The sequence below is a fragment of the Octopus bimaculoides genome, chromosome 2 (assembly GCF_046866305.1).
Source record: "Octopus bimaculoides isolate indiv1 chromosome 2, ASM4686630v1, whole genome shotgun sequence".
Taxonomy (NCBI): Eukaryota; Metazoa; Mollusca; class Cephalopoda; order Octopoda; family Octopodidae; genus Octopus; species Octopus bimaculoides.
The window spans coordinates 126,677,517-126,749,605 of record NC_142929.1 but is presented as its reverse complement, the minus strand read 5'-3'; the positions used below and the strand labels follow the sequence as shown (position 1 = coordinate 126,749,605).

The 72,089-nt window shown below is 37.3% G+C and overlaps 2 protein-coding genes and 1 long non-coding RNA gene across 4 annotated transcripts; 1 reads left to right on the top strand and 2 right to left on the bottom strand.

Moving 5' to 3' along the window:
• Nucleotides 1-26,676: 26,676 nt before the first annotated feature.
• On the bottom strand, nt 26,677-27,423 carry LOC149137229 (uncharacterized). The gene has a single exon (XM_089339018.1). The coding sequence runs from the start codon at nt 27,421-27,423 to the stop codon at nt 26,677-26,679; it is 747 nt and encodes a 248-aa protein (XP_089195144.1).
• Nucleotides 27,424-42,970: 15,547 nt separating this feature from the next.
• LOC149137228 (uncharacterized) lies at nt 42,971-46,687 on the bottom strand. The gene is made up of 2 exons (XR_016240741.1): nt 46,557-46,687; nt 42,971-43,307 (listed from the first exon to the last, which is right to left on the bottom strand). It is a non-coding gene; the product is annotated as an uncharacterized LOC149137228 (long non-coding RNA).
• On the top strand, nt 46,682-68,342 carry LOC106871159 (innexin unc-9). Of its 2 annotated transcripts, none has more exons than XM_014917472.3 (3): nt 46,682-47,104; nt 60,500-60,848; nt 63,434-68,342. In XM_014917472.3, coding segments are annotated over exons 1-3 (1,260 nt in total). In that variant the 5' UTR covers nt 46,682-47,102; the 3' UTR covers nt 64,343-68,342. The 2 variants fall into 2 exon arrangements, with proteins under 2 accessions (XP_014772958.1, XP_052821540.1); XM_052965580.2 differs by lacking the exon at nt 46,682-47,104 and adding an exon at nt 47,342-47,486.
• The last annotated feature ends 3,747 nt before the right edge of the window (nt 68,343-72,089 follow it).

Below are 72,089 nucleotides of genomic sequence, written 5' to 3'. Positions count from 1 at the left end.
GTCCGGGGCCATAGAAGACACTTGCCCAAGATGCCGCGTAGTGAAGCTGAACCCGAAACCAACTGGCTGCAAAGCGAGTTTTTTTACCAACATATCCATATCAGCGCACACACATACATACATACATACATACATACATACATAAGATTAAAAATCTGCAAGACCTTTTTAGGATTTAAGGGATGGTGAACAATATCAGATGCTTTCCTTCACAGCCTTGCTACTAAGTTGGTGACCGGTCAAAGTTTACTCTAAATTAAAAAGAGAAAGAGAACATACCTACCTACCTACCTACCTACCTACCTACCTACATACATACATACATACATGCATACATACATATATACGTACAAAAATACACCATACATACATACATACCTACATACATATAAAGTGATGAAAAAGAGACATGTAGAGGCAGAAATAATTTAAAAGCTAAATAAATAATAAGAAAGCTAGACTGTACATAGACTTGCACCTATCAAATATAGATCTAGTCTTTCTAAGAATGTTTACACTCTGTCACTGAGAATGTTTCCGATTAGCTCTCATTTTTCTGTTTCTACTCTGTTATTTTTCTTCTCAAGATTCAGTACTAAATTTCTGTTTTCAAAGATGTTTTTATTACGTATTTTATTTCCTTTTTCAATCAATGTATTTCATTTTAAATAACTTCAGTGAAATAGGTGGTGGTCGGCTTCGGCAACAATGACCTTAATTCTCGCATAGTTAAAACCAAGCGCTTTCTCTCTATACTTTCTTGTCACTCTTTCCCTACCTACATATATCCACATTAATATAAAAACAACTACTAATCTAAACACAGACATACTTAAAAGCGCGCCCACATTCATCTAAATTTAAACGCACTTCTTTATAATTGGTTTGCATATTACAGTTATACACTTTTACGGTTGCTATTATTTTGAAAGTGGACAATTTCTTTCTTTCATTTTCTTTTTGTTCGCCCTTTTTATCTATTTATTTCTTTAAAGGATGCATGGAACGACTTAAATTGACCTACTTTCTACACTACAGGATGCTGAAAATTATTTGCATCAAGTTCCATGACCTATATTTTTCTTCGGTAATACGTATAAGAATTTGGCATTTGATTCATTCCAGTGAAGAAACTTCAGACAACTTAAATTGTACAGTCTTTTAACAGAGTATAACTTCCAGTGAAATTATGCCGTGCCCTACTAGTTATGTCTATCTACGGAGTAGTGCTAGGAGATCTAAAATATCTCTATTTGAATATCTCTGTGTCAACATAGATATTCTGAGAATGATGGAATGTCTGAAATAAAGTTCCTATTGGAGCGTAACTAGTTACATGCTCCTTGACATATGCTATTTGTATTTACTTGTTGTGTCTGGAGGAAGAGGCAGTGAGATTGATACGATGTAACATTTCTCCTGCACCTTTGCAAGCCAGCGTTTGTGAAAAAGGTATGGATTGGTGGGGAGATTGCTGAGGACCAACGTATTGATAAATGTGGTTCTGATGGGGTTGGACGTAACAAGGATGATGAAAGGAGGAAAGATGAGTGGGGTCCATCTAGCTTCCGAGAAGCAAAGGCATTATGGTATATCAACACCTATAAGAAAGATATGAACAGGAAGCGAATTTCAGAGGACCGAAGTTCAATAGAGGAGCTAGGGAGTGGGGTAGAGGGAGATCCACCCCAGGCGATGCTTTTATGGAAACGGCACTTTTGGGTCTGCTGTATAAGCCTATTCAGGCTTGAAGGCCCGGTGGTCATTGACTTCAGTGTACTTGTTGTAGCGCTCCAGTTATTTCGTGAAGGCTCCATGGAACTCCTTCAAAGTGAAGGTAACCAAGACCCTTGTCAGAGCGTCCTTCATCTCTTTCAGCTTGGAAAACAACCAAAAATCACAGAGAACAAGGTCTGGACTGCAGGGAGGGTGAAGGGCAGATTTTGATGCCCATCTCTGTCAAATAATTGATTACTAAGATGGAATTGTGGACTGGTGCATTGTCTTGGTGCAGGTGCTCTGGCCTTTTACAACGAAATCTCTTCCTGAACTCCCTGAAAATCACGACAAAGTATTCTTTGTTGACTGACTGATCAGAGGGAACCCAGTGGATGTAGATGAGGCCCTTGCTGACGGAAAGATGAATCATCTTGAGCTTTCCGGTGGACTTGCTTTACCTAGCCTCTTGTGCTAGCGAAAAACAAATACTCAGCTTATACAAGTTAATCCATAAACAGTCTGGAGCATTTCATAAGTTTCTGTTACATTTTTGCCCAGTTTAACGCAAAACTTTATTGCATAGCGAGCTTCCGAATTATCTTCATGCTCCGGTTGCATTCTACAAACTAGTTAACTGTGAGAAACATTGTTTAGTTGGGTGTATTCGAAGTGTTGTTACAGCAGTCACTTTCTATCTGAAATAACATTTGGCAAGTCAGCTTATTAGATGTATGATAATGATATACTAAAATTACAATAATCTACGACAGTTATAACTGCCTCTCTTAAAAAAAGTCTCAAAACTTCTTGAATGTACCTCGATATATTATTTGATGCTACTTATTCTTCTTTAAAACGTCAGGTCCGTCTAGTAGAAGCTCCCTCGTTTTGTGTGTTGATATATTAACTTTGATTAACAAAACAAAGATTGAACGTAAAGTATAAAACTGAAATTATTTTATCTTCACAGATACTGGACATCTAACAAATTGTATTCGCGATAGGCACGATAACCGAATTGAAGATAACGAGTTTGACCTAATTTTTTACCAACCTCTCCTCTTCTGAGGATCAAATACTAAAACCGACGCATTATTTTGGCGGTACCTGCAGTTCTGGCATCCAATTCAACCTCCTATTTTCCACCACTCGTAAATACGGCCTCGAGATACTTAAATTTCTCCACTTGCTTTAGTGATGTTCCACTAAAATGCAGAATGCACTGTGAAGACTTTGTTATACACATCTACTTTATATTCGTAAATAGGACATTCTAATAAAGGAACTGTAAAATTTAATAAACTGTCAGAAAGAACTGATAAGGCAATAGATGACAAGTGAAATAAGAAACCTGAATGCTAATAAAGGAAATAATATTCTATGTCTGAGTACTCAAGTTATTGTTTCAGTGTATTCGTCTTTAATTGATGGGATTAAGGAAATAAAGTGAGACAGTTACTCACGTCATTCTGTTAAGTAGCTTTGAAGCATTGTCAGGTTTTTCTTTTTTAATTGATGAATGGCTTACAAACGGTCAACATGTTTTATGGCACCGCAGCATTGTATGGCTAATCTTTTACTTGTTTCAATCATTGGACTGCGACCAAAAGAATAATTTTTAAAGAAAATGAAATTAGACTACGTTGAATACAAGTGAAGGCACGTTACTTAGTAGGTGTTTGGGTTCAATTCCTAGATTCGTAACTTTGAGCAAGGCACTTTATTTCCCATTGCTTTAGCCTACTCAGCCGTAAAGAACACCAATCGACTGCTAGTGCAGTCTTCACCTCCGCTCAGCCGTCATATTCTGGATGCTTCTGTGGATGAAGGATGAAGGAGCAGATGGCGTCTATTCACTAAAACATTAGCGCCTTAAAACAAATAGTGAAAATATGGTACATGCTATCAAGCCTTCAGAAGCTAATCGTTTCCTGACTCTGCGTAAATCAAAAAAATGCGGTCATCTTTTACCAAAGCAACCGTAATGTTCAACTCATTCCTTTCAAATATTAGAGAAAACATCAGTGAGAAGGTTATAATCAATATATTAAAAGAATTTGGGTAAATAACTTCTTTAAGACACTGCTAAACATAAGCGATATTCGATTTTCAATACACTGTTTCTAATCTGAAGTGTAAAACACATATAATGAAGTATCATTGAACTTAAGCAAAGCTTCAACTTCATATTTCATTTTAGTGAAAATAACTGCAGGCGTATTCAGTAACATATCATGCAGAGCAACATAGAAAAAAAAAAAAAACCTACCCACATAACTGAAATAGCTAAGCTGAAAACAACCTGGGACAGCCTCAAACTTAACAATCAAAAGAAATAAAAGTCGACATAAGATAAAAGAAGAAAAAGGATTAAATAACTGAGAATACAGGATAAACAAAAGAAAATAGCAACAAAAAAAAACTAAAAACGAGAAAATTGGCGGGAAGCATTTATAATCAAACAAATCACAGAGTAAAATAATGCCCAAAGACACTAGCAGCATTGATAACAAGAGCAATGATCAGCAGACATAAGAAAGTTACGCTCCAACGGCCACAAATTAAAACGCACCCACCGAGAAAAAAAAACCCCACAGAGTGTAAGATGCATTCCTTTATATATATGTGTGTGTGTGTGTGTGTGTGTGTGTGTGTGTGTGTGTGTGTGTGTGTGTGTGTGTGTGTGTGTGTATGTGGGTGTATATATATATATGTGTATGTATATGACCGTGCCCAGAAGGAATGCATCTTGCACTCTGTGCAGAGGTCGACTTTGCTTTTCATCTTTTCGGGGTTGATATATGAAGTACCAGCTGAGTACTGGATTCGATGCAATCGACTGTCCTCCTCCCCACAAAATCCGGGCCTTGTGCCTATAGTAGAAAGGATTACTATTGTTATGAAGGAAGGCAGTCCCCATGGCACCTTAGAGGAACTCCGAAACTGGTGAGTAGCAAGGAGGGAGGAAAGTATCCTCAACCAGAAGACATGACTCGAAAGCTTGCTACAGATAGGACTCCGGCAAGCTCCTTTCCCCTACCTCGCCAAAGGTGCTAGATCAGGATATTTTATTCGACTTATAACATCTATCACCTACCACACCTTAAAGAATCCCAGATAGGTGTGGGCGCGGCTGTGTGGCAAGATGCTTGCTTCCCCACATTAGGATTCCGGGTTCAGTCCCAGTGCATGGTACCTTGGGCAAGTGTCTTCTACTATAGCCTCCAAGCCGACCAAATCTTCTACTATAACCGACCAAAGCCATGTGAGTAGATTTGGTTGACAGAAACTGAAAGAAGCTCATCATATATATATATATATATATATATATATATATATATATATAGTATTAATAAAGTAGGAGATGGAATGTGTAATGGACTTTATTGAGTACAACACGTTTCGACGCGTTCCTGCAGTAAATCTACGGATAACAGCAGGTAATCTAAACCGTGCTGGTGCCTTACTCATCACCCATTTATACATTTTGTACAATTTCTCCATTATATAAAAAATATATAAGGCCGCTGATCATCGCACTGGACACCAGCTCCTCCCCAGTTCCAAGCAGTTGATCAATTTGCAAGCATCTGCCAACGTGTTGTGAACCGGTTCAACTATCGCGGGCACCCCCATTTCAGCATCTCCCACAAAGATATCGTCATCAAACTGGCCGACAAGGGTGGAACTGTAGTGGTATAGGCACAGACCTTTACAAGGCTGAAGCTCTCCGTCAACTTCATGACACTTTCTTCTATTGCCTTCTGCCCTCCAACACCATGCCTAACTACCAACAGACTGAGTCTTCCACTATTAATGACTTCGTTTCTTCTTCCCGTCTCCCTCCCACTGGCTCCAATCTCATTGTCCGTACCTTACGCACCCCACACTATTTACTTCCTTTCCAAAATTCTCTGTCCTTCCCTGTACATTGGTTAAACGGATGTCGCTTGGCTGACCAGTTTCCGGAGCACTTTCGAGACATCAGACTCGGCAATGACACCCCGGTCTCGCGCCACTTCCGCTCTACCGGTCATTCACTACAACATCTGTCTGTGTTCGGACTCCTGCCTTCGCCGTCAACAGGAATTAATCTTCTCTCTTCGTTACTTTGCGCCACTGGGCTCAACTCATCTCCTATCTTCATCTGTCACTAACCACACACTGATTCCCACTCGCCTCCCACATTCAATTGCTTCCCTCCACCTACATACCGCCCACCTCAGTACTCTCACCACACACGTACCACTATACGCGCACCACACACACTATTCAACTCATCACTAACTTCACACAACATAACACACATCCACAACACCTTCCCACTCCACACACACTAGCACTGACCACTTCTCGACACCCAAACCACTGACCACTTCTCAGCACCCACCCCACACACCATTATCCACACACCCACACATAATCTTCAATAACGTTACCATACATACGAGCAGCCACACACACTGTTTACGCCCCAGTAACACACACCACATCCCATCATGCACATTCCCACACCCGCACAAGCACATAATACCTGAACACAGACGATATATACACACGCATAAACACACGCAACACGCATAGACAAAGATAACTTTCGCCTACAAACATACGCTACACACATACAAACTATTTAGTCACAGAGATACACACACGCACATACACATGTGCACACACCACGTGAAAAAGCATACATCAACTGCTACACACAACATACAAACGCACACACACACACACACACACACACACACACACACACACACACACACACACGTCAGACTCACTCGCCCCCATTCACACATACACACGCGCACCTTATTTCGATGGTATCTCCCTTTCATTCAACCTCTTTTTTTCCAGTCATCTCGCCATGTCGAACCGCTGAACAGTTTTTCTCTCCGTTTTTTTTTTTCACTTTCTTCATTTTGTTCTTATTCCTTTCTCTCGAAGAGCGTAGACTCGAAACATAAAATACTTTTCCATTTTCCCGAGCGTTAAACTAATACACTTGCTTGTTGTTCCTACACCAGTCTTCGTCTTTTGTTTTTCTATAAATCTGAACCAATACACACACACACACACACACACACACACATACACATACACACACACGCACACACACACACACACACACATATATGTATGTATGTATATCTGTGTGTGTGTGTGTGTGTGTGTGTGTGTGTGTGTGTGTGCGTATCTTTGTGTCTGTGTTTGTTCCCTATCACCGCTTGACAGCTGGTGTTGATATGTTTACGACCTTGTAACTTGGCGGTTCGGCAAAGAGCCCTGATGGAAGAAGTACTAGGCATTAAAAAAATATATAAAGTAAGTCCTGGGGGACTTACTTTATATATAATAAACAACTATGACGATTTGAAGTGGGGAAATACGAAGGTTGTGGTCACGAATAGAGTAGATGTGATACCAATAGTAATTGGTGCACTTGGAAGTATCAGCACTCAACTACCAACATGGTTGAATAAGATCGGTGCAAGTCTGAAGGCAGAACACCCACAAAAATTAGCATTGCTTGGAACTACAAGAATTCTTCGCAGGGTTTTTGAAGCATGACCAGTTAATAAGTGTCCCCTTAGTCTGCTGGCTGTGGACAGCTGACATTTTCCATCATACCTAGCAAAATAAGGCGTGAGTTTTCATATAATAATAATAATGATAATAATAATAATAATAATAATAATAATAATAATAATAATAATAATAATAATAATGAGCCATCAATGGTTAGTGGCTTCTGGCTTAAAATCAGAAACAGAAGGGTTTGTCATAGCAGCCCAAGATCAATGTCTACCTACAAGAAATTACCAGGCCAACATATTAAAGAACAGCAGCTGCTCAACATGTGTATGTCAACAACAAAATGAAACCATTGATCATGTTGTCTCCATGTGCAGTCTTCTTGCGCCTACAGAGTATCTCAACAGGCATGACAGAGCAGCACAGTATATTCACTGGGTAATTTGCAAAAGTCTGGACCTGCTCCATGATAAAAACTGGTGGGAACACAAACCACTTCCAGTGCTTGAAAATGATCACATCTCACTCTTCTGGAACTTCACCATTCAAACTGACAGAAAGATAGATGCGAATAAGCCAAACATTATATTGAAAGACTTCAAACAAAAATCATGCCTCCTCATTGATATGACTGTCCCAATCGATATAAATGTATCTGTCAAGACCTACCAAAAACTGAGCAAGTATAAAGAGCTTGAAATAGAAATTGGCAAAATGTGTACTCTCAAGACTAAAACAATACCTGTTGTCATAGGTGCCCTAGGAATGATAGCAAAAGAGGTTGATTCCTACCTAGCTCAGATACCAGGAGCCCCCAAAACTGCAGAAATTCTAAAGATAGTGCTCACATCCTACGTAAAATACTGTCTATGTAATCTCAAATTTTAAAACAAACTCATAATTTTCTTATGTTTTCTTAAACATTCTCTAGAACAGTGGTTCTCAAAAGGTGCTTCTGGGGCACACTGGTGCGCCTTAATTATAATAATAAAAAGCGGTGCTACTCAGTACCCTCTGTCACTTTTGTGACTTCTCTCTCTCTCTCTCTCTCTCTCTCTCTCTCTCTCTCTCTCTCTCTCTCTCTTCATATATACGTAGTTCCGGGGGAAGTGTGTGTGGAATAGGTATAAGATCTCCCGTATATTTACAAGAATCGAAAGTGGGTGTACATTTGCCAGGGGTTTATGTATTATTTTACGTCTGTTGTCAGCTCTTTTACAATTAGCCATTAGCAATACAGGATGGCTTTGATTTATAAACAGATAACGTTAAACTAAAAGCATGAATATACATACATACATTTCCAAGCTCTTATTTTGACGTTATCTGTCAACTGTTTATATATATATATATATATATATATATATATATATATATATATATATATATATATATATATATATATATATATATATATATCAGCAAATTGCTGTCAATCTGATGTTATCACAAAGTTATTAAATACGTTCATTTATCGAGTTTGCATAGTCGTCGCATAATTAAATATTCCCAAAGTTATCTCATTGTCATTATATCTTGTTACTTCCCGACGCCGTTCAATCATACAATCTCTCTATTACCCAATCTGCTTATCTTTTAACCCTGTGTACTAGTAACTTCTCTAGCACTCCCACATCATTTTCCCAAGCCAGGAGCCAAGGACAGATCCTCTAAGCAGTAGTTCGATTGGCTAGAGATAGCAGCTAAATACCCAAGGCTGGATTAACCATTAAGCAAGTACTTAGGGCGTCAAGGGAAGTAAACGGTTTACAGTACAAAAGAATTCGCTTTAAATTTGCTAAAATAGTATCCAGGATGCCTTGTCTCTGCTAAGTATAGAAGCAGATGTGTTACGTAAGGTTCATTTTGAGGATTTGATCGAAGACTGCAACTAAAAAACTATCGGAGAAAACTTTTCAAATATAAATAATCGTTCTCTCTCCATTCCCCGCCACGCTCTTTAATGATCTCGTGAGTAAACTGAGAAAGGAGATGTTACTCCTATATCTAGCAGAATGAGCGACCGCATAACTACTTCGATGATTCACAGGGTGGGGTCGAAGAAAATTAGATTGACAAGTCCTCATTTGACGATGTTTCTTCATGACGCATATTGTAGACAGTTAAGGCGAAATGACCTGAATTGTCACCTTCGTATGGGTGTGCGTGTATTTAAGAACATATGCAAGACCATTACTGTTTAACCGGACGATTATGGGTGGCATACCCAAACAGAGAACTCCTACGATCATAAAATGAGTGTCGGACGAAGCCTCTGTTGACTTATTCTGGAATAAAGCATTCTGTTAGAAATTTTTCTATCTAAGAGACAAGAAACGGGTGAATTCATACATAGACAACTTAACGGAGACAAGACCAAAGATGTTTCAGGACAACTGGTGCGTGACGTACGAACACGGATCAGCAGTCGATATGGATCATCTGTTCCTAATCCACTTCTTTCGAGATGTGAAAGAGTTCTTGCTTCTTGTTCATCATAATATCTCAGGTCAAGCTTGGTTTTGTGATTTAAATTGGGTGATTGAATTTGTGAAGAAGCCTAGGATCTTTTTGGTTTGACGGGCAACATTTTTCATTAATGTTTTATGTAGTGTTTTTGGTACCGAAACACTTTCAAACTTCGTATACTTGTATATTTTGTATTATAGAACAGATAAAAGATTTTGTATTCGAAATTATTTCATGTAAAAAGTTCGTATTTCGGTAATTTCAACGAATCACTGACGTCTATTGAGGTGAAAACAATTAATGCCGTGGAAATGTAAACAACGGTGTCATGGGATCTTTTCCCTTGAATAAAATTAGTGCCGTTGTTTGTCAACAACAACTACCCGTGTTACTCTTATTTATGACATCGTTCGTGCGTTTGTACTGGTTTTAGCTTTAGGGTTTTAGGGTTAGGGTTCGGGTTTTAGAGTTAGGGTTAGTTTTAGGATTACGGTTAGGGTTATGATTATTTTTGCCATAACCTCACTCATAACCCTAACCCTAACCCTAAAACTCATAACCATAACCCTAACCCTAACCCCAACCCTAACCCTAAAACCCTAAACCCTTACTAAGGAATAATGATATAATTAAACAGGGAATAACACTCTTGACACCGGTAAAAATTGTTTATAAAAAGAGCAGTAACTGTATTCAGCTGAATAGACGTCAGTGATTGGTTGAAATTACGGAAATACGACAACTTTAAGATGAAATAACTTATTAAGAACTAATTTTTGTTAAGAAGGCTAAGAGAAAAAGATGTTTTATATGACACATTCTACCAGTATCCCAAGTTTGAAAGTGTTTCGTTAAGAAAACAAGTGTTGCCCGTCAAACCAAAAAGATCCGAAGCCTGTTAGACAAGCTGCACCTGTTCATGAGTTATAAAGTTAATCTGCTACACTGTTTAATGGCACCACTTTAACCTCTGGAAGCCTTTTATTGAACCCACACTGTTGCAAACATTCCAACCAGGTTTTCAGGTGAGCAGGATATAGATTCAAGGTGATAGAATGTCCGATTAGAAAAAAATATATATATTTTGACAAACGGGGAAAATATTTTAAAATGAATGCATGATATTAATTTTTCTTGTGGCAATAATATTTAATTTCTTTATTCACGGCAACGAAAAATACTTTTAGCTTTTACAAGTTTATGCATGTGCTTGAAAGCAAATGCTTTTTTATAGTTGCGTTTAGAAAAGAGGAGTGAAGATTTAGAGAAGATAAGAGCAGTGGTGGGGGTTGACTGCAGAAAACGGAAGTTGCACAAGATGTAGTGGATAGGTCAAGTAGTGGGGAGAAAGTTGAGGGGTAAAATGCATGCAATTGACGAGTGGGTGGATGTCGCGTCAGAAGAGCGGTGGTGCGGTTAACAGAAAGAAGCAGCACTTTTAATGAACACTATGAATGGATGAAAATTTGAAGTAGAAATACAAGTTTGTAAAGCCAAATAAAATAAGATAAAATAAAATAAAGCAAGGAAAGCGGAGAGGTGGGATTATTGTTGAAAATATATATATTAAATTATAGATTATAAGTAGCTCTAATGATGCAAGCATTATCGATACCACATACTTATGGTATGTGTTTTGTTTAAGCGCTCCTTAGCTATGGTATAGCTTAGAGGAAATGTCCCTTTAAGAAGTCGAACACTGAAAAACACTGAAAAACACTGAAAATCTCAAGCTAGGCAAGACAAGTGGTATGAATAATATTTGCATTATTAGGGCTGTTGAAGGCGGCGAGCTGGCAAAAACGTTAGCACGCCGGACAAAATGCTTAGTTCTCCGCCGGGGTCGACTTTGCCTTTCATCCTTTCAGGGTCGATAAATTAAGTATCAATTGCATACTGGGGTCGATTTAATCGACTAGCCCCTCCCCCGCAAAATTTCGGGTCTTGTGCCTAGAGTAGAAAAGATTATTAGAGCTGTTCATAATGCATAGATTGATTTTGTTTTCCCTGTGCAGCGCAGTTGCACATCAGTAAATACACTCTACACTATTTGTATATACACCACAAACCAGCGATCGCAATTCGTTCCGAGGCGACTCGAGCACACGGTGCTGAGGAACTGCAAATTACAGCCAGATGTCGATATCCACCATTCTCGATCACTTTCGGGGCGAGTTGTTTCGCCTGGTTTGAGGTATTCAAAGTTTTTCAACACTCGGCTAATTTTCACTAAGAAATGAAGGAAGGGAACTGTTCTGTGGTGAGTGAAATGGTGTCTGTGGTACGATCATATAGCTGAGAGTTAAAAACAGTGTATTGGGCGAAATTTTGAGCTTCAAGGTAATCAGCAAATATGTTGGAATAGTTGCGGCCCATTCTAGTTTGTACCCCAGTGGTGCAACTACAGTGTGTGCTGCTCGCAGAAACCCTTGAGTTTGTGCACCCATCCTCCTCCAGGCTCCTTAGCCTATACTGGCTTATGCAGCAGACTCAAACGTGCTCTCCCCCATAAAAGCGTCAACCGAGGCGGGCTGCTCCCTCTCCCCCACCAGCTGTACTACTATTATACCAGGTACCGTCTTAAAGTACTGACGCATTGAGTAGTTACGCAAAGGCTCCTTGGGCCTAAAAGCCCTAGTACTAAACTATGTATGCTGTGAAATCGTATGCAGGAGCCCTAGTTCATTGCTTTTCTCAGGAGCCTATAAAGCAATACGTCGGCCCATTTTGTAACCATTATTAGCTAGAAGAAAGGCGGCAAGCTGCCAGAATCTTTAGCACGCTGGGCAAAATGCTTAGCGGTATTTCATCTAATTCAAATTCTGCTGATACCGACTTAGCCATTTATCATTTTGATGTCGATAAAATAAGTACCAGTTAAATACTGCGATCGATGTAATCGACTTGACTGCTCCTGGGTATGAGTATAGAGAAAAAAGAAACTGCACTCCTCTGTCAAGCCAGTGTGACAGAGTAGGTTCGTCAAACCAGTATGATCTTAAGCTTAAATTCACGGCCTCCACATCGGATCGTGGTTGGTGGAGAGAACATGTTGAGGCCTTCGTGGACTGAACATAGGCAATTCAATCCAATTACTCTCATAACCTGTTAGTAGAACTTACCGGGAAAGACAAGCAGTTTAATGAGGACATTGACCTGTTTAGTGAAACCCCTGGAAAGAAAATAGCGACAGCTACATGCTTCAAGAGTTAAATCTCAATACAGTGTGTTTCCAATAGAGAAACTACATAGAACGCAATATTTGATTTTCACATTAGCACATACTACTGTGTGTTTTTTGTGTTTTATTTGATATTCTGCCCTCAAGAAACTGCACCCAACTGTTTAAACAAAGAGAAGTTGACATCTCAGAACAAGAACAAACGGACATTAATTAGATCCACGAATTGAACATGTGGTACCGACTCGATAGGGGTAAAGAAAGCATAAATAAAACTGTCAGCGAAGGTGAAATTGCTTTCCGTGAATAACGTATGATTTTAGGGCTAAACAATGATGACCTCTGTCAGTCACTTGTCCGTCACTAGGAGTATATAAATAGAGAGTCCGGCACTGCGAAAGAGGATAAAATATTTTTGTTGAACCTTTAAAAATTTACTTGACCTTAAACACGTCAGAAGCAAATGGATAAAAATACTTTTTAATTGATTATTCGAGCATTAAGAATCAAAGAAGAAGAAAAAAAAAAGAGTGAAAGAAGTAGTAGAAGAAAAACGATGATGATGATGATGATGATGATGATGATGATGATGATGATGATGATGAGGAGGAGGAGGAGGAGGAGGAGGAGGAGGAGGAGGAAAATTAGACTTTAATTAAAGAATAAAAAATTCATTTCGAGTTTTATATTCTGTTAGTGTGTCTTTTCGTTACACCAGTAATTAACCCGGATGAAACGCATCACTACTTTAGTTAGTCCGTAAATATATTTTACTGAGAGCAACAGAAATGAAAAGAGGCTAAATTTAAACCAGTCATAGACAAACTGGTCGTCAGGGCTTACTGACTGGCATCCCCCCCCCAAAAAAATTACCTTGAATATTTAGTAGTACGGTCTACTTGATGATGAGTCACGTCTCTTGCGACCTGCTTCTTTCAAAAGGTTGTCCACGTTTGGTTTAAACGTAAAAAAAAAGTGTAATATTTATTGGCGAGAAAATGTGGAGAGGGGAAATATGTTTGCCCTTGCTAATGACGTCAGCGTGTTATACACGATGTTACATGACTTTCAATCACGAATTGTAACTCAGACTTGGATTTGGCGCTTCGTGAATGACGACGTTCAAAAATTGTCATTGTCATTGTCTGTAGTTACACTGACTGCACCAGCTTTTTGTGCTACTAACAACTTGTTTACATATAGACAACATCGTCATCATCATCACCACTACCATTAACAGCTTCGTCGTCGTTGTCATCATCATCATTATCATCGTAGTAGTAGTAGTAGAAGTGGTGGTGGTGGTGGTGGTGGTGGTGGTGTTTATATTTAGCCCTTAAGGCAACACTGATCGGAGGCGTTCCAGCCATAACCATCTCGTATTCTTGGTACATCCAATATTACATTATCCAGAGTGTCCTTCCTTTCTTAAGACTGAAGGACATTTGGCTCTTATTTCTAGCAGGTCGAATGACCCCGTAACAGCAGCAGGATCTTCGTGGTTTTCGTCACTGTTTACAATTCTGTTCCAATTGTTTTCAAATTTGGTATATGGATTAAGTTTTGTATACTAATTATGAAAATGTAATCCATTTTCCCTATAAATCCATAATAAAAAAGTTATTAACCTTTAAATTTGCAAAATTTGGGTATTCTAGCCAATCAGAAGCGAGTATTTCACACATCCCCGTAGCGAAAAATTCTGTTTCTATAGTAACCAAAGATGCTGCGCATGTGCACAAGGGGGAGAAGGAGATACGAGAAAGACAATTTATTTTATAAACTCCTAGAGTGTACTTCAAATTTTCGTTCTTGAATTTTTTCAATTAATAAATGTCTGTTTTAAACAATGTTTTGACTGTTATTTCTAGCAACTCCTGTTGGTTCGTTTGTTCGTAGCTTTTAGATACTTAATTCGCTCGCGAATGTTTTAATGTTAACTTCATTCGTGCATATTTTAATGTTTTGACAGTTATTTCTAGCAATGTTTTGACATGCCGATGCCCCCTTCCCCCACACACACACCTCCATGATGATGGAAGAGGCAGCGAACGCGTTGTTTTCTGATTGGCTGAAAATTCTGAAAATTATCAAACTTTGAACACCTGTAACATTTTTGTTAAATTTTTGTTGAATAAATGAATAACAAATTCGGATTCAGCGTCAAAATTTACTTCTATATGATACATTAAAAAAATCTCTCAAAGATAATTGTAAACAGTCACGAAAACCACAAAGATCCTAGTAGCAGCAACAGTAGTAGTAGTAGTAGTAGTAGTAGTAGTAGTAGTAGTAGTAGTGGCGGCGGTGGCGGCGGTGGTGGTGGTGGCGGCGGCGGCGACGGCGGCGGCGATGGCAGCGGTGGTGGTGGTCGTGGTGGTCGTCGTTGCTATTGTTGTTGTTTTGTGTTGTCTCCCATATTTGCTGAAATAGGTAATATTTGTCATCGAGACACTGTCTTTTCCACACCTCATGAATTACTTTCCGATTAATTGTTTAATACTCAATATATTGAATTTGTTCACACTAATTTAGGCGATTCTACTTATGTCTATTTTTGTATTCACCCGCATTGTTTTGGTTTTGTTATTATTAGTCTCGCAGATATGTGTAGCTAAAGACAAAAGTTAATTTTACGAACAAAGCACTTTCTGGTTAGTTCTCTCGGTATTTACGATTCATTATTGTACTTGGTAATCCGGCAGGATTCACATATATTTGTATGACCTTGACATCCGGTAGAAAACGGAAGTGAGGTAGTAGCTGAGCAAGGAATAGCAATCAGCTTAATTAATAATTATTACGCGCAAACAATGTTAGCAGCCCCGAGTTCCAATGCGTAATGTTTCATACTTATAAAATATACTATAAAACGGTGATTAAGTCATCTTAATTACAGTGGAATCTCGGTTTACCAACGTCGTTCATCACTATCAAATCTGTTTCGAGCAAGTTTTCGAATATAAAACGTCACGGATGACGAACGGTGTCTCGAGTAATGAACATGCAAGCCGGCAACAACAGTTGGTGACAAGCTGGGTGCATCAGCGGGAGAGAGTCAACAGTTGTCTAGCTTTCGCTCAGTGTACATCACTGTTTGAATTCGCTGTGCCTTCTCTCGAATTTCCTATGGGAAAAATAGTTTCGGTTTAATAACATTTCGAGTGACGAACAGCATTTAGGAACGAATTGGATTGTTAAACCGAGGTTCCACTGTGATTTGTAGTAGTCATCACGTGTAAGTAATGTTAGAATTTTTGAATTCTAAAGCAGTAATCATAAGTTGTTTTTGTATTTTCTATAAAAATGTTATTGTGCGTATACATTTATTATGCCAGATCACTTACGTTCTCGACTACTGTGTTATTTAGTTGGCTGCTATGTCACTAGTTTTATACTGAATGTCAAGTTCGTACTAATACATCCAAATTTGGCAAGATTACCTAGTTCTTTTGTTGTACCTCTGGAGGGTCATTATACCACAGTAAACACATGAACTGGTTCTGTTTCACTTCTTTCTTAAAATTTATTTTATAATCAGTTGGTTAATCATTTAACCAATTAACTAATTGATTGTTTGATTAATCGTTCAGTCAGTCAAACAATCAGCCAGATTGTTAGTTTTGTCAAAGTTCTTGCATCGCCATTCAATGAAACACTCTCTACCCCAGGTCTGCTGGAGAGAGGGCATGAATTGATAAGATCGCGAATGGTAACGAAAGGACTTTGACAAAACTGATTGACAGGCTGAAAAATTAATCAAAAATCCATTAGTTAATTGGTTAAATAGTTGACCAAATAATAAACAAAAATTCGGAAGAAAAATAGAACCGGTGTATGTGTTTATTAGTGACATAATGATTTTCCTGAGATACAACAAAATATGTAACAAAAAATTTTTCATATTATACAATGTGTTCTTTTTAAGACGCTAAGTTGTACTTTAAGAGCATTTGGTAACCACTTTTAACAAACCGAGTGATCTCGTAGAAGCTCCTTTACTGGCCTTAGTGCTTCTTGAATAATCTATTTTCTAATTTCAACACAAAGTATGTCTGAAAGAAAGGCAAAGTCGACTTCGGCGGCATTTGAACACACAACATAAATACGGACTAAATGTCACCAAGCATTTTGTGCGGCGTACTAACAATTTTACTAGCTCGCCGCTTTAAAAGCCTCTTCTGTTAATAATGGTTTCAAGTTTTGTCACAAGACTAGCAATTTCGGGAGAGTGGACTAGTCGATTAAATCGACCCCAGTACTTAGCTGATACTTATTTCATTGACCCCGAAAGAATGAAAGGCAAAGTCGACCTCGACGACATTTCAGCACGCAACGTAAAGATGGACGATGTGCCGCTAAACATTTCGTCCAGCGTACTAACAATTTTGCCAGCTCACCACCTTAAAAACTTCTAGTTAATAATGGTTTCAGATTTTGGCACAAGGCCAGCAATTTCGGTGGATGGGGTAAGTCGGTTACATCGATGGCATTTATTTTATTGATCCCGAAAGGGTGAAAAGGTAAAGTTGACTTCGCAGAATTTGAACCTAGAACATGAAGACGGACGAAATGCCGCCAAGAATTTTGACCGGCATGCTAATGATTCTGCCAGCTCATTACCTTCCTTCTAGTGAATAATGATAAGGAAGTTAGAGTTAGTAATAGCCATAAATCTCTTCATTAGTTATTTCTGAATATTATTGACTCGACGGGTTAGGTCCACTGGAAGAAGACAATTCTATTTTAGTGGTTAGTTTGAAGCATGTGAGATGGTTCTGTGAATGAGTGTTGTGATATTTACCTTTCTGATAGAGTGATCCAAGAAATATGTAGGTTGTCGCTGTCACCCAAAGAACATCGAGTTAGCTAGAGTTTGTGAAACATCTCATAAGACAAACTATGCTTGGTGGTTGGTGAATGGTGTCAATTCTTCTTCTTCTTCTTCTTCTTCTTCTTCTTCTTCTTCTTCTTCTTCTTCTTCTTCTTCTTCTTCATCTTCTTCTACCTCCCCTTATCTCTTTCTCTCTCTCTCTCTCTCTCTCTCTCTCTCTCTCTCTCTCTCTCTCTCACTCTCTCTCCCCTTCCAGTCAGGCACGCAAGACAGTTTAAACACTATAAATAGACATCCGTGATGAATTAAGGGCGTAAAGAGAATCAACGTAAAAGACGACAGCCAGCACAAAGCTGAAAGTCGTCAAGGTACAAGGAGAAAAGAGATTTTATTACGTAAACAGATTGTCGAGCCAATCATTGTTGGCAGCAGAAAGTAACTTCAATGTGTAGCATATCTTACATAAGAAAGGAAGTGGGAAGCCTTCCAGTGTTTTCTTCTCAAGTTTAGTAAATATACAGGATATTACAAAGTATTTTGGCTTTGGGTGCTTTTAGCAGATTTCAGTAAGTTTATCTCTTATCTTTAACTTGTTTCAGTTATTGGACAGCGGCCACGCTGGGGCAGCCATTTGAAGGATTTAGATGAACAAATCGATTCCAATGCTTTTTATTTTTTTTTCCCCAAAAGTCTGAGTCTTATTCTATCGGCCGCTTTCGCCGAATTGCTAAGTGATAAGGACATAAACAAACCAACACCGGTTGTCAAGCAATAGTATGGGATAAACACAAACGCAACACAAACACACATACATATGCGACTGGCTTCCAAACAGTTGCCATCTACGAAATTCACTCACAAGCCAACCCGGAGCCGTAGTAGAAGGCACTTATCCAAGGTGTCGCACAGTGAGGCTGAAGCCGAAACCACGTGGTTGCGAAGCAAGGTCCATAACTACACAACCATGTTAAGCATTTCGGACTAGATTTTTGATCTGAGAATAATTAATTATCCTGATGCCATACTTCGTATTATAACAATCTATATGTTGTAATTTTCCCCTTTCGTTCCTCTCACCAGCTTTAGAGGCTCTGCAAAAATGTCATACAAGGTACCATTAGGAGAGAATGATAAAATAAAATAAAATAAAATAAAGACTGTTTTGTTATAAAAAGCCGCTGGGTTTGCCAACTGTAGCAAGTTTAACAAAAAATAAAAAAAAAGATAAAATAAATTATGCTTAATAAATATATAATTCCATGGCCAAGAAGACCCCCAGAGAGAGATAGAACGGGTGGACCAGAGCTATAAAGGTCCCTGATAACTATGATCGGGTTAAAAAGATGGTCGTACATGCGGTGGGTGCGAGCACCAAAATTACACTCAAGGGCCACATAAGTTTAATAACAAGATATACGCCCAAGAGCAAAGTGCAGCCATCGGTGTCAGTATCGCTGGCGATGTGGCTAATCTATTTATGGTGAGATAGGAGATTCAAAGAGAAATTAACAGAGAAATTCATAACCCGTATCATGTACTTCCGCTATGTGGATGATATCAACATAGTAGCCAAAGCAACACCGCCCCCCTAAAAAAAAAAAATAACAATGTAAGTGATAAGTGTTTCTCAACCTTTTTACCTTTGCGTGACCCTTAGAATAAATTGCATGTCTCAAGGAGCCACTGCATTCAGCAAATAGCTAATTCCAGCCACCAGAGTATTAAATAGTTGTATTAGTCTGCTGCTTAACCCCTTGGTCTACTAGGGAAAGTGCATGTCACTAATTATCAACTGGGTCCAATGGACCCAGTATTTTTATTTTTATTAAATTTTATTCAAACTACCACTATTTCTTAGCTACATTATATATGCTATCAGGTGAATAAAGAATTACTGTTTCTCACAAATTTTAATTTAAAAAATACAGCTTACAGAATGTGTGTTAAATTAAAGGAATTACAAAAATACGGAATTACAGCTCTTTGTGGCAGTGAATGCAGTCAACATTGGAATGTTCCTGGCAAACATGGATATTACAATTCTTACATGTAGTACGAGTATTTCTGTCTTTTTTGGAGCCACACAAAGAACATCTTCCTTTTTTCTTTGACTGAGGAATCTCAAATGAGGCTGAAGATCGTCTTCTTTTCTTGTTTGGTTGAGAAATGTTAGCGGAACTAGAAGATTGTTTGTCATGTTCTTGTTTAGCATTAACTCCAGCAAGTTCCTTTCGTAAATGAATTAGACACTGTCTTCTTTTATCTTTGAAACTTTGCAATGAAGCTGTTTAGCAACAATGAAAGCATCCACTGCACTTACATCAATCATGCTGTAGAATACATTCCTTTGCATGTCTATGTCCTTACCGTCTTATCTAAGCTATCTACTCCTCCTTTTGTTTTGTTGTAAAATGTAATAACTTCAGGTTCCTTTTCAGCGCTTTTTGAATCAATTGAGAGTGCATTGTACTCATAAGTATGACGACATAATTTTTCTCGAGACAATAAGATAGGATCATAGAATCCTTTTGAAATCCAAATATTGTGCTGTTGATTTCTCTTTCTTTTCCATTTGTGAAAGCACTTGGAAGTTCAACTCTGTTCTTTCTAATTGTTCCAACTAAAGTAGCTTTCTTACTAATCAGCTTTCGAGCCAATCCTACACTTGTAATAAAATTATCACAAGTTATACTGCGACCAGTATTTCCCCAAGTTCTTTTACTAGGTCTTCAACAACTCTTGAACCTTAATTTGTCTCTCTCCCTTTTACTGGGTCTTTTCCCGTGTAGATTTGCATTTTCCAGGCATAAAATGTTTCACTGCCGCATATTGCCCAAATTTTAATTCCACAGAGTGATCAATTTCCTTCCATTTATCTTTGTAAACAGCCTGACCTTGAAGAATTACTTCAAGAAGATTCTGGCGCATAAAGATAGTAAAACATGTTTCAATGCCATTGCAAGACCTTTTAATAAAACGGGATGGTCCACATTCTTGGCACACAATATTGCAAGATAAAGTTCTTACTGCTGCTCGAGCAAGACGATTAGAATGCCAAACTTCTTGTCTGTCTCTAGAAACATATTGCTCGTTCATAATTAGGTGGCTTGCAGATAACTGTTTTTGAGTATCTTCATCATCTGATAACACAGAACCTAAACTGTCCAGCCCACAATCACTTTCCCATTCATCTTCAGAGCAATAGAAGGAATCACTACTATCTTCTTCCCATTCTTCATCTAATTCCAATAGCCTTTTCGATATTTGGTCTTCACTCAAGTTTTCACATCTAGGCATATTGGAAAGCACAACTGAACTATATGAAACTTGATAGCAGACTAAAGGCAGATAGTGTTCTCTCACATATTTATACTCTCCTGAAAGATGATACGGATATTGCAAGAATTGCGCCATCACATAGAAATATTACACCACCCTATAACCGAGCAGATTGAAGGTGATGCAATACCACACAAATTTGCAGGAATATTTTCATAATTTTTCCTATTTTATCAAAAATTCATCAAATAAATTGAATAGAATTTTATCTATTTTATATCTGATAAATATTTAAGAAAATAATATTTGATACTGATTTTATTCTGTTTAGAAGGACAAGAGTATTGTCTGAATTTAATTCGAGGGTCCAATGGACCCAAACGGTAATTAATGTATAAGGTGAAATTTTATAGCTTTTATAAAGATACGGAGAATTTCCCATTTGACAAATAAAAGAGAGTCAAGAAGTAATAGTCACGAGAAATCAGCAGAATCAAATAATATAAATAGTCGGAAAAAGCAACTGAAAAAACTGAAATGGGTCCATTGGACCCATTGGTAGATAGAAGGTTAATATAATGGTTTACATTCTATGTGTTATTTCAATGAGTTCTTGTAGTGGTTGGTATTAGTTTTATGCGCTGGAATAAATTTTTACTTCCTTGTCCCTATAGTTTTTAGCTTAGGAAGATTTTAGAGATTTACATTTGTATACATTTACTGTATATGTGTGCGCGCGATGTGTGTGTGTGTGTGCGTGCGTACGCACATGTGTGTGTATGTGTGTGCGCGCGTGCATGTGTGTGTATGTGCGTGTGTGCGCGCGCGCATGTGTACGTATATGTGTGTGTGCGCTTGCATGTGTGTGTATGTGTGTGTGCACGTGCGCGCATTTGCGTGTATGTGTGTGTGTATGTGCGTATGTGTATGTGTGCGCGTGTGCACATGTGTTTATGTGTGTATGCGTGCGCGTGTGCACATGTGTTTATGTGTGTATGCGTGCGCGAATGTGTGTGTGTGAGTGCGCGCGCGCGCATGTGGGTGTGCGTGTTTGCTCGCGCGCATGCGTGTGTGTGTGTGTAAAACTTACTATGAAGTGCTGGAACCAGTACAGTCATTCGTCGTGCACCTAGTGCATCCGTTTCCACAATATGTGGAATACACACACACACACACTATGTACATATGCGTACTTCAGCAAAAAAGTATCATTTTAAATTTTTCTAAAAAAATTATTATCTTGGAAGTTTGAAGTATATAAAAAAAAAACTCACTCGTTATTTGTTTAACCTAACATCTGTTTCTTTGTCTATTAAAGCACACACACACACACACACACACACACACACACATATAACTTAGTCTGTTACAGTTCTAGTAGACCTTACATTTAACCTAACATAGGGGAATATTAAAAGAGTTACTAGTGCAGCAGATTTCTCGAACCATTTAGTTATTTTTAGAAAAAAAAAAGGTTTTATTTATATTTTAATCATTTAAGTATGGAATAAAATTTTACGAAGAAAAAATAGTGTTATTTCTAAATAATGATAGACGAAGTCCAAAAAGGAGTGTTCTAATTTTTTTTAAGAAAGAAATATGGTTAGCTTCTCTCATTCGTATCGTGGTATATGCGAACATGCAAGCGCATCTAAATTAGTTACACGTAGAAAGATTTACATTGGGTGTAAATGTGGAAGTTGGAAAATATAACGAGAAAAACTGGAGGGCAGAATAAAAAGTACATAAAGTTTTACAAAAATGAAAAAATGAATATGAGCATATTAAATTTGATAAAATTATAATTAAATTTGAGACCAAAAATATGCAAACAAACAATTATATAAAGTAGAAAATATGTCTGGAGTAGTGGAGTAAGAGATGTATGAAGCCGGGGGCGGGGGGAATCAGAGAGTCAGTATTTCATTCCAAAATAGAAATGACGACGCTAAGCGGTAAAAAACACAAATGTTACATATTTTACCATTAAGCAACAAGTGTTACAGTTTAACAACCTTGATCTAATTTCAGTCTTCTTTAATTTCAACATATTTCACATAAGGTTTTTAAAAAAAAACAAAACATCTTCCTAGTATTTGATAACATCAGATACGATTATTTCATGCTACCGTTCCTGTTTCGTGTAGACTTGAATAAAAAAAAACAACAAAATTTATCATTATTATTATTATTATTATTATTATTATTGTTGTTGTTGTTGTTGTTGTTGTTGTTAAAATGTGTTGGATATGATACAGAAAACAAATATCCCTGGTCTCTTGTATGATCTCAGTCATATCAGCATCAAGCTCTCTGTTGTCATTAGAATAACGTCCTTTATATGTAACCATTTTGACGGCTGCGAAGTGGCAGAACCGTTAGCGCACTGGACAAAATCCTTAACCAACATTTCTACCGGCTCTGCCGAGGTCGTCTTTGCCCACCACACTTTCGAGGTCGATAGAATGAGTAACTGCTGAACTCTGGGGTATAGACAAACAACCAGTGCTCCCCACCTAAAAACATTTTCGGCCTTGTGCCTATAATAAGAAAGGATTGTATGCATCTTTTTTTTTTTTAGGCGTTAAGTTGGCAGAAAAGTTAGCGTGTCGGGGAAAATGCTTAGCAGCATTTATTTCAGCTTCTTACGTGCTGAGTTCAAATTCTGCTGAGGATGACTTTGCCTTTCATGCTTTCGGCGTTGATAAAATCAGTATCGATACTACTAGGGTCGATGTAATGGACTTACCCCTTCCCCTAAAATTGCTAGCCTTGAGCCAAAATCAGAAAGAATTATAAATGCCAATTTTAAAACGATATTGCGCCTTGTATCTTTTTAATTGGACTGATAATTTTTCAATGGACATTTTATATCCCACCATGATTAACATCTTTCATTATATCTTATTGAATTTTAGAAAAAGCAATGCATTGGCAGAACCGTTGAAGCATCGGGCAAAATGTCTTGCCGAATTTAATTACGGCTTTTACGTACTGAATTCAAATTCCATCGACATCAGCTATGCTTTCCATTTCTCTTGACGTGATAAAATAAAGTACTAGTCAAACACTGGGGTCGATTAAATCGACTAACCCTCCTACTGAATTTTTCTGAAATTCAAAGAGCTGAAGAAAAGCCACTAAGGAGCACAACAGCTGAAACCAGCTCGAGGTGGTTACGATTGATACGAGAACGAAAAGTGGAACCCTTCTGCAAGCAAAGACTAAATTCATTCCTCACTGTTTCTCTCAGGCGAAGTATACAGGCTAAGGAACAAAATGCTTGTGATCCTGAGATACCTGCTGATGATATGGAAGGGTCTCAAACATTGCGATGAATTCAGAAGAGCTAGTAAAACCTCTGTGTAGTTCTTGAAGTTTCTTATTTCTTTATTGCTCACAAGGGGCTAAGCATAGAGGGGACAAACAAGGACAGACAAAGGGATTAAGTCGATTATATCGACCCCAGTGCGTAACTGGTACTTAATTTATCGACCCCGAAAGGATGAAAGGCAAAGTCGACTTCGGCGGAATTTGAACTCAGAACGTAACGGCAAACGAAATACCGCTAAGCATTTCGCCCGGCGTGCTAATGTTTCTGCCAGCTCGCCGCCTTGAAGTTCTACGAGGGTCAAAACATCGCTGTTGTTTATTTCAATTGATAATGGAGTCAGTATAGTTAGCTGATAGTCAGACTAGATGTTTTATAGTAGCTGGTCCAGTGTTTTAAAGTCTTTATCCCCCTAGAAGCAACTTAAGTAGTGGATAAAATATATAGCTATAATGGAGTATTATAGTTAACTACGAGTAGCTCTTCCCATTGAACAATTTCAGAATAAGAAATTATTATTCCTTTTATTATCTTAAAGGCAGTGAGCTATCAGAATCGTAAGCGCTCAGCATTTCTTTCAGCTCTGTATGTTCTTAATTCAAATGCCACCCAGGTCAACCTTGCCTTTCATGTTTTCGAGGTCGATAAAATACGTGCCAGTTGTGCGTTTGTGGCGATGTAACCGACTAGCTCATCTGTCCCATATTCAAGCTATGTGCATATAATAGAAAGAATGAATTATCTAATAAACGGCGATATTTGATACAAAGTAAGATAAAACGAGTTGGTTGCTTTGAAGTATTTAGTACAGCTCTCTGTCATGTGTTTTGCTTTCTTGGGATCATTCTGGGTGTGTTTCTGTACTAACAGATTTGACTCTTCTACTGATTGACTGTTAAGATAAAACTATTAACGCCTCCACATCTACAATTACATTTTCTAATCTCTTTTCTGAACCAATTCCAAGATGTTACTATTTTACAAGTTATTTCATGCTTCTTTTTATGACTTCTTCTAGACTTTGAAAGATGAAATACAATTTTTTTTTAAACAAAATATTCTAATAATTTTTTGCTATTTTAACCAAACAGCAGTGTTTGATAACAAATAAACTCCATCAATAATAATACAGACAAGAAAGGAGTCGATATTATCACGTGATGTCCTGGAATCTTATCGACCTCTAACGATGCATCACGTTTTAGGTCCTGGCCCTGCAAGGATGGCTGTGTTAAGATGGCTGCAAGGATGGCTATGTTAAGAAGCTTGCTTGGCAACCATCTGGTTTCGGGTTCAGTCCCACTGCGTGAAATTTGGGCAAGTATCTCCTGCTATAATTTCAGGCCTATATACGTGTATGTGTGTGTGTGTGTGTTCTTTTACTTGTTTCAGACATTGATTGCTTGAAGTGTTCATTCAAACAAATCAACTCCAATACTTAGTTTTTGAAAGTCTATCTGTCACTTTGCGGAAACGCTTTATATGGAGACGTAAACAAACCAGTTCCGATTATCAAGCGGTGGTGGGTGACAAACACAAACACACACACACACATATACGACGGGTTTCCTAACTGTTTCGCCGGTGCTGACACTTGCTCAAAGTGCTGCACTGTGGAACTCAACTTTTTTCCTGATGTCTTCTGATAGTCTTGAAGCCAGTGAGTGTTAAAAAGTATTTTCCAACATTCAGTCCAGATTAGAAACACTTTCTACTTTGAGGGATGAATATGTGGGGAGAAATTCTTTTACACTTAGGAGCATCTTTCCAATATACCTGAAACATGTATAACGAGAAAAAACATGTTCATTTATTTATTTGAAAGCCTTTGAAAGTGGAAATTACAGGCGATATGAAAACATCCAAAAATTGTCTTTAGTAAAATAAAATATAACTGGAAATCTACTCAGAGATACGGTCAAGAGATAATTGTCACCTCATTAGAGAGGATGTGCCCTTTATTCTTTAGCTTTCAAGAAAACTACTAATTTTAATTGCCATATATATCAATCAATCAATATTTATTATTCGAACTTCAACAAATGAATAATAGGAAGAAAACGGGTATAGTCAGTCATTGGCAGATATAGTTTATAAAACTTTCCACTCATTTCCATCTTCAGCTGCTAGAATTATTTCATTGAGTGAGAACATCTTGCAGTCTGCACGAATCATACGGTGGTAAGTCGTTCTTGGTTGTTTCCTCTCGCTCTTTCCACTTTGTAGGGTGTTAAGCAGCAGACACTGTTGATAGCATTCATTGGGTGGGTGTTGCAGTTGGTGACCAATCTATTTCAGCCGGCGTTCCTTTATCCCTGTGCTCATTTACATCTCGTCAGCCATTTGGTACAATGTATCTTTGGAAACGTGGTCGCTATAAGATATCTGATATATTTTCCTCAGGTTTCTTGTGTAAAAGTGTTCACCATGGCCCTTTGCCGGTTTGTTTTTGTTACCCATGTCTCTCATCCATATGTAAAAGTCGAAAGTTTTGTCCATCTTTATCTTCGTTGTTGTGTTGATGTCAGATGACCAGAGGTGTTGAAGCTGCGACATTGCTTCACATGCCGCTCTCCTACTGTCTATGATGTCACAGTTTGAGTTGTGAGAGAGATCAGTTACAATCGATCCTAGGTAAGTGAATTTATCAACTCTGGATAGCTGCTTTCCATTTGCCAGGACGCCTGTTGTTTTGTCAGTGTTTATATTAATGGTGATGTATTCTGTCTTAGATTCGTTTGTTTCTAGCTCCACAGTCTTGGCTTCTTGCAAGACACTAGCAAGGTAGTCCTCTGCTTCTATGGGGTTAGGAGCAAAGAGAACAATATCATCTGCAAATGAAAGATAGACCAACTTATGTGATTCTGGTATGTAGATTCTATCCTCCGTATGGGTTGCAACTTTCATTACATGACCCATAACCACCAAAAATAGATAAGGTGTTAAGGTATTATCACCTTGCAGAATTCCACTCTGAAGTGTGAAACCAGAAGAATGTTTTCCACTAATAAGAACATATGCTGTTTGGTGTTCGTAAAGATATCTAGCTGCCAATGTTATCTTCGATGACATCCCTATCCATTTAAGAATCGTAAGCATAGTGGTTCTGTTGATGCTGTCGAATAGTTTTCGAAAGTCTCTGAACAGTGCGGCTCTTGGGAGACACCACTCAACGCAGGTCTCCAGTAACCTCTTCGACGTGTGAATTTGTTCAATGCAACTACAGTTCTTTCTAAAGCCACTCTAGTAGACACTTATATAGTTATCTTTGCACGTATACCGTTTAAGAGAAGTATATCAAAGAAGTTTGCGATAGTTGGACATCTGTCACAGATCACCTTTCATATGACTGATGACCTTCATTCACTAGGCGGCACACTTGTTAAGAGAACATTGTTGTATATGTCAACGAATGCTGCTTTACTAAAGATAATATTTGGATCGTCTGTAATTTCCAATTTTAAAGGCTTTCATGCGTGTGTGTGTGTGTGTGTGTGCGTGCATTATAACATAAGCCTAACTAGACATAGTATATTATTATCAAAATTTTTAATAAAGCATCACTTCGAATTATTTGACAGAAACACAGAAAAGAGAGATTATAACTTGAAAGAGTATCACCACCATAATCCCCATCATCACCACCCCCAATATCGCCCGAAACAAGAATAACAACGAGAATGAAAATGAAAACAACAACAAGAAAAATGAAAAACAAGAGGACGAGAAATTAAATTGCCACTTCAACACAGCTGCAAATTCCAACATCACAATTACTACCATCTCCGACATCACAACCACTATTAACACCAACACAACCAAAAATTGAGAATACTACTATTAACAAATCGATCGATGGCAGTTTCACTAACGTCGTATGGCGTTATACACCCGGTTTTTAAAAAAAGCTAAAAACCTCCTTGGACTTCGAGAATAACCCAGGATCCATCCAGCAAGAAAAAAACAAAACAAAAAAAACAATAATAAAACGATCGTTTACGAAATGTATAAGATTGGAAAGCCAGAAAATATAGCATGCAAATAGAAAATTACCTCAGGGGTACCTGCAAAAAGAAAATTACCTCAGGGGTACCTGCAAAAAGAAAATTACATCTGGGGTACCAAAATGTTGGTCGCTAAGGGGTAAAAATTGACACCATAAAGCTGAGAATGAGGCCAGGAAGTATTCCACAAAACCCTAAAGAGGGACGAACTGGCCTTCATGCTAATCTACCTTGGCTGGAGAGAAATAAGAATGAAGATGGTCGATATGTCCTCAAAAGTAAACATTGCAAATGGCAAAAAGTATCATATGTATATTAGCTAGGATGCAGAAGAGCCGCGTCAGCATACGTAGAGGGTATCCCTATCATGCTGTCGGATATACAACGCATCTAGGTGATTGGCACTGCTCTGAGGATTTAAACGATGCAAAAACCATATTTTTTAAAAATGGAAGATGAGTAACTTTCAACATCCCCGAAGCCACTGTACAGGGTGCACTGAGAAAAACAATAACATATAAAACAAAAGTCGTATTTGAAACAACCGACACAGTAACAAACTGAAAAGTGTCTACGTCCAGTGTAGGACAAAAAAGCCTACGTTGCAAGAGAAAGTGATATGGCACTGTGGAGGTGAGATTTACCACGGAGGAGTAGGCAAGGAAGCACTTTGATCCTAAAAAATTAAGATCTGCTTCTTGTACCCATATAACCGGGTTGTTGGGTAGCGAAAGTATAAATCCTGATATACCACCAGAAATAAACATCTGCTGGTTGGTGGAAGCTCTTCTCCTGGATATAGAGGACAAAACAAACATCCTACAGGTGTGGAAACTCCCAAAACAAAACTGGTTGGGGTAAGGTTTGGAGTTGTAGCTGTAAATGGATTACGAAAATTTAGAAGCAATCCCAGACGTCATAAATCGACCAGAAAACACCAACCTCCACGTGATTGTTGAGGGTAAAAGGCGGAGGTGTTATCTGTGTGGGAACACGAACCAGCTGAAAGCCTTTTGCCTACAACAAAAGAGAGAAGGAAGACCACCAATTTTGCCGACACCATCATCACCACAGCAACGGCAACAGCACCAAAAACAACAGTATCAGCAACAGCAATTACAGCAGCACCGACAGTAGTAGCATCAGCAACAACAAGAACAACAAGAAGGGAAGCACCAGCAACATACAGAACAAAGAACTCAAGAGCATCTATGGTTTCCATATCATTAACTACACAGTAATAAATACCATGTCAACCGGGAAGGGGTGTGAGGTGTGGGGTGCGGGTGGAACTACGGTGTTGTTCCGGAGATGTCTGGATCTCAAGATAAGGACTACCTTCCTGGACTCAGAAGGTAAGTTGGAGATCCTGGATGTGAACAGTAGTGACGGGGATGCCCTCAAACTGGTGATTGTTTATGCTCCGACAAGAACAGGGCAACTGGATTTCTTCAGACGTCAGGAGATTTTCCTAGGGTCGTCTCGACCTTTAATGTTAGTGGGCGATTGGAACGCCGTCTTAAAGACACGTTTGGACTGTGTCAAGCAAGGAGATAGAAGAGGGGTGGGGAGAGCCTCATAAACCTGCTCAGACATTTCTAAGTGTCTAACAGGTACGGACTGAATGTGCCAATGTGGATATGGACGAACTGCATCGGGTCATCCAGGTCGTTTCTAGATAGGGTATTTTGTAGGCCAGCAGATAAGGATAGTATAAGTTGCCCACTTTTCAAACTCATCGGCTACACAGACCAGAAATTTATGATCTGTATGGTCGATCCAGATAGGCTTAGAAGGCAGGGACCCGGTTACTGGAAACTGAACGCGCCAAGCCCAAAGCCAAACCCAACGTGCCAAGCTTAGAGAGACCGGATTAGAGAGTTAGTTAAGCGGACGTTGAAGAGGCAATCGTCAACAACAAATGGTGGTTTGCTCTGAAAAAGGCAATTAGAGTAGAATCAGTCAGGTTTAGTAAGGCATTAGTGATAGAAATAAATAAAATAGGTCACTTAGAACCTTTGAAGAGGCATTTAAGAAAGGCATTGCAACCGACGTGCAGGCCGTAGGATTGATTGGCCGTGAACCAATTCTTGAACGCTAAACACGAAGGTTGCATTGTCAGAGCTAAGATGCATACTCTAGGACAAGAAGAAACGAAAGCCGCTCGATGGATCGGAGTGGCAGAGCGCAACGTGACAACAAAGTCACAATTCGGTCTTTGGTGAACCAAAATGGGCGCATCGGACTCGGGCCCGAGCGGCATTTCAGTGGCACTTCATCTGACTGTTTGGTACGAATGGCGGTCCGGAACGCAGGATAGATTTCAATGCCTACCTCGACAGCATGCCACGATTCTCAGCAAGGTGGGTAGAGCGTTGTAAAATGCTGATAACAGTCGTAGAAATACAGGATACGATGATGGCACCTAGAGTATCATCAGGCGCTCGCAATCCTCTGTCGGTCGGGTAATGCGGTCGGCGGAAGTTCCACTCTGGCGTTCTGTAGAGGGTTAGTGGCGGTAAAGTGCGATGATGATCTTGGGGAGATTCTGGGCGTCGACGAGAATAAACTCTACAAGCATGGAAGTACTGTCAGCCGGGATTTCCCGAGATGCGTGTAGAGCGGGGAAAGTGCTCTGCACGACCGAGCACTGCCCGAGCATTGCTTACTTGTGGGTTTCAGTCGAACACCTGCTGTCGCATGAAAGACGAATCGGACTATCAGAGTCCATTGTGAAGATCGCTCCGCTGCCTTCCTTTGGCCGTGAAGGAAAGACAATGTTTCTTTGTCCGGTGGCCTTAGCGAAAGAGGTTGTGTGGTGAACCAGGCTGAAAGGGCTGAAGACTGCAATTGGCAACAGAACAGGAGAATTCCTAGTTCTGTAAGTCGAGGAGCGCTGCCACTAGAAAGAAAGAGCCCAAACAAGCTGGGATCAAATCGAAAATTTCAGGCCCATAATGCTGCTAAAGTTTTTCAGCTTCCACTTGAAAAGGAAGGAGAGAGCTACCTCCCAGTAATCTTGTTAAAAGGTAGGTAAATGTAGCGTGAATGGCCCGATGGTAGATGAAGTGGAGAGGGCACTTGCCCTACAGCTTAGGGCAGTTGGAGTTTTTGTGGGTTTTTTCACCAGCAGCCCTTGGAAGTCTTCTTCTTTTGTGGGGTTTTACTTGTTAGAAGTTTCTTTGTTATTCTTTATTTACAAGTTTCAATCGCACTCTATTTGTATTGTACTGTCCTGTACAGTTCCCAGTCGTTTTACATGAACCTTCAGCGGTTAATAAAGAAAAGATTATTATCATTATAAAGGCGGCGGCCTAGTAAAATCGTTACCGCGCTGGGCAAATGCTTAGCGGCATTTCGTCCGTCTTTACGTTCTGTGTTTAAATTTCGCCGAGGTCGACTTTACTTTTCCTCCTTCGGGATCGATAAAATAAGTACCAGTTATGTACTGTAGTCAATGTAATCGACTAGTCCTTCCCCCAAATTTCAGGCCGTGTGCCTATAGTAGAAAGGATTATTATAAAGGTAGTGAGCGGGTAGAATAGTTAACACGCCGAGCAGAATGTTTAACGGCATTCCGTCCGTCTGTACGTTCTGAGTTCAAATTCCGCTGTCGAATTTGCTTTTCATCCTTCCGGGTCGATATAATGAGTATTGAGATCGATTTAATCGACTTAGCTCCCCTCCTCCAAACTGTGGGCCTTGTGCCAAAATTTGAAACCATCACTATTATTAAGATATTGATATAGGCGCAGGAGTGGCTGTGTTGTGAGAAGCTTGATTACCAACCACATGGTTCTGGGTTCAGTGCCACTGCGTGGCACCTTCGGCAAGTGTCTTCTACTTTAGCCTCGGGCCGACGAAAGCCTTGTGAGTGGATTTGGTAGACGGAAACTGAAAGAAGCCCGTCGCATATATATATATATATATATATATATATATATATATATATATATATATATATATATATGTTTGTGTGTCTGTGTTTGATCCCACCATCGCTTGACAACCGATGTTGGTGTGTTTGCGTCCCCGTCACTTAGCGGTTCGGCAAAAGACACCAAAAGAATAAGTACTAGGCTTACAAAAAGAATAAATCATGTCGTCGATTTTTTCAACTAAAGTCGACGCTCCAGCATGGCCGCAGTCAAATGACTGAAACAAATAAAAGAATAAAAGAATATAGATTAAAACATAGTAACAAAACTAGCAAATATGGACACTTACATGACATAGAAAAAAGACAAAACACAACAAAATCAAATGACAATTGCAAAAATAGGATTCAAGCAAAATACAGAGGTTAGAATAAATTCGTTACTTGAGTCCTGCAGATGGCTCTCTACATTTTGTTTTTTGTTTTTCTCTGTCCAAAGGGCTTTTAACTTCGTGTATTACGAGTCTTTATTTATAGCTAGTCTGACATTCGAGAGGCATCATTTACAGAGACACATGTACATATTTGTACGTACGTATGTATGTATGTATGTATGTATGTATGTAATGTATGTATGTATGTATGTAATGTATGTATGTATGTATGTATGTATGTATGTATGTATGTAATGTATGTATGTATGTATGCATGAATGCACGTGTCTGTATGCGTGTATGCAGGTACATATATATATATATGTGTGTGTGTAAGAAGCTTGCTTCCCAACCACATGGTTCTGGGTTCAGTGCCACTGCGTGGCACCTTCGGCAAGTGTCTTCTACTATAACCTCGAGCTGACCAAAGTCGTGTGAGTAAGTTTGGTAGCCGAAAACTGAAAGAAGTCCGTCGTATATGTGTGTGTGTGTGTGTGTGTGTGTGTGTGTGTGTGTGTGTGTGTGTGTGTGTGTGTGTGTGTTTATTCCATGTATTTGAAACTTTTAATGTCCTTACATATATTGTACAGCGTTTTTAATGTTATTCCTCCTTTTCATATAAATATATTTGAACATCGTCGTACATTCTGTTTCTAGTAAAAACGTTGTTGTTAGGCATGGATTTTTGTGATCAGTAAATGAAAGAAACATTATTATTAGTGTTATTTTAAGTTTCTAAGATGAAATACTACTATAATGAAGTAATGTAATGTAGATTAGCTCTAAGCGCAGTACTATGGTAATTAATAATTCCAACTACTATACTCTACTATTCAAATATTATCAATGAATAATCAGAAGTCATTATGTCCTATTCTGAAGCCCGACTCATTTCCTGTCTTTCTTATTTTTTACTTTCCTTCTTGCTCCCTTCACCACAGCAATAATTCGCATTTCCTAGTCTTCTTTATATATCTAAAGCTATGCATTGATTGCTCTTTGTGTCAATAGTTATTAGCATTCTTTCGGTTCATTCACCATTCATTTCTTAATAAAGCTATTCCCTGACATGCCATAGTTTTCTGATGTCAGCTGTAGCTCGTTGCTAAAACATAAACTGCAGACTGTATAATGATATGCACTGTAGTAACACTGAGTGGCGGAAACTCTTTTTTATGTAAAAGTTCCATGCTTTTAGAAGGTTAAAACATCCGAAATTATATGTTGGATACATTTTAAAGAGATGTTGATTATTTGTCAACTTCTAAAAGAGAAAATGATGCGATGCAAGAAAAAGAATACAGAATAAGAGAAAAGGAGTACATGGAGGAAAAGAGAGAGAGAGGGGGGGAGGAAGAGAGAGGAAGAGAGAGGAAGAGAGAGAAAGGGAGAGAGTGAGAGAGATAATCGGGTAAATCGTAATTTGACAATTGACCGATAAAATGATGTTTTTTTCCTCATTTGAGATCTCTAAAATAACAAATTTCCTCAAAAGTCAAATGTCATTGGAGCAACATGTTTTAACCGTGTCTGCCATTTGTGGTGTGTGTTTGGTGATTTGAGTTTTTAAAGTGGGTCGGGAAAAAGAGGTCAACATTTTTGTTATTAAAATTTGAGCAGATAAAAAATCTCTAGATTTTAAAGGTTAAAGCGATAAAAACAAGTATATACGTCGATAGATATCATTAGAGTTCCTGTGCTTGACATCACGGAAAGTATTCCTCTTCGAAAACATCTTTAAAAACCCCAAAAAAACTTACCTTGTAGCCAAAGGTTACAAGAACAATCAGCCGAGAAGACGGCAGTTCGTGTTTTGTCATTAAACTTTGACATAATCTGCATATCTGAGGATAAAATCGTGCCAGGCTGGAACGACAACTATTGCAAATAATACTTACGAGAGGTGTCTGAAAAGTTTTGAGCCTAACCTAGAATCAGGGCTGCTATATAGTTGAAACAATTTTTTCTGGTAAGTACAATCTTTTCGGGGTATTCTTGCTCATTTTCATGATTCTGATATTTTAATTTTTGTTGTTGTTGCAGATTCTTGAATAAAGAAGCTTCGAGTTTACAAGGAAAATGGAGAAAACTGAGTATCGTGCTGTCATAAAGTACCTTCATTTGAAAGGCATGACTCCATCAGAAATCCATGAAGAGATAGTGAGAACCTTAACAGACAATACTCCTTCATATGCAACAGTCAAACGCTGGGTAAGTGAATTCAAGCGTGGCAGGAAGAGTGTGGAAGATGATCCAAGACCAGGGAGACCCCCAACTGCAACCACCAAGGACAACCTTGACCTTGCTCTTGGTATGTCTTTCGTAAGTCCTTCGCTCCTCCTGGTGCAGATGCCATTGATGTCTCTTCTTTACTATTCTCGGCTTTGGACTGTCTTCTCTGTTTCCTCTCCCAGTTTTTCTTTCTTCTGAATTGTCATCGATGCTTCTGGAACTTTTATTCTTTCTAGGTAGGGGTTTTGACCCTGTATATATATATATATATATATATTTATATATATATATTCTTTTATTCTTTTACTTGTTTCAATCATTTGACCCCAGCCCTGCTGGTGAACCTCTTTGAAGAGTTTTAGTGAAACAGATCGACCCCAGGACTTATTTTTAAAGCCTAGTACTTATTCTACCGGTCTCTTTGCTGAACCACTAAGTTACCGGAACGTAAACACACCAACACCGGTGATGGGTGAACAAACACAGACTCACACACACATATACAACGGGCTTCTTTCAGTTTCCGTCTACCAAACCCATTCACAGGGGGCCACGCAGTGGGACTGAACCAGGAACCATGTGGTTGGAAAGCAAACTGCTTACCACACGGTCACTCCTGCACTTATATATATATATATATATATATATATATATATATATATTTTACGGAGATGTACTTGCATAGCAAGTGACCTGATCTGAGATCGTGTGCTGGAACGAAAACAATTGCAGCGTGGAAGGTGTTTATAGGCCATTTAAAATAACACACAAAATTCTGTGCTGCACAGAGATGCAGCACAAAATTTTGTCAGTGAACAGGTCGCGGTCTCAAAGCGACGAAAATATTTTGACAAATTAAATTTAAATGTTGAAGTGAATCTAACGGATTTTGTGTGTTATTTTAAATGGCTTATAAACACCTTCCACGCTGCAATTGTTTTCGTTCCAGCACACGATCTCAGATCAGGTCACTTGCTATGCAAGTACATCTCCGTAATATATATATATATATATATATATATATATACGGTGCAAATAATTTACGAGAAAATAATTTGCGAAGATATCGTTGATTCTATTACTATCTAGTGTAACAATTTAAAAATGATAAGAGAATAAAAAATATAGGCGATTGCAGGCCTCCCCCAAAATGCATTTAATAGCTGAAGGATTAAAATCAATCAAAAGACATACTAAGTATCCTGGAAATAAGAGTTTTGACTGTTATTTCCAGCAAGTAGACATACTTAGTACGTCCTTTGATTAATTATATATATGTATGTGTGTGTACGTGTGTGTGTGTGTGTGTGTGTGTGTGTGTGTGTGTGTGTGTGTGTGTGTGTGTGTGTGTGTGTGTGTGTGTGTGTACGAAACTTCACAATCTCTAACTATTTGTCTTGGCGACCTCACATATGTATGAAGTTGCCTTAACTAGATCACAAAGACCAGGATTTTTCTTTAGAGTTCATGATATACGTCAGCTGCAATCAGTCGCTGGCTATATACAAGGCTCAAATAAGATCCACACTAGAGTATTCTTTTTGCCAAACCGCTATTACGAAGATATAAACAAACCAACATCAGTTGTCAAGTGGTTGGGGTATGGGGCACAAACCCAAAGACACATAAACATACATATCAGCATGGCCACAGTTTAAAGACGAAACAAATATTGCACACACACACACACACACACACACACACACACACACATTATCGAACACACATTATCGAACACACATACTCAGCGAATGTGGTCAGCCGGTAGGCTGCCATTTGTCGCGGTAGAGATGACTCTCAAAGCTCCGGTTGTTAGAACACATTAAAGTCATAGACAGGCGAGACAACTCATCCCCAAAATCTTATTCAGGAGTAATGGACATCGATGTTTCGCCATTTTGTGGCTTATCAACATCACGTATCTGAACCGAATTAGAGGCGAACTGAATCGCCAGTCTTTGACTGTATACAAACAGCGAAAAAACCATTTGCTGGTATTTTCCGACAATGATTACGTAAGAATAAATTCTATATGTGTATAAATTACTCAAACTATTCTGTCAACCGCTGCACTTGATCGATCCAATAATAAAACCCGACAGTACTTGTCGCCATTTTGTATGTCATTACGTGTTGAAACTAGTTCTTCTCGTATTGTCTTCTTTTTGTGCTCATTGCCGTAAATCTCCGCTCGCTCGCAAAACCAGGCAAGATGTTTGTATGTATGTATGTATGTGTATACATACATATGTATATATATATATATATATATATATATATATATATATATATATATATATATATATATATATATATGAAAACGTATATAAATGTATGCATATGAATATATATATAGTTGTGTATATACACACACACACATACATATACATTATGTATGTATTGCTCTTTATATGAGAACTCTACTCCATATGTCCGTAAATCTTTTCTCCTTCGTTCTTTTTCTCTTTCTCTTTCTCTCTCCCTCCCTCTTTCTCCCTCTCCCTCTCTTTTATTTCAGATTCTTTAGAAATATTTGTTGTTTCAATGACATAGACGTTATCATACTATATTGCCAAATAAGCTCAATGTAAGCTGCTCACTCATGAGTGGTGACTTAAATTCTTTTCTCTTTCTCTCTGATGGTTAACTATCCTTAGACACGTATATTCTAGAAATAGGTCTAGCTATACATTTAAAATGTGGTGACACATAGTTTAAATTTCACTATCGCCTAAAAACACGCCAACCTGAACAAATCAGTCGCTGGCTATATACAACCTGAACAAAAGTGTTCTTAATTATCTGGAATTTCATAAAATGACTGGCGTGTAGAATACAGTCTTACGAGATGCGCAGATCCAACAAATCAGAATGCTTTCCATTATCAGAAAAAGTTACTAATTACCTTCACAGGAAATGAGTTGACAAGCGAGCGTTGGAAGCTGATAAAAATTTGTGTTTGAATAAACCAAAAATTGTTGAGGCAAGCAGTGATGTTACAACTACAATATTGGGGATTTACAAGGAACATATTTTCCTAGGGAAAATGTTCCGAACAAAATGCTTAGCGACATTTCGTCTGTATTTACCCACTGAGTTTAAATTCCACTGAGGTCAACTTTTCCTTTCATCCTTTTTTGCGGTTGATAAAATAGGTTCTAGTTTAGCACTAGAGTCGATATAATCGACTTACCCAATCTCACGAAATTGCTGGCCTTGTGCGTCTTATAAATGCAAAGCTACGATTTGGGTTCCCGAGAAGTTGCTCAAGAAAAGAACAGTCGAAACTGAGATGCCTTGTAAGTTTGTGATGGCAAGCGAGCATTACAAGCTGATACGAATTTGTGTTAGAATAAACCTAAAAGTAGTTGTAGATATAACAAGCAATGATGTTGCGACTACCATATTTTGCAGCACTTCTTGCGAGTAAAATGTTCCAAGAAATAAATTTACGTCCTATAAAAATAAGAATACGAAAGTGGCTCAAGAAAGGGGACTGTCAAAATTGAGGTACCTTGTAAGTTTGTGTGAGTCATAAATTGTCAAATTTGGTATTTTCAGTGAATGCACTCAGAGAATAAATAAAAGTGCGTAATGTAACCTGTTTTGCAGGATTAAGCAAATTGTAGCCGTGTGTTAATTGGTATGACATGCACATGTCACATGACTCAAGGAAGGAAGTTTCGGGTCACGATCTTGCTTCCACCAATCTTCTCACTAAAACACCACTGGACTCGACAGGAAAAACATTTTAATTCCCCCCCCACCACCACCATTATACTTCAGTATGCAAAATTGAAAAAATATAAATTGAAAAATATAAAACAACTTATATACGCACCTCCCACTGTTGACAAGTAGTAGAATTTGGCAATGCAATTATTCTAAAGAATACAGAGAATGGTAATAATACATTAATAGGTTTTCATATGTAAAGCGCTTTCTAAACAAGTTTAGAAACTAGGTTATCTTCGTATGATCTCCGCAGATCAATGTTGACTATGCATGTGCACAAGTATGTACAGGTATGTGCAAGATGTTCTTGAAGAAGACTAGCAATGTCCTAAGCATGTCTCTCCACTCCACGCTACCGATGGTTTTTTTTTTTTTTTTCAAGGGAAAAGCCGCCGACTTGGGCTGATACAGTTTAGTACCAGTGCTGTCACGAGCATTGCTGTCAGAATGCAAAAGAGCCGGAGCAGGTACTGCAAGGCATCAAGTTTGATTCTCAGACAATTCTACCACTTGATCACCCGATATCCCTCTTTTTAAGACGATAGTCGTAATTTGAGGACACTTTGATTGATACTTCTAGCAAATCGAACGATCACATATTTAGTGCCCTTCCCTTCAACTTAGTGGACCACATAATCTACGTTATCTACTTCCAGTTGGGTGCTTCGGACTTTGAGCACATATTTTCACACCTGTTACAGGATATGGACCACTAGTGCTCCGGTATTTTATCAACACAGCCATCTGCACTGTCGACACGCTGAAGATAGCTTGTGACTTATTTTTCGAATTACAGAAGCTTGAATTAATTTCTGTATTTAGTGGCCATAATCCGTCGATCGGTTCATCACCACCGCACGAGTCTTGTGTGCCTTTAGCGGATTCCCTTCTGTTGCAAGCATTCGGGTCTGGTCTTTGATCTGAGAATAACTTCCCCTGTTCCTTCTACTAGTCTTAGAGACTGCAATGATCAAATATATTCTATAATTAACATACGTTAATACCAGAATATTTATTAACTAACTGGTTGAGACTCTGGTCTAGCACACCAGGCAAAATGCTTAGCGCATTTCGCCCGTCTTTATTTTCTGAGTTCAAATTCTGTCGAGGTCGACTTTGCTTTTCATCCTTTCGAGGTTGACAAACGAGGACCAGTTGAGCACTGGGGTCGATACAACCGACTTACCAACTCCTCCAAAATTGCTGGCCTTGTGCCAAAATTTGTAATCAGTGTGGGGAGAGGGAGTTGTGGAGACAAGTGGTTGATGGTGTTCGTCTGCAGACGACATGGTAAGTAGGTATGCTGGTAGGTAGGCAGGTAGGTAGGTAGGTAGGTAGGTAGGTAAACTAAATATGTGATCGTTCGATTTGCTAGAAATATCAATCAAAGTGTCCTCAAATCACGACTATTGTCTTAAAAAGAGGAATATCGGGCGATCAAGTGGTAGAATTGTCTGAGAATCTATCTAGATGCCTTGCAGTATCTGCTCCGGTAGGTAACATACGTTTTGTTACGGTTTCTAATTTAGGCTCAAAACCAGAATTTTGAGGAGAGGAGTAAATCGATACCATCGAGCCCTGTACTTGACTGAACCTTTATCTTATCAACCTTGAAAGACTGAAGAGCAAAGTCGACTCTGGCAGGATCAACTGTGCCATTCATCCTTTCGGGGTTTATAACTATAACACCAGTTCAGTAGGGTAAAGTGGTGAAATGATTAGAGCGTCTTGCAATATTTGTTCCAGCTTTTTGAATTCTGAGTTCAAATCCCACCATGGCTTACTCGGATGACAGTCTTAATTCGTCGCCTGGCTTAACAACCCTACTTAGTCCTTAGACGCCTTTATCAAGTTTTTAGACCAGATTATTCCTTTCTTCTTTCGTCTGACCTTAGAGGCCCTGTGAAGGGCTATGAGTACTGCCCTTCCCTTCAAGTCAAGAAGTGAGAAGTGACATGTGACAAAAAAAAAAAAAAAAAAAAAATTCTTTGAATTAATTATTGGCGTTGGTGACCATCAACCAGGTTTCTCAGATTGCAGTTTTTACCTGACTGATAAAACTATTGAATCGGTTTGCCACCAGACTCATTTATCACTGGTGTGATTCTGAAGACATGCTTTACTGCAGTTTATTTTATTGCTTTATCGAATTAGGAGAGATTAAACGAAATTAATAATTGCAACCTAAAACTAAAAAGTTACCGAGCTACAAATTGTAAATCGTTCAAATATTGTGTCCACCCACCAAGTTACTGTTGAGGCAGCTAATGTTGGAAGTGTCAAAAAACTAAGAATTTCTCAATAACAATATCTTCTTTCAGAATTACAGTTTGAACATGGGCCGATATTATTTAATGAGTTTTAAGTGTTCTAATTACTTTTGTAAACAAATATCCACCAGCTTTATCGTGATAAAATGCGAAATACTTCGCAAGACTCGTTGCTTAGCCTTTAGTCACTATAATTACACAGGCATATGACCAAAATACTCCAGACATAACCATCCCATCTCTTTGTCTATGACTCAGTGTCCAATGTGCTCTCTTTTTTAAGACACTGGCGGGGGGGGGGGGGTGTTCTGGAGAATTTGGTTGCGATTTCTAACAGGCTAAGCAACAATAAACTTTTCTTTTATAGGCACTAGGCCGGAAATTCTGAAGTGCTCAACCGGTACTTATTTTAACGACCCCGAAAGGATGAAAGGCAAAAATCAATCTCGACGGAATTTGAACTCAGAATGTAAAACCAGAAGAAATGTTGATGAGCATTTTTTCCGGCATGCTAACAATTCTACCGGCAAGAGCCCAAGTACAAAATGCAGTACAAAACGTGGGGTACATTTTAACGAATGAAAATATGAATTATTAAAATGAAAAGGCTTACGAGCCCCCCAAAGCTCGCAGTTTCATTTTACCGTTCTATTTATACAGTTTATTATTTTCCGTCTTCATCTGTCATAAGTTCGGTTACGTCGTCCAACTTAATTACAGTAGGCAGACTCTCCGCTGCAAGTTATGTCACCGAATGTGACCATATGCTAAATGGGTTGAAAACCATTTGCTGGCATGTCCCAACGTTTCATGCCACGGAAAAAATTCAAATATGAATTAGAAGCAGCTCGTGGTATATAAACAAAATCGAACACACATATATAAGGTGTGTGTGTTGTTAGTTCGTGGGTCGTCTGCGTTTTTAGGCGTAAGAGAAAATGTTCTCACTGCGCCTGGTGTTAAAACACCTGAAAGTAAGTCATACGCAAGCGAGACAACTCACATTAGGTCCCTTCTCGAAATAGGCCTTGTTCGGTATGCGACATTGAAAAGTCACAAGAATATTTGAACACACACACACACACACACACACACATATATATATATATATATATATATATATATACACATATACACACATACATGCAAACACGCGCACGCACACACACATTGATTGCTTCGTGTGTTGTAGATTACTAGAGAGAAATGGGCTTTGGATAGAGTTGAATAAATTGTTCGATCCGATTTGCTATTTTTATCATTTGTTTTGTTGTTTTTTAAAGTTTAGTTTGAGCATGAGGCAGATAAAAAAAAAAGTACCACAGAAGTTGCCAGTAACCACAGCTTCAATCCCTAAGTATTTCAGCTTAAAGTCTATGTTTTTTTTTTGATATTCTAAGCTCAACAAAATTTTATTTACGAACTTACGAAGAAGACGCTGAATTATACGACTATTCTCGCATTAAGCTTTCATTGAAAAAATAAGGGGGAGTAAGTCATAAAAATCGTTACAGAAGTGAAGGATTACAAACTGACAAAGTATCGGCTCCTCTCTGATACATTTCTTTTCGAATTTATAGAGGCGGAAATGTCCGGTGTCCTGGGTCCTCCAATCATTTCTCTACTCAATATGATCAAGGACGAGATGGCTACTTGAGGTGAAATAGCTCTTTCACCAGATATCTCTCTCGAAGTTTTTCTGATAATGCATTTGTCATTTTGTCAGCCAGAACTACGAATCATTTTCATGACTTCTTGTAATATAATAAAAATAAATATATTTACAAAGTGAGGCTATGTAGTTCTTTAACTGAATGACTGATACGAATTCTTGCAATAGATTGAACATCCAAGCTCTAGTCGGCGGTATTAAACCGGATGCTGTCTATTAGACTTATAGGAATGTTGGTTATCAGTTATATAGAAATAGTTGTTATTGTAGCTCAGCGGGCTGCGTGTCTGAATCGCGTCGGGGTCACCACTATAGGAATAGTGGTTACACACCATTAGGTGTACACCTACTTTCCTATATTAAATTAGAAATTAACGGAACGCAGAACTCCAAACTAATCAACACAACAATATTTATTCATGGTGGTAAATAGACAGCTTTACTCTTGGTTGTTGAGACGCCTTTTGTGTGTGAGAACATGGTTGCTGAGACGCCGGAATGTTGATGTGAGCTGTCTGGCGTGAGTTCGAAAGATGGAGAGAAGGCTTGACGCGTCCATGCTCAATGCCGGCCAGGCGAGAAAGAGAGTGAATAAAGCGGGAACGCTTGGATGTTGAATTCCACGCATGCGTGAGACTACGCATGCGCACGGCGTTACTACAGACTTATCACATAAAACGGCAAAAGGCCGAAGTATTTTATCGTGGCACCAGAAATCAAGCAGAACAGGCTCTATGATAAAGAGGAGACTACAATTTTACAAATTACTAAAAGTACACAAAGGCAGAGGCGGGGAGAGAAAGGAGGAGTAGTAGAAAAGAAAAAAACAAAACAAGGAACGACTGGGAGAGGATAGACAAATAGATAATAAAGAAAAATAATATAGCATAAATGAATAAGGCTGAAGTTGACTTGGAGTACAAAAGGGCATGTCATTGATGAAGTTGCGAATGGTGACGAAAGGACTTTGATAAACCTGGTTGATTTGGCCGAGTGATTAATCAAACAATCGATTAGTTAATAAGTTAAATGGTTAACCAGTTGCCTAATAATAATAATAATGATGATTTCAAATTTTGCCACAAGGGCAGCAATTTTAGGGGAGGGAATGAGTCGACTACATCAACCCCAATGTTCAACTGGTACTTAATTTAACGACCCCGAAAGGATGAAAGGCAAAATCGACTTCAGCAGAATTTGAACTCAGTACATAAAGAAGGACGAAATACCGCATTTTTTTCTTTTTAAGACGTTACTTTGGTCGCTACTTTTAGCAGTTCTAGCAACTACATTGAGGTGCACTCATTTGCTTCCAAACATGTGGTGTATGTCTGGTATGAATGATTTAGTGGGAAATGTGATTGAGGTGTGAAGAGATGTTTCATCAGCTCAAGAGAGTTTGTAGTTAAACGTTGACAAAGGGAAAAACAGGATATATACGGAAGGAAGGATGTAGTGCTACAAATCGGAACCGTTTATTAGGAAGAAAGAAGAGAGAGAGAGAGAGAGAGAGAGAGAGAGAGAGAGAGAGAGAGAGAGAGAGAGAGAGAGAGAGAGAGAGAGAGAGGAATGCCTTAAAAGAAAGGTGTTCAATTAAGGCGGCGAGCTGGCAGAAACGATAGCACGCCGGGCGAAATGCTTAGTGGTATTTCGTCAGCCGTTCTGAGTTCAAAGTCCGCCGAGGTCGACTTTGTCTTTCATCCTTTCGGGGTCGATTAAATAAGTACCAGTTATATACTGGGTCGATATAATCTACTTAATCCGTTTGTATGTCCTTGTTTGTCCCCTTTGTGTGTAGCCCCTTGTGGGCAGTAAAGAAATAAGAAAGGTGTTCAATAGATTCGGCTTCACAAAACCTGTAATGATACATTTGTAATGAAGAGGGAAAGAGATCCAAACTAATAAAAGGGAAAAGTGTTTGTAGAACGTTTGTGCATTTGTTTTGCAAGATTCCTGATGTGAAACCATGTGTTGAAACAGATATTGTTGCATTCGGGGATGGTTTGTTTCTTTTCTTTTCTTGACAAATAACCACACGCACTTTAGCTTTAATCTTATTCCTATTTTAGTGTCCTTTGTCTGAAATCTTTCGTCAAGCTGAAGTGAAGAATGAGTATATAGTGCATGTGGTTATTTGAAGAAAAAAAAATGACCATCTCCAGATACAACAATGTTTGAACTTTTTGTGTAAGTTTACTCCATATTATAACTTGCGTGATGACTTCCAATTATTTAACTGAATTCACTAAACAACTACTAAAAATATTAGCTAATTTGGTTGTTCATCTTATGTGAGCATCATATTTATATTAGAGCCATGAAAAGGATGATATTAAAACAATGATTAAGGTAACACCCGGAGCGGCGTAGCGCGGCAGATACTATTTAGCTTTGCTATGCTGTGAGCTCGAATCTCGTAAAGGACCACTTACGTCTTATCACTCCCGATGGCATAAAATAAATACAATTCATTTAGTGACTAGCAATCCAATCGACTACCATGGTTTGTAGAATCATACGAGAATAACAAACTAAATATTTCCGCCAATCACTTTTTCCTGAGTATTCCATTCACAAGACAATAATTTTTTAGGTTTCCTGGTAAGTTATTGCATTAAATATATGAGTGAAATATTTTTGCATATATTTTCATTAGAAAATATGTCGAGACGATTCTATTTTGGGTCAGACTGTAGAAATCTATGTCATAACTGGCTTAACTGAGACGTAGAACAAAAAATGTCAAATTAAACTCGAATGACTAGATACCTCCCATTTCCATTCTGCATTGAGGAATTATGTGAGAAAATCTAGCTTTGGCTTTGAAATGGTAAAATTAACTAAAAACACATGTTCAGATGTCCCAAAACAGAATGTGTATTAGTGTATAGAAGATGTATGTAAAAGAAAATATGAAGAAGCATATGGAATACTTTGTTTTAGCATTTGTTTAAATACAAAATGTCAACTGTTGGAATCCTTCAGTTTTGCTTAATCTTAACGTAAAATGTTAGGAGGAAAAAAAGTGGGAAAATTCAAAATAGATAAAGAATAAGAGAAAGAGGGTGAGTAAGAGAGAGCGAGAGAGAAAAAGAAAGACAGAAAGAAAGAGAATGAGATAGATAGAGAGAGAGAGAAAGAGAGAGAATATTTCTAACGTTGATGCAAAAAGCTGGCAAAAAAAACGCTGTGATTGTCATTTCCATTCCATAAATTTGAAACGGCCTCCCAATATGAAATTGGAATGTATATCTATACAATGAAAATATGCGAAACATCCATAGCTAAATGTATGGTATCTTCCTTGAGTTTCCTGGAGAGTCTTTGAGAATGCTGCTGCTGGAAGCTTAGAACAAAGGAGACACGTTCGTCTTGTACTACTTTTTTTTTTTTTCCATGATTCAGCAACCTTATGAAAATCAGCTCGTTCCCCATAATATGTGTGTTTGCATACAAGAGAATATAATATTGCATTTTAACAAAAGATGATCAAAAGACTCTGGTATGAAGTCCTTTCAGGAAGATTCATACAGTTAAATTACACATAGCCCTCCCACCACTACGATAACTTCTCTTTCTCAGCGTTTCATTAGACCACCCCGCCCACCCTCCCTCCCTCCCTCCCTCTCTCTCTTTGTAATCTAACATGTGCCGTCGTCTCCGGATCCTTATCTGTAAACCACTGTTATTTCTGCATTCTTGTTTAAAAACAACTATTTTAAAACTTAAAATACTTGCATTAATATTCTTTCTCAAAATTAAAAGTATTTTTGTTTTCATATATACATATATATAATAGCAAGTAACTAAATACGTCACACTGCCAAACAAACCTTTGACATGCTTTAAAGGAAAAAAATTTAGCAAGACTTCATTTTGTCTCCATTGAAAGTGTTGTTATTTTATGTGTGTGTATGAAGTTTTCTTTTTCTCTCTATCTCTCTCTGTGTCACAGTCAGCCATACACAAACAATTACTTACCCTGTACCAGATTTGTTCCCGCACACACATCCACACACTGATATGCTGCTCTGTCATTGGTCCGATTGTCATCATCTCAATGTCTCTTTCTCCACTCTTAAGTGTTATTAATCCTCTCTCTAACCATTCAGTTGACACGATCAGTATGGAGTTACTACTCTCAGGCAGCTAATAGACATTTTTCGCCTGCACTTAAAAAATTTTACAGGACCTCGTGTACTAAAACAACATTGGTGTTAATATAGACAATATAACATTTTAATAATTTATTAATCCCAGTTAAAAACAACACAAAAGACACTTAAACGCCTCCCTTGTTTTTAAAACTTGATAACTCGACAATTTTTTGATTATTGTCGGCCCCTTTGATTATATTCAACCTCACCAAAAATAACTAATTAATTGCTGCAAGTGAACTTTACTGGTCCCTTTTTAATAAACCTCCACGTGATTATTATTTATTCATTCCCCTGTTTTTGTTCCTTTAATTTCTGACTTAAGGGAAATCACATTACCCGAAGCCGCGCTAAACAAACAGATATAAATATGTAAGTTCATTTAAAATTATTTTCGTTTGTATATCATTTAAAATTATTTTTTTATTTCTATATCATTTGACCGCCTCTAAAATTAATGACTCTTCAGTTTTGAGCAGATCATGAAGTTGTTTCTCATGAACTATGTACTTAGAAACACCTTTTTTCTTTCTTTCATTGTTTGGGCATTCCTCTTTGTAAACATTTGATATCATGTCATGCTTCAATACACATTTTTGACATACCTGAAAGGATGGAAAATATATAGCCTATACAAAAACCTGTGGGTGAAACTAAAGTTTTTCTCATTAAATTATAACCAGTCCCAGTCTTTAAACACCAGACAGACAAGCCGTGCCTCAACATTCTTTCTAGCTATGGGTTCAGACGAGGAGTAAGTTTTAGAATTACTTTTATGATAAAATTTTTCTTTGCTTTGTACAGCTCAAATTAGAAGCTGCCTTTTCTAACATCATTTATTTATAGCCATAGTTTAAAATGATCATCTTTTCCCGGTAATTTTCTTGTGAAGAGAACCTTTCCTTTATTTTGCCTCTATGAACATGTGGTGTTTGTGTATTTTGGTAATGTTCATATATCCTTGCTGTAACTCCCTTTTCTATCTGCTGCTTGCCTATCATACATCTCTTTCTCCCTACAAAATCACTCTGTATGGACACATTCTGTATTCATAATGTGTGTGTGTGTGAAGTAGATCTCCGTCGCTTTCGACAATGAGTATTCTAGTTTATGTGATCAACTGAGTTACATACTCAGTTGAATCAACACTCTTTAAGTAACAGAATATTCCACAGATACTTTTTCTTACCCTTAATCACGTAATCCTCGAGCACAGTTTGATACATTGTGTAACAGAAAAAAGGTCGACGCTTTGAATATTAATCCTGTCGGTCTGACAGATTTTATTTTCACTCATAAATAAGCCTTGGGTCGATCTGAGGGTATGTTGAAAGATATTTGCCCAAAATACCTTGTGGGTTCAAACCCTGACTCAGTGACTGTTCTTAACCACTTACCGGCTTTTCTTGCGTATATAGACACTATAGTTATAAATATATACTAATGTATGTGGGTAATCTGTACGCTTATTCTTTTCTACTTTAGGCACAAGACCCGAAATTTTTGGGGAGGGGTCCAGTCGATTAGATCGATACAGTACACAACTGTTAATTGATTTATCGACTCTAAAAGGATGAAAGGCAAAGTTAACCTCGGCGGAATTTGAACTTAGAACGTAAAGACAGACGAAATACCGCTAATCTGTACACTTATTGTTTATATAAATCAGAGGTTGCATGCTAAATCTTAACAATATAACAATATTCTTTTGATGTTCTCTTTTAGATACTTTTTAATGTATGTTCTAGAATAGTTTGTAAAGAAAATAACTAGAGGCAAGAAAGTATGAACATTTGTTCATTGCTTGTAGCCTAGTTTGGAACTACTTGAAATAATTTTGCCTTTTGAAAAATTTAGTTGGACCGGAAAACGTGATTGCTTTGTGACTTGTTTTTTTAATGCACTTGAAATATATCCTTAATTTTCCAGACATAATATAATATAAAACTATCACAAACTGACAGCAATTAATATACAGAATAACTAAAATATTCTTGTAAGAAACTGGCTATCCTTTGGCTTTAAGTTGGTGCAAACTGTAGCTCCCTACACTAAGGCTGACTTTCTTTCCCCTTTTCTGTTATTACTGCATCTACCGCCTTTTTTTTTTGTTTAAGCCTTTATTTAAAAGCCACTCCTGAAATTTCCTTTATATGTTTCTTACTCCTCATTCAAGCCATATAATTTAATTAATTTCCATTAATCTGACCTTGCAAAATAAACCCATCCCTCCAAAATTTCCAAGAGTTTAATGGGATCAGTTGCTTGGTTCGTTGGGACGACAGAGCATAGTAAATGTCGTGGTGATGTGGAGAACGTTCAGTTGTTTAGCCCTGGGGCACACATTCTTCAAATGCATTCCAGTTGTGATCATTCCTCCCTTTGTTCAACCGATGTCTCCTACAATAACGACTGCAAAATTTGGTTTTGAAGGAGATTTCCTGATCTTTTTTTTTTTTTTTTTAAGCAAATTCCTCTGTTCGTTTAGATGTGTATTGGTGATAGACGTATACTCACATATGTAAAATGTATTTTGCAATCAACTTCTTTATAATTAGTAATCTGAAATATGTCCAATTACACACAGAGGTTTAGCTATTTTAAAAATACAAACACACACACACACGTGTGTGTTTGTGTTTAACTACAAAAGCATGCTTCAGAAGTTACTGATTCAAGGGCTGAGTTTTGTTCATTGTACATATATTGTGCTTTTGTGTCTGTGTATATGTATAATAATGTGTGTGTATGCCCGCGCGCGCGCGAGCGTGCTTGATTGTTACAAGTCCGTGTTAGATATTTGAAACCATATAACAACAATGAGAATCATTATTAAAACTATAGCAGTATTATCACTTGAACAATATATGTATGTACATTGGAAACTACTAATAAGTAGTGATGAATAAAGTAAACTTTATAGATGACTTTATTTGTTAATAGTTTAAATTTTCATTTTTTAATTTTAACTTTTCAATATTTGTATTTTATATTCTATTTTACATTAGAACAGGATCAATGTATCAATTTCACTATTTATCTTTTCATTTTAAACTGTGAACTCAATATCCTTTATAGATAATATAACTTCTCAATCATAGAACAACATAGATCAATATTTTCCAGCAAGATGTATAAATAAGATGCTGGAAGGTGAGAGTTTTATAAACAATATACGTGAAATAGTATTATTGTAAATAGCTCTGAAGTTCCTTTTTGACCAGAATGTGTGGAACTTAGTTCTTTGTTTTTCTGTTGGTGGTATAGCTATCCAGTGAACTTCAAGTTTTTGCACTCTCATGAGATTTCATTTGCTGAAAAGTGAAAAGGTTTTTAGATAACTTGGAAAAAGAAATCAGTTATTATTGTTGTGATAATTTTAGAAAAGGCGTTTAATTTAAGGCTGCTGTCTGTTATGGAAGAAATAGTGCCATCTTGAATTATCATGTGCTGGCTGAGAGAGAGTTGGGCAAAGGCGCATGCATGGTTCAGAGCAGTCATGGACTACTTCTATAGTGAATGGAAGTATATATTTTCGGTATAGCTGAAGAATAAAAATTTATGTTGGAAATAGGGTAAATAATGACTCACTCATACAGTATTGTGTGGTTGGGTGAAAATGCTCTATGGGCTTGGTGTCATTCTCTGGTCTGAAGCTGTTTGCTCTTTCCTACTTCGATGCCCACAGTTGTTAATTTGGGAGCAAAAAGAGTTTGGATTTATTTAAAATAAAGGAAGATCTCGTTTCTATTCTGTAAAAAGGAAATCTGATCAATGATTTAGAGGTATTCTATACTGATAAATATTCTTCATTTGACGAAGTAAAGAAGTATGCATGCAGTATTGATTGGATCTAAAGTCTTAAGCTTTTTATAAAGTATGAAATTTAAATAGTTAGTAAACCAATAAATCAATAATTCTTGCCACTTGTGTAAATTACTCATTAGTAAATATATATTTATTCATATTTGCATGTATATAATCCACTTTTATGATTTATACTTTACATGCTTAAGTTAATAAGGTGACTTGCGACACATTTAGTCCTGTTTCATGCATTCCATGCCTCTGCTTGGGTGAGAGCCATTACTGTCCATTCTGTTTCTGGAAGTGAGCACAGTAGAGATGGGTTGATTCCTCAGAACACTTAACTATTTTTGTTTTTTTGTGACACACTATTGAGGTAGCTGTTATTTGTATTTCTTTTTGTCTGAGCTTATTGGGAGAGGATTGTAGATTTGAGTGTGAATAATGTAACAGGGTCTGTGAGTTTGGTGCTTGCTATGAACCATGCCACTCTCATGGCCAGATGGTGTGTCCTTACTAGATTTTCTGAATATGTTGATCAGTGATTCTCAATCAGGGGTCTGCATGACCCTTAGTGGTCCACATTGTTAAGAATTATGTGCAATAAATTGGTTACACTTGCAATACACAAATTATTTTAACAATTTTCTATACATACTTTCAAATAATATTTATTTATAAAATTATAATGGGATTTTTCCAACATCAAATGGCTAAAGGGGTCTGAGTAGAGTAAAATGGGTTTCAAAGGGGATCCAAAAGCAAAAACTGGTTGAGAATGACTGATGCAGATGATTTACAGCTATTGATGTAGAAAGTGCTGTATGTATTCTATGCAGACAGAACACTATTTTTTTTCTATTGGTGAGATGTAAATTTAGACATGAATGCTGAGCACTTTGTTTTACAGCTTCAATTCTTTCTAATTCTGGGCATTAAATTATTCAATAATTTTTCAGATTAACACCCGCATGATCTTCACTAGGGTGTTAGGGTCAGGGTTAGGGACGGAATTCCCTAACCCTAACCCTAACACCCTAGTGAAAATCGTGCAGGTGTTAATCTGAAAAATTACCAATTATTCTTCTATGAAGTAGCTGAACTTGTCCAACCATTATGTTGCAAGTGGAACAAACCTTCAGAAACAAGTACATTTGAGGGGAAAATCATTATTCTGGAATACATTTTTATCTAATATTTAAATTTATCTTTTCAATTAATTACAAATTTTATAAAAACTTCTATGTCTTGCATTAAAAATCAAAATCAATTAGCTAATAATGCAGATAGCTTATTCTAAAACTCCCTTTTAAATTTTGATAATTTTTTTAATGAATGGTTTATTATATTTTATAGAAATAATAAGGTTCTGCTGTTCAGAAATTTTAGTTTTGCAATGCAACCTTGTTAGCAGTTAGCTTCAATGTAGACTTCCAACATATAAAGGTTCCCTTTCAACCACTGCCTTAGTCATTTTAGCTGATAATGAAAATTTAAGTAGAAAATCTTTGTTTAGGCATTATGCAGGCACAAGGCTAGTAATTTTGAAGGCTGAGGGTTTCTTCATTATCTCTACCCACTGGATTTGGTTGATAATTTAGTGATACTGAAAGGATGAAAAAAAACAAAGCTGAACTCAAAGCTTGAAGGTATTTTCTCTGATGCTGTAAAACTTCTGCTACTACACTTTATAATGTCCAGAATCAATTGTCAACTTTCTTTAAAAGAAATTACTCTTTTATTGGACATTATTTCATTATTATTCAGTCCTATCAGTATAGGCTTGTTATTGATATTTATTACATAATATCTCCTTGTAAACTTTTCTTAGACACACCTATAACAGTCTGTTGGTAGAGGTATAAAATCTTCGTATATTTGTATACTGACTACTGTATCAACTTCTATAGTTACTAATTCAGGGCTTGTTTACTGTTTTCTTGTCAAACCAGTTTGTCACCATAGGCCTTTATGATTTCATATCTTTCAGCTATTTCTGCCTATGCTCTATCTAATTTCTGTGTGTCAACAACTTTTTAATTGTCTGTAAATCAGTAACTATGCCTTAAAAGAAAGAAATAAAGGTTTTAATTTCTTCCCTTTGTGTATCTGTGTGTGTGTGTGTGTGTGTGTGTGTGTGTGTGTGTGTTAATCCATCCAGCACAGAGTTGTGCTATTGACTGAATTATTTTCAAGAAAAGTCAACTTTTTCTCATGGTTAAATTTATTTCAAGGCTGATGACTGATATTTGTTTAGATTTATAAATCGTTGCAGATGGTAGAACTCTATCTTTGCTGATATTTTTAACTCCTACTCAATTTAAGTGAATGGGTTATGAGATAGACTATTTTCAGTTTTTTTTTGTTTTTTTTTAATGAAAGTAAAAACTTAAATTCTTGCCTCACCACAAGTTATCCTGTGATGCTTTAAATCTTTAGCATTAAAACTGGGTAGATCTGGCCTCTTACACTACAATATTTTTAACTCCTACTCAATTTAAGTGAATGGGTTATGAGATAGACTATTTTCAGTTTTTTTTTGTTTTTTTTAATGAAAGTAAAAACTTAAATTCTTGCCTCACCACAAGTTATCCTGTGATGCTTTAAATCTTTAGCATTAAAACTGGGTAGATCTGGCCTCTTACACTACAATAGGAGTGACTGTGTGGTAAGTAGCTTGCTTACTAACCACATGGTTCCGGGTTCAGTCCCACTGCATAGCATCTTGGGCAAGTGGGTTTGGTAGACGGAAACTGAAAGAAGCCCGTCGTGTATATATATATATATATATATATATGTGTGTGTGTGTTTGTGTTTGTGCGTCTGTATTTGTCCCCCCAACATCGCTTGACAACCGATGCTGGTGTGTTTATGTCCCCGTAACTTAGCGGTTCGACAAAAGAGACAGATAGAATAAGTACTGGGCTTCCAAAGAATAAGTCCTGGGGTCGATTTGCTCGACTAAAGGCGGTGCTCCAGCATGGCCACAGTCAAATGACTGAAACAAGTAAAAGAGAGAGTAAAGAGTAATATCACATTGTTAAAATAAAAAATTGCAACGATATGAGATAATGCAGGATTTATCCAAAGTAACGTGGAATAAGTATAAGCATTACATCTGATAAAGTAATCTGAATGTTGAAGGGTTAAAGAGCAAAAGTCAGTCTTGTGGTTTGAAAGATTAACATGATTAGCATCCTTGCATTGTCAATATAAATGGTCTTCCACAACTTACTTAGTCCAAAAGCACAAGCTGACAGCTATAAACTCTTTTAACCTTTTAGACAGTCATATGATCTTTTTATTATGGCGTATTCTCCAAATTGTATGCTTCTTTCAGCTGCCTATTAGATGTTAATGAGAAATTCTATACTCTCTATAACAGAGAGGATGTGTGATGTACTAAATTGGTGGTTGTAGCTTTTATCTTTTACTTGGTTCACTCATTGGAGTATGGCCATGTTGGGGACCACCTTGAAAAGTTCAGTTAAACATATTTACCCCAGTACTTATTTCTTCTTAAGTCTGGTACTTTTTCTGGAGGTCTCTCTCTACACGCACATATACATGACAGGCTGTCACAGTCTCCTCCATTTACCGAATTCATTCACAAGGCATTGGTCAGCCTTGGCTTATTGCAGAAGACAGGGTCCCAGTGGGACTGAACCTAAACCACATGGCTGCAAAGTAATCTTAACCACATAACCATGGGAAACCACCGCATTTTAACTCTGCATTTGAATTTAAGTGACATAAAGATGCATTATTGTATGTAGGTATCTGTGGTAGAGTTTTGCTCCTTATTTTGTATATGCTTGAATTTTTAAATCCTATCTTGGTTAATCGGCAAATCTTTTAATACTAATCTATTAGGATTATGCTGGTTTTGACTATAATAGGGTTTTGTTTCAATCAAAACTAATTATTTTTGTAAATGCTTAGTGAGTAAATTTCATCTGTGAAAGTATGTGTAATTTGTATTTCATGGACACCTGGATGGAGTCTTATGAAACCAAGTTACTAAATTCTGCTAATTAACTGCTTTGTATGAGATACATTTTTAGTTAACAAGTTGTTTGGTATATTTTTGTTAGACAAAATATGATTAACGTACTCGATTAGGTGCAGGCACGGCTTTGTGGTTGAGAAATTCTCTTTGCAACCATGTGATTACAAATTCAGTCCTACTGCATGACACATTGCGCAAATGTTTTCTATTCAGGCCCTAGACTTGTATGTGTGTGTGCTTGTTTTGACATATTGGTGCTAATTACTAACTGCTGTTACCATCATACAAATAGTGTCATCCATTTGCAGCCTTCCTTGATAGCATGTCATGCCATTGTACTGTTTGTGTCTGAAAGACTTGGAGAAATATGTTTGTAAACTGGTGCTGGTGCCATGTAAAAGGCACTGTTGCTGGTGCTACATCAAAAGCACCCAGCACACTCTTATAAAGTGGTTGGCATTAGGAAGGGCATCCAACTGTTGCAACTGTCAAAACAGGCTATGGAACCTGGTGAGGCTCCTGTCAAACCATCCAACCCATGCCAGCATGAAAAACCGACATTAAAATGATGGTGAAACAGGTCAGAGTTTGTGACAAGAAGGGCATCCAGCTATTGAAAATCTGCCTCAACAAATATCTAACCCATGCAAGCATGGAAAAATGGACATGAAAATAATAGCAACAGTTTAGTCCTTCAGCTTTCAAAATTTTACACTTGTACTTAAAACCTGTGTGTGTGTGTGTGTGTGTGTGCGTGTGCGTGTGCGTGTGCGTGTGCGTGTGCGTGTGCGTGTGCGTGCGCGTGCGCGTGCGCGTGCGCGTGCGCGTGTGCGTGTGTGTGTGTGTAGTAGTAGTAGTTTTTTTATTGTCCATTCCTGAAAGCTGGCTAGGCCAGACTAACCTAGTAGAATTTAAGAATGTCTGCTGACCGCATTACCCTGCCCCACCCTGGTACCTTAATTCTAATCAAGATTTAGTCTTTTGTTCCATTTTTTTCAATTGACAGTTTGTTGTCTGAGCTATTCCCATTATTTTGTTTGTTTGCCAAGAAAGTGGCTTTCTTGCAGAAAATTTAATAAACAGCTTTAAAAAAATCTTGTGGAAGCCAAGTTATTAATATGCTAGACTACTGACCTCAAGGTCGCAAGTTCAAATTCTGCCAGTGGATCTAAAGTTCTATTTCAGTGTTGGTATGGTTAATAATTACTGAAAATGTATTTAGCCACAAGCACATTTTGGCAATTATTTATGTAACCGCCTTATTTTTATGACTATTTGATATGTTTGGTGCCAACTAAGAACCTATTAGCATTTAAATTGGCTGCATCTGGCCCGAATAATTTACTAGTTAGATCTCTAATAGTGGAGGGAACCTGTGGAAGAGGAAGACATGGGATGAAGTGGTGAGAAAGAATCTTCAGATGCTGGGCCTCACTGAGGAAATGACAATGGACCAGGAGTTGTGAATAGACAAGCATTACATTTGATAATGTGAATGCTAAAGGGCTTAAGCTATCTTATCCCTTCCAAATCCTTGAATATTTTCAATAATTTGAAACGTATAAGCAGAGCATTTCATTAGAAATATGATCACAAAATGGTTAATGCACAGTTTAAATTTATTTTGTTACTCAATCTTTATAAAGTGATTTAGCTGATCAAATGACCTCAAAGTAATTTCTATTTGTCAAACTTACAAAATTTTTTTTTTCCTCGAGTAATCTTCACAACTTGGGTTTTAATAGTAAAATCTTTGACTTTGCTGACATTTTCCCCACTAATTCAACAGAAACGATTGCTAAACAAAAATTAGAAAATGCAGTGCAGCTACATTTTCTTTCACATATTTGTTGTGTACAGCTTTGTATTTTCCATAGTTTAGAGTGTACATTTCCAGCTAATAATTTGAGTTATAGTGACATAACTGAGCTGCTTATTTTTAGCTTGGTTAAATGGGTGCAGCCTGTAGTCTTTGCTCTAGTGATTATGTTGAATAAATGCCGACAGAATGAAAGGTGTATTTGCAGGATAAAGTAAAATGTGTATATGAGGTTAATAATAGACACGGGCATGTGGTTAAGGTCATTCACTTCCCACCTCAAGGTTTCAAGTAGAGTTCCACTGCATTGCAGCTAAGTGTCTTCTACTACAGCCCCAAGTAAACCAAAATCTTGATTTGGCAGGTGGAAACTATAAGAAAAAAGAGGCCCACTGTGTGTGTGCACATGCATACATACAGATGTATATGTGTGTGTATATTACTTTGCTTGGAAATAGGTTAGAATTGGCAGCAATGAGGCCTTCTTGACATAGAAAATTTGCTTTTTACAAATTCTGATTCATGCAAGCATAGAAAAGTGGATATTGACCCAATGACAATGACAAAAGATGAAGATTTTTGCTTTCCTTGTTGAAGCCATTCCATTATTCCATATTTTATGGAAGATCAATAAAGGAACAGAAGTTCAAGATGTTGAAGTAGCAAGATTAAATCAAAGAAAACATTCTCTTACTGTAAATGACATTTCTTTTGACATACTCTTTTACTTGTTTCAGTCATTTGATTGCAGCCATGCTGGAGCACCACATTTAGTTGAACAAATCGACCCCAGGACTTATTCTTTGTAAGCCTAGTACTTATTCTATCGGTCACTCTTGCCGAACCGCTAAGTTACGGGGACGTAAACACACCAGCATCGGTTGTCATGCAACGTTGGGGGAACAAGCACAGACACATAAACACACACATATATATACATATATACAACAGGCTTCTTTCAGTTTCCGTCAACCAAATCCACTCACAAGGCTTTGGTTGGCCTGAGGCTACAGCAGAAGACACTTGCCCAAGGTGCCATGCAGTGGGACTGAACCCGGGAACCATGTGGCTGGTAAGCAAGCAACTTACCACACAGCCACTCCTGCATCATGTGTATATTCTACTAATATACTTTCCAAATGTATTTCTTATCATATGTATCCTATATCTGATAATATTTCAACCAATTAAATGATATACAGGTAAAAGAAGGGTACAGATAAGCAAATTGGTAATTCCTACTGGTTCCAAAATATTATTTAGTATAGGAATTGATAACATTAAGAAAATAAAAAGACGAAAATGTCAGCAAAATCTTAATACAAAATTGTTTCTCACTTAACTGTTAGTATTCACATTCTGTCAAACGTAATGCTAATGTATTCATATTGTTTTGAATTCGCCATGCATTATCTTGTAGCTTCGAGATTTTGATGAAGTAACTGTTACTTTTTGGAATGACATGTATAGTATAGGTAGAGTTGGTGTGAGAGATCAGATCTGGCCACTTTGTACATAGAGCATGAAGAATATTTTAAGCCAGATGTGGCCAGTTTAAATGCTATGGGTTAAAGTTTGTGCTACCAGTTTTATATTTTTCAAGGCTCACTGTCTTGTTATTTTCTACATTTACATGAGTTAGACTAGGTATCTGATTAGAGAAACTTTTTATTAAAGACATTCGAGCAAGATCGTTGCCAGTGCCAATGGACTGGTTCCTGTGCAGGTGGCACGTAAAATACACCATTTCAAGCATGGCCGTCTCCAGTACCGCCTGACATGTAAAAGCACCCACTACACTCTCGGAGTGGTTGGCGTTCGGAAGGGCATCCAGCTGTAGAAACTCTGCCAAATCAGATTGGAGCCTGGTGTCGCCTCCTGGTCCACCAGTCCTCAGTGAAATCGTCCAACCCATGTTAGCATAGAAAGTGGACGTTAAATGATGATGATGATGATGATGTATTGATAACTTCTTCCTGTGCTTTCTTTGATTTGAATCTAGTTCTGTCTTAATTCTGCTAGCATGAAATTCCAATATTCTTGTTTCATTGAGCATCATTCCTATACTTAGACATGAGTATAAAAATAAAAATGAAACAGGAAGTACAAGTTATAATAAATGTATTAGTTTAACACTTAAATACAGGGGAAAGCAGAAAAAATGAGAAAAGGTGGTTAGGTAAGTTAGTCCGCGAAGTGGTGGGGGGGGGGCATGGTTAAGGGCCAGATAGTAAAGCAGTTTGTTAGGAGGGAAGTTAGAAGGGAAGGCATAGGTGGGGTAGGTGTGTGTATATACAGGAAGTTATCTGTGTATAGAGTTAACCAGGGAGAGGTGTGTGTATGGTGGGACGGGATGTGTGGAGGTGTGTAAGTACAGGAGTGTAGTGGCATGGGATAGTGGGGGTGTGATATGATTGTGTGTAGGTGTAATTGTATTGTGTGAGAGGAAGGCATTGTGTTTAGATAAAAGTATCTGGAAAATTATAAATAGTGTTAAAAAAAAAATAAATATCAGGTGATAATGGTGAAAAGTCTGGAGGTTATGTAACAGGCACAATGTCCAAAGAAACAATCTCTGTATTTACCTGTACAATTAGAAATGTCTCTGACAGTAAGAAGCACTTTTCTTAATACCAAAATCAATACTTCAATATCTTGAGCTTCTGTTTTTTTATTGATCATTCATATGAAACAATAATAGTGTAGTTCCCACTGGAAAGCTAAAACAATTTCATACCATTATTTTCTCATGTTTACAGTTATTTATTAGTAGTCTTTTAATTTTACCCTTCAGCTTTGGAATTTTTATAACTGGTTTGGGGTAAAAAAAATTTTCACGATAAATTTTATTGTTCCATGGGAAAACTTTATTCTTCTACACCTGTTAGTCAAATTGATGTTAATTTTTATGACTATTCTCTTTTTTAATTTAATTATCTTTTTCTATGGAAAACTCATAAGGATACCAAAATCATTTTACAATATTTGTTAAGTTAAAATAAATGAAGTCGTACCACTTCTCATTATTCCTCTTCCAAACAGGGTACCCATGCATCTCCCCTGTCTTCCTTTTTAAGCTCTCATCACTTTGCATAAAGATAGATTTGGGTATTTTTTCTTCAATATATTGTTGAACTTCATGGAGGACCAACAGTTAACTTTGCATGCAAATGTGTCCTTATCCACACCACTGATTTTGTACTAGGAAAAAGCAAAAGCTGAACTATTTGACATCATTATTTGTCACAAATGTTTCCGTCAGAATACAGAGTTAGATATACACACATACTGCAATGCACCTTATCTGGTTCTCTAATAAATTTCACCAATCCCTGCATTGCTCTGGACAGGTACTTAATTTATTGACCCTGGAAGGCTGAAAGACAAAGTTGACTGGTGAGATTTGTGGTCAGGTGGGGGTCAAGTTAAAAACCACAACTCTTGCCAATATTCTGTCCTACCTTTATGGTCTGTTAACTATGTTTGTATTGACTTCACTTTACTAATGGTCTCTTAAATGTTAGTACTAACCCCAATTTGTTAATGTTCTATTTATTATTCAAATTCTGTCAAGTATAATGCATATTTTATTCATATTTGAAGTAACCATATCTTGTAGCTTGGGTTGCTTTACAAATTTAAGTTCAAACAGTAATTACAATACTTAAAGGGCCAGATATTAAATATTGATGTTTTGTATTTTGTATGATTATTGCTGTAGATGCTGGCATGCCTGTGTTAGATATACCTGTATTATGCAAATATGTACATTCCTTATTGATATTATGGTTTGCTGCTTGTGCTTTGGAGACCAGTGGGATAAAAAAAAAATCCCTTGAAAAAAAACCAGTATAGATTAGTGACAGGAAGAGTATCCAGATGTAAATTACCATTTCAAATATGTACCCATCTAATCCATGCTAGCATAGAAAACCAGAAGTTGCAACAAATTAATTTAATGTGTATGGTGTACTAAAGGAATTGGTTGGTTCACATGCCAATAGTAAATATGTACTTTACAATAGTCATGTTCTAAATTGTATTATTTAGGGCAATAACCTTAACTAATTTGGCTTTTATTATTTCAATATTTCATATTTATTTATTTATATTTTTCTATTTATCTTTCCAGGATTGGCTCAATACTTGGTGGGTTTATGTCATGGTCGAGACTGCGGGGCAGCACCAATGATGACTGGGGTGATCGGCTTAATCATTTGTGGACAGTTTTTCTGCTTGTTCTATTTGCTATCGTAGTCACAACCACACAATATGTTGGAGACCCAATTCATTGTTGGGCTCCTGCTGAATTTCCTGGACATTATGTCGAGTATGTGAAATCATACTGCTGGATTTCAAATACCTACTACATATCAATGAACGACATCATACCTACAGACCTCACTACACGTTCGGATGCAGAAATTACTTACTATCAGTGGACCCCTTTGATTTTACTTTTCATGGCATTTCTTTTTAAGGTAAGATATTATAGTTTTAAATGAAATAAAAACAATACCTAACTTCATCTTTATCTATCTTGTTTCAAACAATTTGAACACTGCCTGCCATATTTATGCATGCCACAAGTGTAGGTGTTACTGTGTGGTAAGAAATTTGCTTCCAAACCACATGATTTTGGGTTCAGTCCCACTGCACTGCACCTTGGGCAAGCATCTTCTATAGCTTTGCGAAAGGAGTTGGTTGACAGAAAACTGTCACAAGTATATATATATGGCACCTGTACCAGTAGATCACTAAGAGCACCGTCCGGGTGTGATCGTTGCCAGAGCACCAGCAGTCTGGCTTCCGTGCCGGGGGCACGTAAATAGCACCATTTGAGCGTGACCGTTACCAACATCGCCCTCCTGGCACGTGAAAAGACATTCAAGCGAGTTCGTTGCCAGTGTCGCTGGACTGGCTCCTGTGCAGCTGGCACGTAAAGTACACCATTTTGAGCGTGGCGGTTGCCAGTACCTCCTGACTGGCCTTCGTGCCGGTGGCAAGTAAAAGCACCCACTACACTCTCGAAGTGGTTGGCATTAGGAAGGGCATCCAGCTGTAGAAACTCTGCCAAATCAGATTGGAGCCTGGTGCAGCCTTCTGGCTTGCCAGTCCTCAGTCAAATCGTCCAACCCATGCTAGCATGGAAAGCGGACGTTAAACGATGATGATGTGCGTATGGGTTACTGTCTCCTTATCTTGATATGGACTGATAGTCATAAATGAGTGTTGCTGTTATACTAGCAGCACTCTTTATTATGAAACTTCTGTGAAAACATGTTTGGTCATGGGAAAATGGGTGTGGATTATGACAGACAGGAAAGGCATTCTTCCGTAGAAAATCGGCCTCAAAAATTCTATCCAACCTATGTGTATATTGAAAAGTGGATGTTTTAAGTGATGATGGCTTTGACTCAAACCTACAGTTCGTACTTCAGACTCAACTCAAGTACTTAAACCTAATAAATATGGCACAAAACAGTAATCATCATCATCATCGTTTAATGTCTGCTTTCCATGCTAGCATGGGTTGGACGATTTGACTGAGGACTGGTGAACCAGATGGCTACGCCAGGCTCCAATCTGATTTGGCAGAGTTTCTACAGCTGGATGCCCTTCCTAATGTAATAAACTGAAATAGTAATATTTTACAAAACAGACAATATAAAAGTAGTATTCAACCCTTTAGTATTCAAACCCGCCATTTCAGACCCAAATATTCTACCTGGTTTATGTTCAAACTGGCAAGATCTGGCCTCTTACACCTACCCTACGATATCATTCTAAAAATATACATTCACATCATCAAAATCTCAGAGCTACAAGATAATGCATGATTAATTCAAAACATCATCATCGTCATCGTTTAACGTCTGCTTTACATGCTAGCATGGGTTGGACGATTTGACTGAGGACTGGCAAGCCAGAAGGCTGCACCAGGCTCCAATCTGATCTGGCAAGGTTTCTACAGTTGGATGCCCTTCCTAATGCCAACCACCCACTACACTCTCAGAGTGGTTGGCGTTAGGAAGGGCATCAAAACAAATGTGAATAAATAATCATTACATTTGATGGGAATGCTAAAGGGTTAAATAGTTGTCTCAGTGTTGATTTCCAGACACAAGGAATCTGTTTCTGTTTCATATTATTTGAAGTAAAACTAGATGTTCATGCTTCTCCTGAAGCCACTTACTAAAAGAAGTAGAATTATCAAATTACAAGTCGAAATTTCATTCAATTCAATGTTATTTATTTCAAAAAAATTTTAAAAAGAATGAAAAATGCAAATTTATTTAGAATCTTTGCTTAATGCTTATAAGTCCTTTTTTCTCATTATATAAGATTAAAATTCAAGCCAGAATAATATTTCTTACATTCTGTTTCTATATCCATATTTCCTCACCTGACACTCTTCCTTTATAAATTTATTTCTTTGTGCCTGCAGTTGTTATTATTAAGATCCAGAGCAGCCCAAATCAAGTTGTCTTATTATTACAAGGAGTCTAGCTGTGGCTATCATCCCATTTTTGCTATCTAGAATAAAACTAGATCCATATTATTCAGTGTGTTCTTTCCTGAGTTGGTGAGGTGTTATTGGAAGGAAATTTAGCTGCTACTTATGACAAGTTAAGTGACCACAGATAAGTCACCTTATTGGCCCATATTTCTGCATTGATTACCAAATCATCGATGCCTTTTTGTTTGAGTTTTAAATGCTTTCAGGCACCAAGTTGACCAAATTGATATTTATGTTCCTTTTACGTTCTGAATTCACAGTCAATTTTAGCCGCCAGCCTTCTGGGGTCACTAAAACACCATTCAAGTACTGGGCTAGTTTTAATGAAGTATCCCACTCATCCCACTCTTTCAAAAAAATTTGGCCTTAGGCTTGTGAGAGATGTCTTTTTTTTTTTTTTTTTAAACATTGAATCATACTTCTAAAATCGTCATGTAAGTAATTTGAGGGAAACTGAAGTTGTCTTTAACCATTTTTTTTCTCTCACACATTTATGCTTTCCAAGTTTTCAGTTTCTTAATATATGTATATTCTTTCTATTTTCAGTTTCCTAACATAATCTGGAGGTTGTTAAGCAGTGTATCTGGTGTTAATTTAGAGCGTGTTGTTGATTTGGCTGAACAAACTCAACTTGGATCCCCTGAAGACCGTCAGAAAACTATCGAACACATAGCTTTTTACATGGATCGCTGGCTGGAAACCTACCGCGAATATAAAATGAATTATGTTGTACGAATGAGACAGAAAATGACAAAAGTTTGCTGTCTGATGTGTTCAAAAAGAGAAGGGACATTTTTGGTCGGGTTCTATGTTTGTGTGAAAGCTCTGTATGCTGCAAATGTTATTGGACAATTTTTCTTATTGAATGCCTTTATGTCTAACCAATTTTCAGTATATGGTTATGAAGTTCTTGAAATGGTACGTAATAAGGTTCCTTGGAAAGAATCTATCAGATTCCCTCGTGTGACTCTCTGTGATTTTGAGATAAGGCAGTTACAGAACATTCAACGTTTCACTGTCCAGTGTGTTCTTCCTGTTAATCTATTTAATGAAAAAATCTTCATTTTTCTTTGGTTTTGGTTAGTCTTTATTTCTATAGTTACATGTGGCAATTTACTGTTATGGATTTACCGCACAATTTTCCGTCAGTCCCATGTTAATTATATCGCTAAATATTTGAAGTCTTCAGAGGATATATTCACAAGTGAAGACAAGAAACTGGTGCATCGTTTCACAACAGACTATCTGCGAGATGACGGATTTTTTGTATTACGCCTTGTTTCTAAGAACTCCACAGACTTGGTTCTAGTTGACTTGGTGAAAGAATTATGGCATTTATACAAGAACAAAAATGGTCGGAAAGCAGTCTCTCCAGATCTTAATAACACTTACAAAGATACTCTAGACAAAGATGATATTTCAAAAGACCCATCAAAACAGCCTCTAAAGTCGTAGATCAACAACTCTTAGGTTAGTTATAATCCTATCCAAATGTTTATTTTGATTACATCTAGGCATTATCATTCCATTATGTCCCTGGTTAGTGGCTGATTAACAAAAAAAAAAAAAAATGTATATTTCCAGTGCGAATTAGATACATTTATAGGTTTGTAATAGAACAGGTGGGAGGGGGAAATCTCAGCACCTTAAATGCATAAGAGTATACCTTACTAATACTTCATTATAACTTTTCCTATTTTCTTTCAGTCCATGCTAAATATATTACAATATTTCAACCGGTGTAAAAATGTTTGATGGTTATATTAACTACCTTTGTAAGCATACCTTGGCTTTGTATTTCTTCTGAATCTTTACATTTTGGATTCATATTCCAAGATCAGTCTGGCTTTTGTATCCTTCCAGAGTAAATAAAATAAAGTACCAGTCAAATACTAGGGTTGATGATATTGACTACCCTGCTCTTCTCAAAACTGCTAGCTTTGTACCTAAATTAGAAACTACAGCATTGAGAGGTGAAATGGCTGATAGAATATAGTATTGGATGAATTTGTTTCCAAGGTTTAAATCTTAATCCACCCATGGTATGCCCTGTTACCTGTTACTGTTAACCTAACTTGCCTTAATAGTTCATATCTATTTAAGAAACTTATTTTTTACTTTCACCTTTATCATGATTACTTGTACCATTTAACCTATGCAATCATCAGAAAATAACTGTTTCACATATATACTCTCTCCTCAACTGCATAAAAAAGCAAACAAAAAAAGAACAATTTGTGGATGTCTTGAAAGTAGTTAACCTTACAAAGAACATGTGAATTAAAATTTGTAAATATTAGTGACATTTTTACTTGGAATTCTTTATTTATTTTTGCAGTTATAACATTATTTTTTTCAGATATCTGAAGAATCCTATGAATGTAATTAGTGCTAATGGATTTTTTTTTTTCTTTTTTTTTTCAAATTAATCTTAAGGTGAATGAATTGGAACATTAATGAATGCAGTTTGTAATTAACTGTAACAAGGCAGAAAGCTGTAAACACACACAAACACATAAAACACACCACACAGATCTGTGATATTTAACCATCTTTTTAGCATTTCGTGAGAATTTTATGATTCTTATACATGTAAGTGATTTCGGAGCATATTTTCTGTGCCAACAGAAAATTCATAAGAGTGACTGCTTTCTTTTTTCATGAGATTATCTTTGCCATTTGCATCCACAGTCAAATGCTACCAAGTCATTTTTACAAGGGTCACTCTGTTGAACTTCTAATATTTTATATCCTAGAGCTAGTTGAATTAAGCTGGGAGTGAACATAGTGGCATACATAGTTCTATGATAGATTCCATACTTACGACACTTTTTGGTAATCTTGTCTTTAAATTTTTAATCTATAGTATGAAAACCACTCACCCAAATTCACTATGTTTTTAAATGAAATCTTTTAATGTTCCTTGAATGCCTTGACATTTTCATAGCAATGAGTGCAAATACTGCCATATATATAGACTCATTTTTATCTATAGACAATAAATGCATTTTCTAAGTGGAAATTTTTTTTTATAGTCACCTGATATGATTTACTAAACTAAAAAAAAAAAAGAAATCACAAAGTGCTTTTACTCTTTTTATTATTTTTAACAACAGTCCCTCCCACCATAACCTGAACATTTGATGTCTTCCTAATAATTCATTTTAGATTTATAGATATAGCAATATGCTCAACTGAAATACCTTGATATAAATAAAACTCATTTTTACTGATGTTTAGAAAAATAAAATAAACGATGTGATATAAAAGATTGCAGACAATGGTTCATTGTACCAATTTTAATACATTTCTCTCTTTTCTTTGTTGATCACATTTCGAAAGACTGAATTTACTTTTAATCTTGATTGATAAAATATCTATGGAGTTCTATGTGAATGCAGTTTGATTAACACTTTAACAAACTTTAGTCTTGTGACTTAATATCCTTCTGTAATACGTTCTAGTTATTACAATATTGGGTGTTTCTGTTTTTCATTTTCACAGTAAATATTTCACTGTGTTAATGTATATATATATATATATATATACACATTTTATTTAACTTTCCTATTAAGGTGTTTCCCTCCAGCATTATTGTATCATCTTATGTGACAGCAAATATTTTTATTATTGTTACTATTATAAAGGTGGCGAGCTGGCAGAATCGTTAGTATGCCAGGCGAAATGCTTGGTGGTATTTCGTCTGCCTTGATGATCTGAGTTCAAATTTTGCCTTTCATCCTTTTGGGATCAACAAATTAAGTATCAGTGAAACACTGGGGTCGATGTTATCAACTATCCCTCCTCCTCCTCAAATTTCGGGCCTTGCGCCTATAGTAGAAAGGGTTATTGTCACTGTTATTATGGCAGTGAGCTGGCAGAATTGGTTGCATACTGGACGAAATGCTTAGCAGTATTTTGTCCATTGCTACATTCTGAGTTCAAATTCCACCAAGGTCAACTTTGCCTTTCGTCCTTTCGGGGTTGATAAACTAAGTACCAGTGAAACAATGGGGTCGATGTAATCGACTTATCCTCTCCCCAAAATGGCTGCCCTTGTGACAAAATTTGAAACCATTATTATTATGATCCGAGGCATGTTAAAAAACTATTGTTATATTTATTTCCCAAGTCAAAATGTTCCATTACTGGGAAGTGACTAGATTTGTAGTTTAAACTTCTACAATATAAGAAAAGCAGTAAAACTTAATTTTAGTTTTATTGTTAATCATATGCAGTTGAATTAAGACTCAACATTTACTGAAACAGATATTGAATTTATAACTTATTCTAAATACTATTTAGGGTTCTACACCTTCATAAATTACTTCCATTATTTTGCCAAATTTGAATGTAATTATTAGTAACTGTTGGTGCCTTTGAGGAAATTGGTCCACATATTCACATAAATAATTAATATTCAAGAATTGAAACCTCCCCCCCCCTTTTTTTTTAAATTACAGTTACATCCACCCTCTAATTTTATACTAGTTTTTGCAATATGCAAAAGACCCATAAGTTAAATTTATTTGTATACTGTATTTTCGATATTGTGTGATTCTTCAGTGTTTCATAACTCCCTACTACAAGGATTCCTATATACAACTGCTGATTCTCATTCATGCCAGTAAGCAATTATTAACTTGCCTTCCATATTCCCAGTCTGATAATTAGGTAAATCCTCTTGTTACTAATTGTTACATAGTTGAAGCTGGTCTCCTACTAAACAACTAGATCATGTTATTAGATACAGTTAATGCTTGCAGTTACATAACTACTACTTACAGAGTTGATTTTTTTTCCCCTCACTTTAATCTTTCTCTTCAGTAGTGAATTAACAATAATAAAACATGGATATATAAATTCACACCAACGTGAAACAAACAGTTCAAGAATGAAATCGTGCCAAAAATCAACTTAGCATCAACTAAGTTGCTCTTCTGTTTTTCCTTTTAACTATGTCATTCCACTTGAATAAGCAATAATTTTTTTTTTTTATGAAAGAAAATATCTATTTTTGTGAAATACTTTATATTTTCTAACATGGAGTATAAAACTTTCTAACCATTTTAGAGACATTCATATTTTGATAAATATCCATATGTATTGTTTTGTGACTCTACATTCTTCCTATCATTTTGCACTTTTCTGCAGCATTTTTCCAATCATAGTCTTTCAGTTTAATCTGGCCTTTTTATGAATGTTTTTTTTTTTTTTATCATACTTGTATATATATGGCATGAATGATAGTTTGTCAATTTTTTTCCTTCTTTCCTCAAATAGCCACATGTATTTAGACCAGTTATTGTAGAAAATTAAACATGTACAAAGCGTATTCTACAATTTTCATTTTAATATTTTAGTTTTTCCATTTGATGAATCTCATTCCATTGTACTATTACAAGTAGACAAATTTAATGTAATATCTATTTTTGAATAAATTTCATAGATTATATTTTTGTTTCTGTATTAATGTTTATGATTTCATGTACATGAAGTTGACTTCAATGTGGTTTGTTTCCTTCTCGCTTTTAATACAAATGTTAACAACCTCAACAAAATGATATATACAACAAAGTTGAGATTTTCAGGTATACCAATATTACAATCAGACTGACTCTGCATTGGCAACTCTTGCATCTTTTAGTAAAATTGACTAAAAGAATACTTTCCAGACGCTCCTCCAAGGAAAAGTTAACAGAAATTAGAGGTTATTTAAACTGGCCATATCTGACCTAAATAAATATTCTATATGTTTTGTTTACACCAGCTAGATCCAGCCTTTCACACCCACCCTACAAAGTCATTCTAAAAATAAACAATCATGTCATCAGAATCATCAGAATCTCAAAGCCACTGGATAATGCATTAATTCAAAACAACTTTTGTATGATGGTATGAATCAGACGGAATTTGTTTCGATAGATTTTCTACAACCAGATGCCCTCCAAGCAAGGTAATATTAACCCCCTGATCAGAGATGTTTTTTGTGGACGACTAGAAATGAATCCCACTTGTTTATACCGATGCTTATTTACAACAATCAAGTGATGTGTATGAAATACACACACACATATATTATTACACGATAGGCTTCTTTCAGTCTCTGTCTATGGAATCCACTTACAAGGTGTTGGTGGGCCCTGGGCTACAGTGGAAAACACTTGCCTAATGTGCTGCACTATGACCTGAATCCAAATCCAGAAGGATGGGGAGCAAGCTTTTTAACCCAGCCTCTCGAATTTTCTAGCTCAATTTCCTCCAAACTCACAAACATTTTCAAACCCTGTAAAATTCGCTGCTGGAGTGACAGGTAGTTTCTCCTATGTGGTTATCATCACTTATCCATGCACACCCTCAAAAATCCTGGAAAAATTCCTTTTTGGCATCGTTTATACATTCATTCCACTTTGCACTTCAGGTCATTACTGACACAATGAATACTAACAACAATCAACATCGGTAAAATATTTAATTACATTCCTCAACATTGGGTTGGTAACAATTACCTTCTTTCTCTCTCTCCTTTTTTCATGTCTAAGAAACACAATGCTGGCTAATGAATGATTGTTATGATACAAAGCGTATGTAGAATACAAGAACATTCATAATGTCATTTCTCGAAAAAATAAACTGTTGCATCCTCTCAACCTTTCTTTTAAACCTATACCTGACTCCACTTCCACGAAACCTGCAGTTTCTTACCACCTACTGTCACCATTTTCAGACTGACGCACGGTTCAACATATTGACTGCCTTGAAATTTGGTTCCCTTCTTAAATTTTTAAAACTATCAGATACAACTTTCACGCTTTACAATAGTGGTTGCCTGCCTTTTATACCTCGGTTCTCCCTTTCATTAAACGATGGTTTACAACATACACCTCGGTCCTTTATTTTACTAAACGAAAAAGGTCAAAATTATTTATTGTTATAAAACCATCTGGGTTGTTTCTCAAGTTATTTACTTGGATAAGTGATCTTTTCTATAGAAATTGAGAAGGAAGGCGAAAACTTATTTAACGAAATTGTATTGGACATTGACACCTCGTTAGTCGTGTTTCTCGCTCACTAACAAAGATGTCCTATTCGTTTTCTAATCTTCGCCGGTTTTTTTTTTTAATGTGTTAAGAATATATATATATATATATATTAGATTTAGTTTTAATATTTCATTTCTAAGAAAAATCATGACGACTCTAAACACCAACGCCCTCTTGTGAGCTCACAACTCTTTCCTAAGAGGGACTACACCTTAGTTTAAGAGTCTGTAGTCTACAAAATAAACATACCACATAGACGAGGAAGGCACAAAATAAACACAACGCCATCTTAAATACTATTCTTCCTATTTAGTCTAATAACAAAAGCTACGCGAATAACACTCGACGGGATGCACTCGAGTAATTATGTGCGCCATAACTAGGCAGATAATGTTCGGAATGAGACGTATACAAGTTCGATAGAGGAGAGCTTTCACTCCCCACGTTGAGCTTGCTAATAAGGAATGCTTCCAAGCCAAAACCTTAAAGTTTGGACCTGAAAATGTCAAGGCACAGACACGATTGCGTAGATAAGAAGTTAGCTTTACAACAACGTGGTTTCGAGTTCAGTCTCTGCACGGCACCTTGGGCAAGTGTCTTCCACTATACTCTCGAGCTAAGCAATGCTTACTGAGTGAATTTGGAAAAACGGAAGCTGCTTTGAAGCCTATCGTGTGTGTGTGTGTGCGCGCTTGTTCCTCCCACCGCTTTACAGCCGCTGTTGGATTGTTTATGTTCACGTACCTTAACAGTTCGGCAGTAGAAACCGATAGAATGAATACAAATACTGGGGTCATAATAGAAGGATGTGGGAAATGGGATGGTCACTGCAAGAATGCCTTTGTTCACAATAAATGTTCATCTGAGAATAATAGATAAGTAACATGCAGAATGGGCGATGACAGGAAGGTGAAGTCCGAACCACCACACGACATCCCAGCATCACGTGTAGATGACATCATGTTTACACTTTACTATTCTTCAAATATAGCTGCACATCTTTTCCATCTGTCTTTTATCTTTTACTTGTTTCAGTCATTACGCACCGCGTTCCTATATTATTTATAACCTTGATTCGCTTCTTAACAGCAAACACAGCCAATCTTCACTCTGCAATACGCATAGCCACTTGTGAATCACTCGGCTTGTTTTACCGACATATTTGAAGTACCAAGGCACCACATTTGAAAAACAACGGTGAACGATAAGTAAATAGATTGCACTGGCTCTTCCTTTGTTCTTAAAATCCACAAACTACAATGAACACAAAACACTCCACTTTACATTATCGCAAGCAGCACAGAGATCACCTGCATAACACTTATATTCTAGCATTGGCTAACAAGGGAACTTCTACGTGGTTAGTTGTTGTTGGCACTCCGTCGCTTACGACGTCGAGGGTTCCAGTTGATCCGATCAACGGAACAGCCTGCTCGTGAAATTAACGTTCAAGTGGCTGAGCACTCCACAGACACGTGTACCATTAACGTAGTTCTCGGGGATATTCAGTGTGACAAGGCTGACCCTTTGAATTACAAGCAGAACAGAAACAGGAAGTAAGAGAAAGTTAATGTGAAAGAGTACAGCAGGGTTCGCCACCATCCCCTGCCGGAGCCTCGTGGAGCTTTAGGTGTTTTTACTCAATAAACACTCACTACGCCCGGTCTGGGAATCGAAACCGCGATCCTATGACCACGAGTCCGCTGCCCTAACCACTGGGCCATTGCGCCTCCACTTCGCACACGTACGGTGTAGCAATATCCACTTTTGTCAAATGCATTCGTTCTTCTTTCACTTGTTTCAGCCATTTAACTGCGGTTATGTTACGGTACTGCGTCAAAAGGTTTAATCGAAAAAAAAATCGATCGAAGTGCTTATTCTTTCCAAAGTTGGTTCTTATTCTATCGGTAAACCGAGCCGATAAGTTACAAAGACATAAACAAACCCTCACCGATTGTCAAGCGGTATGGATGCAGACACTCACCCACAAACATACACACACACGTCTGTGTGTGTGAGGGATCTCTCCTCACATTTCCGTCTACCAAATTCACATACAAGGTATTGGTCGGTCTGTAGCTATAGCAGAAGACACTTACAAAAAGTGCCGCGCAGTGGGACTGAACTTGAATCCACACGGTTGAGAAACGGACTTCTTA

Bases quoted from the DNA above. Each gene is read 5' to 3' on its own strand.
- LOC106871159 (XM_052965580.2), top strand. The intron at 60,849-63,433 runs GTAAGATATTAT...TTCTATTTTCAG, and splicing joins TCATGGCATTTCTTTTTAAG to TTTCCTAACATAATCTGGAG.
- LOC149137229 (XM_089339018.1), bottom strand. From the start codon at position 27,423: ATGTCATCGAAGATAACATTGGCAGCTAGATATCTTTACGAACACCAA.